General features: G+C 31.5%; 2 protein-coding genes across 2 annotated transcripts; one reads left to right on the forward strand and one right to left on the reverse strand.

Moving 5' to 3' along the window:
- Nucleotides 1-3438: 3438 nt before the first annotated feature.
- On the reverse strand, nucleotides 3439-14711 carry LMO3_2 (LIM domain only protein 3). The gene is made up of 4 exons (XM_051215821.1): nucleotides 14639-14711; nucleotides 9435-9736; nucleotides 6631-6756; nucleotides 3439-4505 (listed from the first exon to the last, which is right to left on the reverse strand). Exons 2-4 carry the CDS (start codon nucleotides 9698-9700, stop codon nucleotides 4004-4006), a joined length of 894 nt encoding a protein of 297 aa, XP_051066355.1. The 5' UTR covers nucleotides 9701-9736; nucleotides 14639-14711; the 3' UTR covers nucleotides 3439-4003.
- Nucleotides 14712-23546: 8835 nt separating this feature from the next.
- CD82 (Cd82 molecule) lies at nucleotides 23547-47555 on the forward strand. The gene is made up of 6 exons (XM_051215822.1): nucleotides 23547-23702; nucleotides 25698-25973; nucleotides 32305-32412; nucleotides 34622-34744; nucleotides 42839-42922; nucleotides 45580-47555. Exons 1-6 carry the CDS (start codon nucleotides 23643-23645, stop codon nucleotides 45670-45672), a joined length of 744 nt encoding a protein of 247 aa, XP_051066356.1. The 5' UTR covers nucleotides 23547-23642; the 3' UTR covers nucleotides 45673-47555.
- The last annotated feature ends 14802 nt before the right edge of the window (nucleotides 47556-62357 follow it).

The raw sequence follows: 62357 nt of genomic DNA on the forward strand, positions 1-62357 counted from the left end.
ACTGGCGTGAATTCTGTAATTACTATTTTGAGGTTATATATATATATAATCCAACGTGCTTCAGCACATTAAAAAGGTGATTTTTCAAATAGGCTTAGTGAGAAAAAGTCACCATTCACTAGGCCTTTGATTTCACGCAAACATCGTGGGGTGCTATTGCAAATCTGGTTGATTAACTAGAGCGATAGGATTATAACTTACGGTTGACCTTTGAGCGATGTCAGAATAACCTTGAGGAAATTCACCAACCTACTGTGATCTATTGAGGGTTATAAATTAATAAGAAAGATAAAAATGAGGATTTAGATTTATAAGTTAGGGATAAGAATTGGAATCATGGTTTCCTTCACGAAGTGATGTAAGCTATAACTCCAGAATCCTACTTAGTCATGTGGATGGATGGGTTTCGCGCTGCAATCTGAGACCCGCTTTCTTAAATTCGGTTAGTTCATCAACAAATTACAGTTTCGCATTTTTCGGGCCTGATATATATGTTCCATCAAGCTTCCTGATGTTTCCCAGACAGTTTATAGAACTTCACCAACTATTTGTTTTACGACCTCTGGTTTTCATCGTGTCCAGTGATTATATAGCAATGCAAACATTTCACTAGCACATGAAAAGATTATTGACAATTGTTTTTTGTTGTAACATTCGTTGTGCGACTGAATTACAGGATGCCCAAAATTGTTTACAGTGCCATTTTTCATCTCCAAGAAAGAAAAAAATATACAACTTCGAAGTTTTCAGCATACATAAAAAACCCTTCCTGATTTAGCAGTGACACATGCATAACCACATCATATTATAAAAGTTTTGGGCTTACTTCACAACTGGTAATGGGTGGACTTATTTTCTGATACTTTCAACATATGGTTAAAGCTGAGGTCAAGTCAGCAGGGTAAAGGCACTTCTATACTGTAGAATTTAAAAGATAAAACAACTGTCTGTGTGAAGACAAACTGAAATCCTTTCGTAATTTAAGATATAACAAAAAATTAATACAGCCCTTGTATCTATGATTAATTATGTGCTCCAAAATCTAAAGTCCAGTTTGAGCATGATTTCAAAGGCTCGTGTCGATTAGAGGAAGTAAGGTGTAATCGGGAAAATTCGCAATCCATGAAATGACTGAAGTGATATCAGCTGTCCTATAATTAGACATATCTTATAGCTAACTTAATGATGAGTAATATGTGTAGTTTTTGTTGACTCCGGGGAATATGTATGTACGTTGGATCTATTGACCATTTTTGGCACTAAAATAAAAATACGTGGGATGTCTATTTTTATGGAAGGAAGAAGATATATTATCAGCCCCCTGGGGGTTATTAATTATTGAAGTCGGAAGAATGAAACTAATACAGAGATTGGATTATACAGTATCGTTGATTTTACTAGGGTCACCTCGGAACAGGTCTTCGTACTTTCTATACCACGAATCGAGTGTGACACTAAATATACTGTTAATTTAAAATTTAGTAGTTTAACTAATAACTGAATTTATATGTGGTACTTACATCTTGTGGGGTGTATAAGTTTACTATTATTATTATTATTATTATTATTATTATTATTATTATTATTATTATTATTATTATTATTCACAAACAGCTAATTTCAACATAAGTGTTGAGAGAAAACCGTTTCAGGTTTCCTCGTAAACGCAGTTATACACAAGTTTCAATAACGTTTACATGGTATTCATCATATTTAAGCAGGTTTTGTAGTAATTAGAAGAATACTAAGTTGACTTTAAAAAATAAGAAAGGGATTAAAAATGAAACGTGTCGATAATTTAATAAGTATGTACGTGAAACAGAATAAGAATAAACGGTAATACATGTATTACTTAACGGATTTAAAATAAATCATTATAGTAGTAAGATTTGATGGCAGGATAAGAATTTATGCAGTGGTAGTTAAGGATTATGCAATGAAAGTCTTCATTTATATCAGATAAGGGCAGTCCAATATCAGTTCGAGGGTCATAAATACGTGGTGAAGATAAGGTGATTCTTCAAAGTCAATTCATTTAAGTAAGCGTAATATAAGATTTTGTGTATTTAATTAGAAACTCTAGAGGAGTAAGATTATAATTACTATAAAAGTAATAAAAGAGAATGGGAGAAAGTTTACCAATAGGAGTACGTTATGACGTAAGAACATTATTCATTCTCCATTCTATTGTAACGAACAAACACTGAGGTGGAGGCAAAATTCTAGAACATCTTCGTAAAATATAAGAACAATACACTGACTACTACATTTGCGAATTTCCACCATTTGTCCTTCACGTTTTTGTATGATTCTTCCAGTCCACAATTCCTTTCCATTTTTCGTTCTATTCTCTTCAACTTGATCTTCTTAGCCCTCTGCTGCCAGGTTTTCCACTTCCGACTGGTGTTGCATACTAATTATGTCAACAGACATAATTAGCATACACTACACTGTCTTTTTTCTAAACAATCCGTCAATGTTTCAAGGTGTTTTGAGAAGCTAATTATTGCGTATTCTTCTAGCTAACAGTCGATACGTTTGGCATATTCAACGCTCCCAAGGTTGATTTTCTATTTACTTGCCAGACTTTCATTCCCTTCAGTCGACTAAGCTATCCATGTCAAGTGTACAGCGGCTATCTCACAATAATTCCTGTCTTTTTTGAGTTCTAAAAAGTTGTTATTGAAGCCTTCATTTAAGCACTGGAATCATATTCGTACTTGTGATCAACCACCGATAGTCACAAGATTCATATCAATTCAGACTGTCTGTTAAAATTGCACATAGTGTTTCTGTTATTAATAGTGACGGGAAAAATAAGATAATAAATTATCTACAAACTGACTCATCTTGTCCAAAAAATAATACACTTATGTACCCTGTATGTTAAATTAAATAAGGATGAACGCAACTCTGAGAATTTGTAAGTGATCGTAAGATTCCGATTTTGTGGGTCACTTTCTATTTTATAAAAGAAGATCTAAATATGAAGGTTAAGTATTCCTTCTCGAATTAACTCTTCAAAGAAATACTTGTGGATCATTTTGTAATACTATTAAAGAGTTTTTCAAAACTCATGAAGCCTTCTTTATTCAAGATCGCTCTTTCACAATTAAGTGGGTAGACAACGAACACGGCTGTATTTTGAAAATATAGATTTTTTACGAACATTGGATAGATTTCTGGTAAAAAAATCTTCATCACTGTGTTTGCTTCCAGGTTATCAATTTTTTTTCGGTAAACGTTTGGTTAAATTTTGAAATTTCTACATTCTGCTGTGAACTTATGAACGTAACTCGAAAATTTGACGTTTTGTTTATTCAATACTGTAATTACAGGATGTAAAATTAACTTGTAAAAATATTTCGGAACATTTATTTGCTGATTATTTCATTTTTCAGTTATGGTTTTCACCTTAGTAACACATGTCAATCTCAAATCGCTTTAATCGGATCTAGATACACATAAAAGAAAAGATATCCTTTCTCTTTAGTACCATTAATGATACAGTAGAATAATTACTGACGAGACTGATTACTTCTTTAATTCCACAAGCTAAATAGTCATACTTTATTCAGGCCAAAAGTTGACTTGTTGTATGATGTACGCTTGAACAATGGAAGAATAACTCTTGATATTTTGATTGAAAGGTTTGATTTTTAATAATAATTTTTACACAAATTATGATTTTAGGAAACATTAAAAGTATGTTGGGATAAATAATTTATTTATGATATATAGTACTTAATGTACAATGCATTTGATAATACGATCTGTTCTTCTTTAGATCATTTAGTTCTCTAATATGGTAGTTTAAGAAGAAATTGTTTTAATATCCATTTGCTTTTTTTGTTTAATTAGTTATATCTAAAGAATCATAAACGCTTCCATATTTTCATTTATTTCCTGAAAATTTTGATTTGTTTAAACATATCCCAAGTAAATGTTCAACAACTGTCAACATATCGGTCTATTAGAAGACTGAATACTATTAGAATATCTCTCATTGAAATTCAAATCTTATCATGGAAGCTATTCCCGGTGAACTGGGTGAACCATAACCACTTGAACGGTCATCTAATATTGTTGTGGAATCATGAAAGTTTAAATCAAATGGATTTAATAAAGAACATAATCTGTTATCTGTATTCCTAATTAATTTATTGTCACAAGAACTTTGTTCAGCAGTAATGCGTGTTTTACACTTTGTAAATAGTTGAATATATGAAGCAATACATTGTGAATAGTTGAGATTCATTTGATATTTTTGGTTATTTTCATCATCATAATCTTCATCATCTCCAACATCAGTGCAATTTTGTCTTGAAAGTATTTCATTTGAACAAAAACACGAGTTAGCAGTAGCTTTATAACAAATAATATTTCTTTTTTCTGGATGAGGCAGATCAATATCACGTGTAGAAATGTGTGGAAATAATTCCATGTAATCATGTTCACATAAAATAATGTTTTCATGTAGATAAAAACGATCTCCAATGCAAAACCTACATTTTAAAATGGAATAAAATGGTTATGAAATTTGCTTCTTTAGCTGACTTAAATGATCCAATGGAGACAGCAGTTATATTAAAAGAGGAATAAATCTTATTTTACAGGACTATCGACAGTTGCATAGTTACTGTTTAAAAGCGTATATTTTGTATATAAAGGGATCTCAGTTTATCCAATTTAAAATATTCAAATACAAAAATGAATTACGAGATACTTAAGGAAGTTAGAAAAGCAGAACAGTATCTTACGAACTAGGATAGTTAATACACCTTAAGTGTAGGGAGTTGTATTGAACAAATTAAGTCCAGCTTTTATTTAAAAGAATTTGATTATCCATTTCACACTTTCTCTGTAATTAGTGACATTTTTAGGGAAAAATATAATCGTTTCCTTGTAAAAATGCAATTTTCACTTTTTTCTTAGAGATTATATGAATTGTTACCAGCATTATTACTGTATTACCTGATTAATTATTGTCGTTAATTAATCTTCTAAAGTTAGAGTTGTTTTCTATTTGCTAGTTAGAGGTTATTAAACATGGTTGAGCAATCTCGTCACACGTAACATATTTCTGCATGTAACCTAACATATCTACTGCCATTTATGGTTAATAATGCTATATTCTGTAGGAGGTCGTCGGCAAAGAATTATCTGATTTGAGGACTGTTGAAAGCCGGAGAAGACAGAATGGCTGTTCTGTCCCAGCACAAGGATCCCTAGCGGTACTCACTCTCAATCCAGTCAGGGGTTGAATTCAGGATCATCGGGCCAATGATCAACTCTTACATATTAGATCCGTTTAGGTAGGGTCACGTGATATACAACCAACTTATTATTACTTACTTACGCCTGTCACCCCTCATGGAGGAGCATAGGCCGCCCACCAGCACTCTCCATCCAACCCCGTCCTGGGCAGCCCTTTCGAGTTTTTTTTCCAGTTGCTGTTCTTCCAATTCCCGACGTAGTGTGTTCCTCGGCCTTCCACTTTTCCGTTTCCCTTCAGGATCCCTATTTAGAATGCAGTATGGTGATTTCCGTAATGTACATCCTATTCACTTCCAACGTCTTCTCCAAATTTCTTTCTCCATTTGGAAGCTGGTTTGTCCTATCTACAGTAAGCTGTTGATGGTGCCATCATTCAAGGTCTATAACCATCGGTTGCTGTCGTCTCGCGGTCCTCAACCAGGTAGTCTACACTTACCAACATGGCTCAGTTCACTTGTCAGTGACTTCATGGATTTGTGCCATGTTTTGGTCTGGCCGCCCCTAGCTTTCTTCCATCCTACTCCTACGCCATGAAACATCGCAGTTGGTGGTTGGGCATGCGTGACACGTGTCCCAGCAATCTCAACTGATGAATTTTCACTACTTCATCAATTGATTTGCCATCCTTACCTAGTGCCCGGTTCCTAACAGCTGCGTCACTTACTCGATGGTCTCAAGATATACGAGCATTGTTTCGAAGACACCTATGATCGAATAATAGGACAGAACGAACTGCTGCGCAGTAAACACGTCCTTTGGTTGATAGACGGATACCTCACGTACGTCATAAATGACGCAAGTTGACATAAGCTAGTCGAGCCTTCTGTAGCCGTACTGAGATTTCGTCGCACACCAGACCACAAGGGCTGATGAAACTCCCAAGATAAGTGAAGCAGTCGACACGCTCAATTACTTCACTCCCTATCATCAATTCAGGTGTCGATGCAAACCAATCCTGAAGCAACATTTTGCATTTCAAGGGGTAGAATCGCATTCCGAACATGCTTGGATTGTTGATATCAATGAGCATATATAAAATGAAGTTTGTGCACAGAAATACTTGTCTGAAAAAAAAACAGTTTTACTCCGTTTAAGAAATTTATATTAAATTAATTAGAATAGTTTAATCAATTCACAGTGATTTCATTCTGATCGATCAAAATATAAAGGTACTCTAACTAAACTTTACATGTTCACTGATAAATATCACTGTAATTTATGACGGTATGTATATGAAAGAATTTTTTCCTAGTGTTTTATTTCTTAAAAATGTCTTTTGACTTCCTTTCATAATGTAAATATTATTTCTATTATTATAAATAAAAATAAATAAATAAATAATTAATTAGTTACCTCATTTGACAATATTGACAACAAAAACAAGATAAATGATAAACACTATTTTTTATCTTCATAACAAATTCATATGATTGTACTTGTTTCTGACAGATGGAACATTCACCCGTTTTACCATACAATCTAAAATGTAATTTTGAGAAGAAAAATAATAATAAAATTGTTCTCATATTGACATGATCAACAAAATTGTGTGAATTTGAAAATAGACTTTTGAACCTAGAACTAGAACAACTGAAAAGCTGTTAAAAATCAAGATATAATGGCTAGATATTTGGGTCTAGTGAAATGTTGTAACATAGGGAGTTGGTTACGCTAAAATTGTGGTATTAACTCATCAATAACATCGATCATGAGCCATATTATACCACAAAATAGTTGAAGCTAAAGGTATATACCACTAAATTTAAACTTGGTGGGTACTTAATTTGTGCACGAAACAATCTTTAGGACAATGAACATGTTACTCAAAAGTTTCATCCGTTTGAAGATTTAAGAGAAAACCAGATTGGCAATATGGCTTATTGGAATGGCGTTGAGAGGCTCCAAGCTGTTAAACAAATGATATTACATGAAAATAACAAATTGCAAAACATTTTGTCGTTTTGATGTTTGGGCTATTTTCTGTCTTGGTGCTCTTCATGTGATATACGTAAAGTGGTATACGTAAATTTAACGGTTTACTACAATCAGTATTATTCTGACCTATTGATGTTGCTACAACAACAATTATTTCTGTAACCTTTCACACCTTGATTTATTATGATCATGTTACGATGTGGTTAATAGTTAATACTCGCTTTTATTTGTTGTTTCATCTTGTATAATACCATATGTACCGTAATATTTGTTCATGTAATTCAATTTTCTCAAAAGTTCTTTAGAAAGTCTCGTGTACTCTTTCTCATGAGAGATTACCAGTGTCAAAGTAATATCACATATCATGTAATTGATTTGTCGGTGAGAGTTTAATTCAAGGACGAATCAACGAAATCAGGGATTGCGAGTTTTGATTTTGGCGCGAAATCTATTCATTCATATCGTTAAATAATATCTTAGGAGTATAGCTGATATCGGTTAGTGATAAAAACCCTTACTTTAATTCGTAACCTTAAATTCTAACTCTAAATCTGAATCCTAATTACTCATACTAATTTATAACCCTCTTTCGACCCTAATAAGTAGGTGTGCCGTCTCAAGGTCACTTTAGAGTCATCCAAAGGTTGTCCATAAATTATAGTCTCACCAATTTGTCTAGTCATGTGTAGATAATAATTAGTATTTACGGAATCCTCAGTCGACCTTACTTCGAATCTTAACACTAGGAATACTGAAAAAATAGTCAAAAGTAAAATGCCTCCCTCCTTGTTCTGTCTAATAAGAGAAACTATTTTAATAGCTCATGAAAGTAGACATTTATTCGCATAAAATCTAGTTTCAATAAGATTTAGATGAATGAAATAAAGCGACTTGGAATTTTTAGGAAATTTGATGTATTGACTGCCTTGTTACTGTTGATGACCACTAAAATTCCGGATGGAACTCAGTTTTATGAGGATTCTGGTTAGCGTTTCTTCATCAAGATTGTTTTCTACGGGATGGGGTTGCCGACTTTACACCCAAACTTCCTCCTTTACCCGGGCTTGAGACCGATAGTTTTACGAAAACAAATAAATTTACTGATTCGGTGGTCGATTTTTGGAAATAAAATTTACACTATAATTGACGCAAAATTTCTGAGAAGTAAAATGGTGACATGATAGACTTACATTTTTGTAAATTGGGAAACAAGTCTATCGGTTAATAGAAGTTTATAAAATATTCGTATGATCATTTGTAGCCTTTCGTTTAAAAATAGAAACTAATATAATTTATACATGGGTTTCTACATGAGTTTCTACCTGAAGTGCGGAATCAGTTTTGGTAAATTATGTCTATTTATATGGTTATTTTAACAAATGAGGTATCTTGTCTTGTACAATCGGTTTGTACTGTTATGATTTAAAAAATACTCTCTATCATAATTTCCATTTAAGATTGATGCTTTTCGTTGTTTTTCAATATCTGGAACGTAGAAAAGTATTATGCTTCCTGACTAACGTAATCTCTATTGTTGAGTGATTCAAAAGTGGTCACTGTCATTTTTGAAGTCCTGATAAATTCATAGCACAATTTAAACAGATATTATTACGCCAAGTATTTTGTATTTTAACTTACTGAACCAGTTATAAATAAATGATATATTTGTAATATCACAATGAGTAGAAAAATGAGATTTTCTGACGTTTCGTGACTAAGTGTAAGCCACTTCTTCGGAGAATAAATAAATAAACAAATCAAGATTAATTCAAGTTTGTATAGTACAACGGAACAACACAAGAATATTTCTGTGATCAGTCAAAAACAGGTCTGAATAAATCCATGTCACATCATTTCGGTCAAGGTGATTCATAAGCGACATGTATGTAAATTTGTATATATGAGAGTGTGTAATGTTAAGGATGAAAAATGTATGACATTTATGGTGAGAAAGGACAGAGTTTAATTTGTAAGATCATCTTGATTTGGTTATTTATTTATTCTCTGAAGAAGTGGAATACACTAAGTCACGAAACGTCAGAAAATCTAATTTTTCTATTCAATGTGATATTACAAATATATTATTTATTTATAACAATCTACCCAATGCTCAATTTATTAGAAATTATCACGTCAAACCTTGGTAATGATACCTACTTAATGAACTAGTGTTATTTTACTTTATTAAAATACTTAAAAATATACATTGACTACTTACTTACCTTAGATAATCTCTTCGACATAATGACATCCTAGCTTTAATGTAGAAAATTTTATCTAATTCAGCTAATCTAGCATCACAGCATACACAACGTAGACAATCTTCATGCCAGTATTGACAATCAGCTAATAAGTAATGACTTTCTTTGATGCATTGTTTACACTTTGAGCAAAATTTCAACTCTGACATTATAAAGTTACTTTTAATAATAATAGAGTTTGAATTGTTCAAGTTTTCAACGATTTTGTTTCTAGTTATGTTTAACATTAAACCATATAAATGTTGTAATCTAAATTTAATGAACTGTTGAGAAGGAAAAGAAGAAAAGCTTAAGGAAAAATATGTGAAAAGCTTTTAAAAAAGAGTGGTTATTTGATACAAGCTATTCCACTTACTGAAAATTATACAATCAGATTAACTTTATGGGACGTATTATACAATGAGTTTATATTTCATTAAGTGTATAGATGAAAGTTGGAATTTTAAGAAAAATGTGTCCAGGGTTCTTCAACGTTGTCACATGGTGCACTACACACTTAAGGTATTAACTAAAAGCGAAATCACATTTCAGTTTTTTTCTTTTATATTAAGTCTTAATCACTTAGTTTTATATAAAAAAATGCCTTGCAGTTAATCTGAACAAACGTTTAACACTATAATCAGAAATGATGGTGTCTAGCAGTGGAATCCAGGACGAGGGTACTTGGTTTGAGTTCGGGAGTGGACATTAATTCCGGGATACCGATACATCCAGCTAACTAGTACTAAAACATTTAGGATTATTTTCACTAGAACTAGTTAACTTCTGTATAGTTCGAAATTGCCGGACATTATAGTGATATACATAACAATTATACCTAACATCTATCACACATAATAACGAATGTACATTGATATTAGAAATACCGTAAATTACCTACACTTAAAAACTCTGTTTAATTTATTTATCACATTTTAAGACGTGAGTTCTTTGAGAGTCCGCTATAGACAGTCACGTTTGTGAAATTATCATTACTTATATTAAAGTAGCCTAACTTTTGTTATTTTTTCTGCATCTTAAAATACTTGAAACTGTTTATCAAGAAATGACCATGCTTTAAGGGTAATGTTCCATTGATGATATTAAGTTTCGTTATTTGTAATATGATAAAACTACTTTAGAATTAGTTTTTTGGAAAGTTAATTATTTACTAATATGGGCATTGTTTGAACCACTGGAACAGCAGCATTCAATTACTTACCGTTTTTCTAGTTCTCACTCGAACATTAAGAATATTATTCAGCGCTAATCCGTGACAAGTAGCGTTATATTACATCAACTATATGGAGGCCTGTTTTCATCCTAATGTGATTGACATGTTTTATGTAGATAACTACTGATTTCATCACTCAATGCCACAATAAAGTAAAGAACTAGAAGAACTTTAGGTTTCATGTCTGCGTTAAGCTTATAATCAGTACTCCAAAGTTTCTTGGTTCAATATGAAGTTAAAAACATATTTACTCTGTAAAGCAATGTTGGATATGCACTTTTTGGTCAATTAAGTTTTAAAATGTTTTAATTCAGTTAGTTTAAATACCTTAATGTGAAAGGCATTGAAAAATCAGTGTTTATTTATTAAGAGGTAAAGAATCTGTAATAAATCTTCAACCCATGGTGCATATGTACCTCAAATTCTTCAAAGTATATAATGTCTCAAAGTCCCACATATAATAACAGTTCCTTTAGAGATTAATTCTGTTCGTCATTCAACATATGTACTGGTTTATTACTGTTCAATCGATAATTATGCATAAAAACATGTTTTGATATTACAAATGATAATCTTTTATATATATTTTAAAGAAGAAATTAATCGAGATCATGAACCGATTGATGTTAGACCACCACAATTGGAAACCTGGAAGCACTGGACGGCCGTTTCGTCCTATTGTGGGACTCCTCAGCAGTGCGCATCCACGATCCCGCCCGCGGGACTCGAACCCAGGGCCCTCGGTCTCGCGTGCGAACGCTTAGCCAACTGGACCACTGAGCCGGCATCCAATGGTGATAGTTTCTAACATCAACCAATCCACGAAATTGCGCGACCAACTTCCATTGTACTGAGGTAGATACCTGTCTCTACCCGACAAGGATTAGCTCCACTGGTCACACTGCGCACTGCTGAGGAGTCCCACAATAGGACGAAACGGCCGTCCAGTGCTTCCAGGTTTTCAATTGTGGTGGTCTAACATCAATCGGTTCATGATCTCAATCAAAAACTTAATAATCTCCACACCCCCTATGCTAGTAAGAAGTTATTCGTTTTATCAAAATGAAAACTTTAGGTAATAACTTATGAAATAAAATAAAATTTCGAATGTAATTTCGTTTTACTTTTTTTAAAAATGGGAATATTATTGATATTTGTAATTAAAAAGGATAATTGAACACTTGAATGATCTAACTTCAAGGGTAAAATTAATTTTAAAGGACAAAAATCTACAAAATAATTAATTAATTAATTAATCATTTCACTGAATCAGTTTATTGTAATATAACGTTTCAACTCCGCTTGGAGCCTCCCTGGGGCTACTTCCGGTCCCAAGTCCGGATAAAGGAGGAGGGTTGAGCATTGGGTTAGCGACTTCATCCCGTAGAAAACTAACTCGCTAAAAAACGCTAACCAGAAGTGAGTAAGTAAGTAAAAAAAGTTTCAATAACTATATTTTACTTAACTCATGGATGTTTATTTTCTTCTATGTCACAATATGTCTTATAGTTCATATAAAATCAAGTTTATCGAATGTACTCAGAGTTCTATTGTACTCTAATTTAAAATATTTAAAGCACGAATAATTTAGATGTTTACAAAATAATGTAAAAGATTATTTATTTAGTTTAATTGATAGATCTGCTTGGAAAGTAGGATAACATTAGAATTGGGTAATCATGAGAATATACACAATAAGATGATAAGATTGGTTCATAGGTTAATTAAAATTTAGACAAAGGTTACAAATATCCTTCAACTACGCAGGTTAAAAATGACATATATACTACATAAATTAAAAATGTTTTACCTTAGTTTTATTTTGTACTTCAGATGTATTAAGTTAATAACCAAAACACTTGTTAACTTCTTATCTCGCTAAAATGAATAATTGATCATTCAATTTATCGAAACATTCAGTGCAATATTCGATAATAAATTAACTAATTATTTAAATATCAATGTTTAGTCACATTATTATAAAAGAAGAAATTAACTACCGTTGTTCAGAAAACATGATTGTTTTAACAAGAGAAATTTACTGGAAATGGTCAGTTGGTTGGAGCTCACAGAAGTAGTTTATAGTATTCAGCTTATCTTGATGTGATATAAATATGTAAGTAATGTATTTACCGAAACAAAACCATCATAAAAGTCGTCTTAGAATGTTTTTCATAGTAGAATTATATAATCATTATTAATGACAAATAATAAATGGTAGTATTCCGTGTTGGCATGTCAAGGTATTAGACGCTTATAAATGTTTGCTAATAACTGATTTCTTTTTAAACACTTATTGATGATGAAGAATTCCCGATTGATTGTCATCTAGTTTAGAAAATATGAAACCAATAGAACAATGAATGTATGTTACTAAAATTGCTGTTGTAAATTGTTATAGATGATTTTACGTACCCTTTATACTACTCTCATTAAATTATATAGTTAAAGTCTAACTTTATAACAAAATATTTTTAATATAATACGTATTTTTATAATTAGGTATTGTTTAATAAATGATAATCCTTGGCTTAACAATTCTAATGGTTTAACTATAATATTCAGTAAGTTAAAAGTAAATTTTATTGAAAAAACGAGTACAAAATTAGTTAAACTTACAAATTATTAGATGAAATCCCTTGATATTCTTACAAACATTATTTACATGATTAAAATCTTTGAATAATGAATAACACTCCAGGTTTAGGTAGCAGATATTAGAAAGAATAACATCATAATATAACTGTTAATTCAAAGCAATTATTATTATTCTCTATTTACGAATGACATTTCTCAGTTTTAGTAAATAACGACAAAATGAATGATTTTGACGGATAGAGAACAAAAAAACTAAAACAAAATGAATATAAATACTTAATATTGATAGTTGATTGGTCAATTTAAACATAATTCTCATCAATTATTTTCTCAAATGTGAATAGTATTTAGTCTGTTCATAGATATACATGAACATTTAGTTGCTATGTGTGTATACATACATCTTGTTTGTTTATAGAATACATGTTTTGTTTTTTTACGGCTATTTACACATTAAATATATACAGATACATACAAAACTTAATATTAAAATGTATGTATACATTTGATAGTTAAATGTTTTATGATTGAATGAATGTTGAATGTTAAAAGGAAGATAACAAGGAAATGTAATTAATTTTTTTTCTCTTCATTTTTTTCTCTCTTTTATTTTTTCTTTCTTATTATTATCTCACTATAATCATTTATTTTAAATAATTTTTTCTTTAATTTAATTGTAAAAAATTTGTTAGATAAATCGATGGATGGTTTATTATTTTTAAATTTTATTGTTATAAATAAAAAAAGAATTTTATGTTGTTGCAACTCAACAAAATAAAAAAAAAAAAAATAAACAAAATAAACAAAATAAAAATAGACGAAAACAAAAATGAACTAGAGACAAATAATATTTAACAAAATTACCAATATGACTAAACATAGTAATTTCTAGTTATTTATTCAATGATATAACGAAAAGAATTTATTGGTTCGAATTATACTCCTGTCGTAGTTAGATACGTTTATGTATAGAACTAATAATTTTGATGAATGATAAATCAAATGACAGAACAGTATCTCTAAAACTCTCAACTATTTCCTAAATCTATTATAGATAAATGCTCTAGACTGTCTGTATGTGAATTATATGTACAACAGTTAAAAAAATTTTTTCTTTCATAACAGAATTAAGTCAGCTAGAGAACAGTTGAAAATCATGAAATAGGGAATAGTTATTTCGTCCTAGTCTGTATCCTATTCACAAGTTAAAATCGATGATACCACAGTATATCTTTATGTGACCTTTTTAAAACATATTACTGTTTACCATTCCCTTGGACATTTCCATAAATCTTCTAAACATACGTTTACTATTATAAATATTATTGTTATGGCAGAATGTTTTAAATCTTACTTGACTTCTATGATTTCCATAAAAAGTATGGTTGAAACATTATTTACTCAGTAATTCAATTATTTAATTATCATATAACTAGATTATATATGTATATATATATATATATATATATATATATATATATGTCTTTTATCATAAAGTTTTGGTTAAACTATTAACCACTATTATATGATTTTTCATTCTTAATTTACTCTCAAACTATTATTCAGTCTCGCCTACTTTCAGCTGATATTGCGTTGATCACATGTACTTGTTATTCTTTATTTTATAGCAATATGCAATCTGGTTTCATCGTATTTAAATTGCGTCTGTTCGAAATATGATAACGAAATCGTGTTGATGATCAATAGTCTCGTGTTCTTCCTTTTTGGTCGAGCCTTGTTAGTATTAGGTCAGTATCAGTCTTCTCGTCCTTGATGTGTATAGGTTATATATATATATATATATATATATATATATATATATATATATTCTAGTTATAGGATAATTAAATAATTGAATTACTGAGTAAATAATGTTTCAACTATACTTTTTATGGAAATCATAGAAGTCAAGTAAGATTTAAAACATTTTACCTTAACAATATATTTACATATATATCACAGTAATTTTGTATTGTGGACAGCAGTGGAGCTCAGGACTCGAGCCTCATCTTAACTGACGGTCACCATCAGGTAAATCAACAGTAGTTAATAATGGAAGAATAACAAAAAAACAATAGTCGCAATGAAGTATATATTTAGACTTATGACAATAAATGTTAGATGAAAACTAATTGAAGAAAGTAGTTGAAGAACGGGTTCGTGAAAAATAGCATAACAAAAATTTATGATGTGAATAGAATGTCAGTAAAAATAACTAATTTTGTTGTTTCATCATCTGAACAATGATGACGATAACCATGGGGATCAAGCAAAGTAAAGCAAACGAGTGAAAAAATTAAGAGGTAAACACTTTTACATATAAATCAAAATGGTGGTATCAGGTTATGATCAGAGTAAAAACAAGGTGTGATGTATATTCTTTATCTATAAGGTGTTATTGAGATTTTTAAATTTGAAGTTTCACGTTGTTAGGTAATTGTCTCATTTTAGTACGAGACTACTTAGTTATTATATCCATAACCACACCAAGAATTCAAACAAACAATCAGTACTTAACCTTCAGACCACTGATTTAGAGTTCCAACGGTATGCATTTCTGACTTTAGCCATACTATGCGATTCACCATCCTTTGATAATGTTAACATGTAAATTTAATGTTCTCCGATGTTTAAAACAAGCATTTCCAGAACTTAGAGTCTCGATCACTTTCGTTTATCTTTGGAAAAAACATATAGGAACATGTTCTTAGATGAGAGCGCCAACTACGAACAATATACCTCGATCCATAGAAGTAGATTAACCTATAGACAGTCATAAGTAAAAGCTTGTCTTTCAAGAATCTGGAGTTCAGTGTTAGTCAAAGTTTAGCTAAAGGAAATATTCCCTTAATCTGTGTATACAATTTAAGGAAAAATTTGTTGAGAAGAAATATCTTCTCTGAATTTCTTGTAATTGATATTTAAGTAGATGTTTTTTTATTTTATATATTTACAACAACAAAATTTATAAATTTCTAGACAGTCTATTAATTTACTTTCATAATTACAAATACGACTGAATTTATACAAATAAACAAATTTTGCTTACCTATACATGATGACGATATTGTACAAGAAATTATGACAAATTTATTATTTTATATAAATCAAGATATTATTATTGTTCATAATTTTCTTCTGTCCTTTTCGTTTTATATCCAGTTACTTTATCCGAATTTTCTTTTAAGTCTTTATTCTACTTTATTGTTGTTTGCTTTTATTCAAGTCTAATTTATCTGTCTCAGTGATATATAAAACCTACTTCATTTTCCGTTCATAATATATTACTAACAGGATTAATTATATGCTTATGCAGGTACGTATGTAGGTGATATGCATAGACATGTGTATTTATGCTTTCAAGAATATCTACTTTTCATTCGTGATATTATCAAAAAAGATACATTAAAACATGTAACTAATCCTATGTACACCTAGAAAACAAGTAAGTTCACACGCACACAGATATACATATCTACATGCACGAACACCTAAGAAAAAGAAATAAGAATCCAATGTGAACAGATAAAAAGATAATCATGTCATTTAATAATTATGGTAATTCTTATTATAATTCATTCATTCATTCATTGATTGATTATTAGATATCTGAGTAAATAGGATATACTTATTCTTATCATGAAGATAAGAATACTAAAAAAAGAGATTATCTAAGTATTTATACTACATAGAATTTGTTTTTAAATTCAATATAACACGTTTATTATTCGCTTGAGAATCTCATTTCCTATTCAATAAATCAACTTATAAATTATACTTGTAGGTTTACGTGTGTATTCATATTACTAAGTGTGTGTGTGTGTGTGCGTATACATATGAGCATTGATTCACCTTAATTCGTTATTGAAATACTTTAGAGAATAGTTCATCTTATCACGAATTTTTATTATCTTAACTAAATGTTTCTATTAATTATTTTCAATAGGAGACTATTTAAAAGAGAACGAATAATACTGTCTTGAAAGCAAAGATAAAATAAGAAATAAACTAAAAATATCATTCAAAAGCGATGACTGAATTAATAAGACACACTATTAAGCATTTACTTACATACACATATAAATGTATAAGTGTTAGCAGAATTTAGTAGGCTGGTAAGAAGATTAAAACAAATGCATTAACATTAGCATTATTACAGAAAAAAATGATATAGTAGCAATGAAATTATTATTTCTTCTGCACAAATATTTTTCTTTCTTTTATTGCTACATTCTTATTATATATAATTTTATTTGTTTCACTAGCAAAAAGAAAAACGGTAATTAATCTTTTGATGAACTATTTTTTTTCACTGCATTCTTACCATTATTTGAATTAAAAGGAACAAGCTTTACCCCCTCCTTGTTTCTCTGTATTGATAAAAATTGTACAGTTTATCTATCGTAGTCTTATTATTATTATTATTATTACTAATGTTTACTACTTTGTCAATCCCCTCCCTCAATATATTCATATCTATCAGAATACTTAACCAAATAGAGCGTAATAAAATCTAGCAAGTGAAAGTAAGTACAAAAATTTTATTGAAAAGATATGGTAATCAGAAATAAGTTGATTATATTTATTCGATCAAAGAGCTATATACAGTTGTTTCGTCATAGCTTGGTACTTGTTTGAAGGATGCACCTAGACTAGATAAAAACTCCCAATTCTTCCCAGTCACTGTTGCCATTTGACAATAAAAATCACTTTTAAAGAACAGTTTTGGTTAACTTATCTTTTTTAAAAATTTTCGTAATTTCAGTGAGAAGCGAAGTTAAACAATTTTATTTAGACTAATTAAGATAAATTGACAGATCATTTCTCTGAAATTCACTTTTACATGGTTTTTCATGATGGTCTAGCTTCAACTGACTGATGAATTCAATTATTAAATATATAGTTTTCATAAGTTTCTTAACTCGAAGAATTTAACCTGTTTATTCAAGTAATTGTCAATATGTATTAAATTTTACTTTCAGTAAAATATAATCGTGAAAGTCTCATTTATTCTATTTACTAAATTGTTACGTTTTCTACTTGGTTACGGCAGAATACAGTACATAATTATAAGCACTGGAATATGTTGAATCCCACAGTCCCATGTGAAAAGATGGAAGAAGCAAGGGAAGTGGTTATTTGGTAAGAAACAGAAACGTACAGAAAAACAGGGTTATAGTTTTAGTATTGGCTACATCATCATTATAATCCAATCAGTCCCTAAGGAGAAAGGTTATTCAGTTGTCCAATCACAGCATGTCACGTCGATAATCTAGAAGATTCCTCCAGATTCCGGTTGAACGGAATCTCTTCGTTCCCTTTAAAGCCTGTGGAGGCTTCGTCGTGCTTTTCGGAGGAGTCCCAACATACGAGTAAATTAAGTCAAGAAATAAAATATGCTGAGCAGTCCCTCGCTTTACAATACAAAATAAGGTTACATGCAGAGATGTTCGCTTCCTAAGACTAGATTTTAGATAATTATATACAACTTTGCGAGAAGCAAGTGAGTCAACCTCAATGATAACGTTTCTGACAACAACAGTTAAGTTTATACATTTTACCAAAACTAAACATCTGCACATATCTAGCCAGGAAGTACAGTATTTAGCAAGCAATGCGAACAGCTTATATAAATTGACATGGAGCTATGGATAGAACAAATATAATTACTACAATACGTGTACCAAGATAAAATTTAAATTGCTACAAGATATATATGCTTTTGAACATTTTCATTTTTAAAAAGGCATATTTTGATGTTTCACTGCGGAAATCCTGCAGTATGAAGGTAGCGATCATACTCCTACCTCCTAATTATTTTTCAAGTGTAAATGCTGTATACATGTCAGCGCAATTTATGTTTGTTTTGCATTACAACCGATGCATAAATGAAACATGTTTTCAATTCTCGCTAATTTCCTATTGAATTTGTTAGCCAAGTCGATTGCTTTATTAAGTTTAAGATCATTACACACTATTATTTGCGTCAATAATTTATCCTTATCAAAGTACAAATTTATCTACATATCAGTTATATCAAAACACTTTTATGTATCCGGTTTTGAAATAAGAAAAATGGACTAATTTGACATGATATCTGTGGAAAAGATAAAAATCAAATACCTTTTTTAGTTCTAACTTCAAGCTGGTAAATAGAACGTTAATGGTCAGTACCATAACCAACACTTCGGCCGCGTCCTTGTTGTTGAAAATATTTTGAAGTCTACAAATACATACCAAGATGTCTCCGTGATCATTACAAGTTATCAAAAACTTATAGCTGTGAATAGGTTTTCTAAACAAATATCTTTGTGGACGTCCAACAGTGATGTTTACATATATTCTGAAGGTGCTCGGTCAAATAATGTGGTCTATTTCAACAAATCTTATGTAAGATGCTTCTCTTCTAGATGGTCAGACTATTAATCTCAAGGCTATACATTTTTGTCTGCGTTCAAAAACTGTTTCTTCCACCTTTTAACGTCCTTCTCAATGGCCATCCGAATACATTACTTGAGGCGTCTTGATTGTAGTATCTCCTATTCCATGCTTCTAGATTATCTTCGGAAATACTATTCTAATTAGAATTTACTCATCTTTTACTGGAAATAGAAATTCAAGTATTAAAAATGGACGCAAAAGTTGCACTGGATTCTTCTAGATGTGTAAGAAATGTTTCTGAAAATGTGTAAATTGACAACATTTGTCTCATGTTATTAGTCTTGATAGCCCTTGAAGTTATGTCGTAATCGATTTCGTTCCTTAAAAAGTCATTGTTTTATTTTGGAAGATCAAGACTTTTGTGTAACAAAGTAGACTCTATGTGGTGTTTGGCTAAACTAATGATTCCTCTGTACTTGTTGAATGTTTGATTTCGAATCACAAATACAGTACATTCGTTCGTGCTTATCTAGTACTTTGTAGTGACTCACATTTATCACGAGAACAGGACTGGTTTAATAAAAACAATTATTATTATAACCAACTGTACCAGTGCTTGTTTTAATGTGCTTTTGTTTGACTGTGCTAATGACAGCTATATTTTGCTTCCATTCTTATTCACACACTTTGATTGTGACTTCGCGCGAATTCGGTTACGTTCTGTAACCAAGGTTGTATCCTGGCACGATCTCGGTATCCTTTCGATGCCACGAGATCGCCAGAGAATATATATCTCGATTTGGTCCATTAACTGTCTTCTGATATTTGGCTTCTCGGAGATTTTATGGATCTATTTGGTTACGTCCAACATTCGCCTTCTGATTTATTTGGCACGTGTTTCTTGGTAGCGGTGTTCATAGTTAATCTCAACTCGACGCCACGCTACAACTTCTTGATCCAATTGCGTTATTGCTGGGATTCTTAGGTAGTGCCATAATTCAAACACTCCTAATTATCATATTCGCGCCGCTATTGAGCCTGTGATGGAACGGTTGAACATACATTCAGATTTTGATGCGTTTGAGGGTTACTTGGAAAGGTTAGAAATCCGGGCTATGACCAAGGAAGATTGTTGGGGACGTCAGATCTTCAAAACTCATATTTTGTAATTTTATCTTTGTGGGCATTTCTTACCACCAACGCACATAGCCGGTTGACGAACTTATCGATTAAATGTTTAAAAACTTCCATGGCAATACCGATCATGTATATTTTGTGTAAGTACGCTTGATTTGTGTGCTTGAGGAACCTGGTATCTTCTGGTTGTCTGTAGAATACGCTTTTTACATCTTATCAAGACTTCTGGATCGAGTTAACTGAGTCGAGGACAACGTACCAGTATAGCCTATCGAGTCTCTGGTTGCTTGATTCTTCGTTCCGTTCCGAGTAAGACGAATCAGTAGTAGCATTCAAGTTAACGAACATAACAAAGACATTGAGGATGTCAATACTGTGGCCCACTCCCTCACATTCATTGGAAAAGAGGCATAAAGTTTATTAAAAACTCGGGCATTACCGGAGAAGCTCATATCGCTTCCTTATGCAACTCTCAAAAATTTATTAATAGACTATGTCAAGTATAAAAATTTTGATTGCAGTAAAGGATTGAAATTTCGTAAAATGATTCATCAGGACATCAAAAATTCTACTACATTACGTCATCCCAAATCAGTGCATACTGAAGGTTATGTAGATAACAATTCATTGAGGAGTTGAAATACAGTTCACGAAGATGGGCTCAAGTATGATGAATGTTTGTCCTGTGGCAAGTCTCAGCCATGTAATTCATGTGCACTTCGTAATTCTAAGTGCTTTAAGTGTGGTGATATTGGACATATTCAGTCACTTTGTAATACTACCTGTTCAGACACATATGTTTGAATATCCAATATCAGATAATAATAAATGCAATACCTATACACGATATGAAAACCGATGAATGCTTGAGGTCTTTTTTTTTACATATGCTTAGATGTCTGAAGTCAACTCTTAAATAACAAACCTAAGTTATTACGTTAAATTCCTCCTAGAATGGAGTTTCTTAAGAACTTCGCAACACAGGTGAGAATCACTAACTTGTTCAGTGTTGGACCTTCAATAAATTACGACCAACCCCATCACTATTAACTTAACGTCGAGACGTTTAAACAGACGCTTCAACTAAGTAAAATACGCTTGTACCTCTTTCTTCCCGGACGAGAAAAACTACTCCTTTTTGGCCGACCAGAAAGTCTGCTGTTTGCCTTTCAAAAGGAAAAAAACATTGAAAAACCATCATGTGGTCTATTAACGCCAAAGCGCAGAAGGTCTATAAAACTTCTCAAGACAGGTGTATTACCTTTCCACCGGGTCTCATATACAATATAAGAGATTCATTCACAGATGCTATAGATGAGTTTGCCGCAACGTAGGTTGATTGGTTAAGAGTTGCCTAAAAAAATCTTAGTAATGTCGAAACTTTAAAGCTCAAGTATTCATTCACTTCCTTGTTTTGTACTTATATTATACCTCCTATTATTTTGTGTTGAATGTTGAAAAACTTTAACTCTTGAAGAAAAAAGAACCTCAATCCCTGACTGTTCTGTTGCACGATCGAAAGGCTTATTAAGTACTAGTTAATTTTTTCTATCGATGAAACAGGGAGTACTCACCAGCATGGAAAGTTTTCAAAGCACTGTATTTCGTAAATGAATTACAGGACTTAAGAATTTTGAGGATCTCCTTCTCTAGTTCATATAGATAGAGCAGCGGCTACTTTAGTGATGCTCTTACGCTCGAGACTTCTCTGAACACAGTATTAAATCAGGTAGCTGTATTACAGAGTCCTTATTATTGACACATATAAGGATGCCATGCCGAAAAATAAAATGTTTTAGATAGACCAAAGTCAAATAGACTTGATAAAATGATTGGATTGACCAATGAGACATCTTGGAGTTTACTCTACTGGCCCTCTAGCAAAAATCACTAGACTGTTAAAAGCAGTTTTTTTCATACTGAATCAGAAGAATATCACAGCCACTCCTATCCAAGCAGCATGACAGTGACTGAAGTTTTCAGTTAAAGATCAATAATATTTATAGAAGTATTGCAAGAATAACCTAGGCAATCATTATATTTTCTTTCGAAACTAATTACTCGTTAGGGAGTGAATAGCATGGTTTTAGCAATGGCTTTTGGCCACAGTAAATCTGTATCTAGTGACGGTTACTGAAGAATGTCCGTGAATATAAGAAAACGAGTTGAGATAATCTGCGAGGTCCCTCCCAAAGCCTTAAACATGACATTTACTGAAGTTCACAAAGTTATAAACCACAAGACACCGGAATAGAAGGCTTTCTGGTTGAAATTCGACAGAAAGTAACGATAAGTCACGAAATCTCTAAACTAATACTTAGTAGAACATCTCAAGGATCAGCAACAAATTCTCCATTATTTATTCTGCAAGTGAACCAACGTGCATGAATCGTCAAATCTTTGGTTCTACTTCAGTATGTAGGGAAAAGTGGCTGTGAATGTTGACATATCTATGTACAGGGGTTCACTGTGGGTGATGGCTTGAAGACTACGGCTCACTGGTATTCGGTTGGATGTTAAAGATTTTAAAAGGGAAGGGTATTCAAACGAAATTGGACCAACAATAAGAATATCTGCATCCCCTTCGATGGATTCATTCAGTTGGATACCAACCACATAGAAACACACTAGAAATGTGTCCCATATATTCTGTACTGTAAGTACATATGTGGACACAAGTGACTTCATAAAAATATCATAATCATTTTCAATGCAATAATAAAATATTTATACCATATGACGAACTTCGGTTTTTGAATACATATTTTTACTTTTTCAAAGTATGATTGTTGTACCGTCATAGATCTGCGGCTTTTCAAACTACTGACGGTGTTTTCATTATGAAGGGCTGTATACAGTGTTTAAGAGTCATACTAGTAGTTTTCAACTTCCTGGTTGTGGTAAGCGTCATATAATATCACTAGAATATTTTTAAATATGGATTTTCTTCGACAAGATTGTGCATTGAATAATACTCGACAAAATGTCCCTATAAGGATAACTGTTAGTTACTAAGTCTTTCGAAAATTTTAAGCTAATTAAGTTATTAAGTTAGCAATCCTTATCAATAAATTAACGTAATTGCTTTTATTTGGTTTATTACCTGGTAAATATTGTAATATAATCCTGTGTTAATTTGACCAATATTTCTCTAAAAGATTGGATCAATAATAACACGTGAACCGTCTTGAGTATTAGTTTTCGGTTTGTATAAAGCTGTTATAACTCGCATAGTAAAATAATACTGTTTCACTCAATAGCAATGAGAATGTGTAGACGGTGTCTAGTACAAACTCCTGTGGTGTTTCACATTTGTTATCTGTTGAGTAAAACCCGTCTACCGTAGACTGATCCAACTGATTTCATATTAGATCAGTTATTCAGACTGAATAAGCGACCTGACGACAGAATATCTCCCATATTGTTTAAAATGGTGATATATATATATATATATATATATATATATATATAGCTGAAGGTGGTTTAGTGAGTTGTATATCATAAACCAACTATTGGTAACCTTTCGAGTTATTTGGTACCCAAGTGTAATCGATGTTGCAGGGAAAGTTTATGCGGCCGTTTTTGATACCGTATGTGTTACACGAAATATTTTGATATATTTCAAGTGTATCACCTTTGTTGAGTACAATAATTTCCTAGCTATGTTTCCATATATGTATATAATGATATGACCTCACAGGTTGGATGACTGTCTCATGAACTGCTTAAAAAAGTTTGTTGTGTATACAAAATAAGATTCTACCATTGTGGTCTCTAAATCGAAAATCAAGTTTATTTTGGCCTGAAGAAGTATTCGGTGAACTAGGTAGCTAAATGTACGTTACAGTTGTCAGTTCCTCCACAAAGCGATACAATACAGCATTTGAATTACCGTAAATCTATGCGACTAAGGTATATAACGTGGTTTTAGGCGTTGTCTCAGTTCGGAGCAGATGATAGCTTTTTATGGGACATATAAAACTTGGGTCTTAGACATAAAACAACAAGAACGTAATATCTGTTCGAATAATATTGTTGATAAACAAGGAAACAAAAGTAATTTGTCCAAGATAACTTCAGTTGGTCAGAGAAAAACTCAAAAATTCGTGCATTTTATTTTACTAGATGTTGTCAACCAGAAACAACTGTAGGGAATTGTGATTATAATTTGAGCGTCATATTTCTTATTTCTTTAATGTGACAACGTTTTTTATTAATTCTGGAAAAAATTAATAGCTTTATCTTCTGTTCTAATTATTTTGTCTTGATTCGTATTAGGCCTTTGTCTTACATTTAAAACTGATGTAAAATGTTTATTCACTTATCATATCTCACTTGTGATTTCTGTTGACTTTTCTGAACCCCACGTGTATCAGAAACTAGATGATTTCCTGTTTTGACTCCTTAAGGTTAAATTTCAATAAGCATTTGTTCATCGTCAACTTTAGTGTAATATTTGAATACAGACTATCATTACGTACATCTTATTTTACCAGTGTAAATGGCGGTTGTATGTGAAAGTGTCTTAAAATACATGTGCAAGAATGGCAGTATTGTAGCTTTGTTACGGTATAGCAGTATGAATAACATGAGAGAGCATGCATTTTTGTTATACGATGTGTTCAGTCATACTATATGAAGTAGTTAATTCTGAAGCTACTGAGATAATATTGAAAAAAAGACTAACCGTAAACGCCCGATTATTTATGAAGTTAAGTAAATGGGTATTCCTTTCGAGTCTAGATAGATTTTTCTAACACTCGGCAATCAGTCAAACACTTCATCCCAGCATAGTTCTCCTTAAATCTACATAATATAATAACGGATTATTTCTTGTTTAACTGTAATTAATGTTTTTGTTGTGCTAAAACAATAAATTTTTTTCATTCATTCAGCTTATTGGGTTGGCAGTTTTGGGCTTTTCTGTTTACATCTACCTGGAACCAGAGGCGCAGGACATCATACTTGCGTCGGGACAGCAACATGCGGTACAAATCATGTTATATGCTCTTATGGGTATCGGTGGAATTACTTTAGTAATAGCGCTGTTTGGCTGTTGTGGTGCTTACCATGAATCGCAGTGTCTTTTGGGAACATATTTCACTATTCTTATAGTGATTTTTGCAACTCAAGTAACAGGAGCCACATTGGGTTATTTATACAGAGAGGAGGTGAGGATTACTTTTATCCAGAATATATTCTATTTATTGATAATCTTTCATTTAAGTGTTATTTTATCAATAACTAGCATGAAGCGAAATTTATAATTGTTAATTTTTTGCCGCTGTGCAGTTATTCATTGTCCTGTTTTTTTTTGTTTCGTCAAAAAGCAAATGTTTTAGAATATTTTTGCGTTTATTGACAACTAGTTGTGTATGGGTTGAAAATACATTAACATAATTGTTTTCTGCGCCGTGAGTTCTTGGGTCGTTGCTAATGTAATTGAGAATATGATATGTATAGGTCGGCTTCCAAAATACTTGAGTCTCCCGTATTCCTGTTTTAGTTCTGGTGATTAATGCATCCAGGGATGGTAGTTTGTTGTTTGACTCCTGTTCCATTGTGAACGTTTTGTCACCAAAAACGTCATTGATCAGATTTTGGGTGTTTTCCAGCTCATCCTTTTTGATGATGACAAAAGTTTCGTCCACATAACTAATCCAACGTTTTAGCTTGATCACTGATAAGATCGAGACTTTCAGTCTCTGCATCACTGCTCCTGCAATACGTCCTGATATTAGTGATCTCATCTGTTTTCCTTTCACTTGTTCCTAGGTTTTGTTGTTTTACTAAAAATATGTTGTTAAACATAAATTGGTTAGTTCTAGTAAACTTTAACTTTGAAGCTCCGTGTACTTAGGGAGATTTGTGTCGTTAGTGAGAAGCAGGAATAGAGTTCCCTTTGCTAAGCTTGATTTAGTTGAGGTGAATAAGGCTGTCACATCGAAGGATACCAGTTTGTCATTGTTGGCTTGAATCTCCTTAATGTTGTCCAGGAATTGTATGGGAGATCTGATAGAATGTTTGGATAAATGCACTGAATGTTTCAATATTCGTGAAATTTCTCTTGACAGGTTGTACGTTGATGTTCCGGGGAGGGCTAAAATTGAACATGGTGGGATGTTTGGTTTGTGTATTTTTGGCCGGCTATAGGATGTAGGAGAGTACTAGTCCATTGGATTTCATTTTTCATTGATCTTGCTTTGATATTTGTTCTGTTTTGACAAGCTTATTTAAAGTCCTTGAGATTTGGTTATCTAATCTTTTGATTGGGTTTGCGTCCATTGGTTTGTAGACGATTTTATCATCAAGTGGTTCCTCGACATTCCTGTTATATTCATGCTTGTCCACAATCACTGTGGTGCGTCGTTTGTCTGCTGAAAGTATGATAATGTCTTCCATAGTTCTGGATTTCTTAAAGGCTTTTTGTTCTTGTGAAGTTGGTTGGCTGTTGTCTTTCTTTCGTCGAGCTAGCGGTACTATGGTTTGTCTTATTTCTTGTTAGGTTACTTCACTTGTTCTGACAGTTTTTAGTGATGACTCTAGTGTGGCAATAAATCTTAGTTTCAGCGCATTTCTTGTATTGTAGTTTAATCGTTTTCGAAGCTTGTGTTCTTCTATGTTTGTCAGCGGTTACTTCGACAGGTTGATCACTCAGTTGTTTGTGTTTTCCTCAATGGGTGTTTTTGTTTTCCTGATTAGCTCTTTTCTTGAGAGTGTTTTTCTTTGTTCTCTGTGTTGTCTGCATGATGTCTCGATGCCTGTTGTCAAGGTTGCTAAATGTTCTAATGTGAGTATCCTCTCTAGCATCCTCTTTGGGTCATTCATGACGTGTTGGTATTTGTGGATCCTGTAGTATGCATCAGTTATCATTAGGTGTACCATTTTTCTTCCACTTTGCTCAGCTATTCTTCATACCATTAGGTAGTTGATTGGAAGTCTGTATCTTACATTTGTTGGCAGAACATATCGACGAAGATTTATCTATCAACGTATTTTGGTGTGGCATTTGTAGTCTTTTGATGCTGCTAGGACTAATAGCATTATAAAATACAAGCATTCGTAGATGCTAATAATTGTTATATCAGAAATGTAAGAAGTAAGCACTTCGGTTTGACTGACGGATAACGATCAGTTTATTCTGAAATTCGGAGTAATAACCCTAATGTAGTAACATGAATAGATTGATCTGAATATTTTACCCTCAGTATCAAACAATATGGGTTCATGTAAGGAATCGGTTTTTGATTTTTTAAGATAGTCTGGTTGAAGAGAACTAGAAAAAGACATGATTAATAATTCTAGCTAGTGTTAGCTTTTGACATCCTATTTTGCAGAAATTTGGGTAACAAACAAGCTTAGCAATACCATTTCATTTTTGTATCTTAAACTTCCAAAAGAAATTTCATATATGTATATCACACTAGTGGTCTTCATATTTAGTAATATATAGTATTAGAATTTAAAAAGTAGGTTTTGTTTCTGAGTATAATTGAATGTCGGTGTTTTGCCTACTAAAATCTGGAAATTTCATACATTGCTATAGATACCATAGTTGTCCCTCATGTGACTGTGTTGCAACAACTACCTCTTGTCTTCCATTTTTCAATTTTATTTTATGCAACTGGTCAAACCAGTTTTGAAGAAAACACAATAGGAAATCGTAATCAGGAATAAGGGCTTATCAGAATGGGTTTTGTGGAGAGTTTTTCTTAGAAATTTCATAGGTTGAAATCATGAGTCGATTGAAGCTAGACCACCATGGAAAACTTGGAAGCACTGGACGGCCGTTTCGTTCTAGTACGGGACTCCTCAGCAGTGCGCATCCACGATCCCGCACCACGCGGGGTTCGAACCCGGGACCGACTGGCTTCGTGCGCGAGCACTTAACCACTAAACCACTGAGCCGGCATCCAACAATGTTAATGTCTAACTTCAACCAATCCACGAAGTTGCGCCACCGTACACCATTGTCTTCAGTGAGTTGTTATCTCACAACAGACCTGGTTGAACTCCACTGGTAACGGCTTCTCACTAGAACTCCAGGAGTTTTTCCCGAAGTTAGTCACTAGTGAGCAGTTGTTTATTATCAGAATGAGTTTTGTGGAGAGTTTTTTTTAGAAATTTCATAGGTTAAAATCATGAGTTGAAATCAAGTTAGACATTAACACCGTTGGATGCCGGCTCAGTGGTTTAGTGGTTAAGTGCTCGCGCACGAAGCCAGTCGGTCCCGGGTTCGAACCCCGCGTGGTGCGGGATCGTGGATGCGCACTGCTGAGGAGTCCCGTACTAGAACGAAACGGCCGTCCAGTGCTTCCAGGTTTCCATAGTGGTCTAGCTTCAATCGACTCATGATTTCAATAAGGGTTTACTTTAGTTACAAGATTATTTTTAATTGTCGAGTCCTTAGAAATTCCATAGTAAGAAGTGAAAATAAATAGATGAATAAAACAGCCCATTAATTATTTGTTTTCTCATTACTTTGACAGTTGCATCATTTATGTAATATATAACTACACTCATCAACTCCACAACGTTGATGAGTAAATTGCAATGGATAAAATATACATGAACACCACAAACCGTCGAGCAATGAGCTCACAACATTTACTTGTTAAATCGCCCTACTAGTTATCCTGATTAGTATGTTTGATTATGTCCAATGAAAAGGTACTATGTACTACATAAGGTTTCAAACAAAACGAAGTATTCTTAACTGGTACCGAAAGAATCATTCTAATTCTATTTCACTACTATCAGAATCCACTATATTTTTGGAATGAGTGCTAAATCTATCTGAATAGTTACATGTTAAATTTTACTGTTCTGTTATATTTCATATAAGTTCGACAAACTAACGTACAAACATGCTACTTCACGGTACTGCTGTTCTACTCTCAGGTGACTCAATTTCATTAAATAATATATCGGAAGATGCTGCAGGTGTTATTTGTTCACATATGAATCCTAAAAATCAAAAAATAATTTACTTTAGTGAACAGACCTCAGGTAACCAGAATGAAATTTCACCTATTGGTTATCATAATTATTCATTACTTCAGTGTTAGGTTATAAAGTTAAGAGAAAAGATTCTTATTGGATATATAAATGAATGTTTCGCTTGACATAAGCACACATACATATACATTAAAAAGTATGAGTTTTCGTAAATCTAAACTATTGTTAATTGGTAAATATACAATTACATGTATAAGCGTATGCAAAGCAACGCGAATAAGTACCTAAACATCCTACCAATACGTAAACCCATAATTGGACAACTTCCAGATACAAACTCATAGAATACTATGTATATATAAACTAGAACGTCACTTAATAATGTTAAACTTTATTCATTCATTAATTATGTGCATAAATAAATATGCTTAGTTCTCCTGTCCTCACAGATGTATACATTTTTAAGCTGTTTAAGGTACGGGATATCCGTAAACTGAAAGAGTACAAAAATATAATTATGCATGATTCGAATATCTTATTGTTTCATGCTAGTGCTATTGGTAAGGAGTAGTTGTAAGAAATCAAATAATATCTGTTTACATCTAAACTAGTTAGCTGTAATTGATGTTGCAAAACTTTCTACATAACCCGTCTCCTATTATAAAAGGTTTATCATATATGGGTTGAAATATTTTGATGCACTTGTCTGTAAACATTTTTTGAAAGTATTAATTAATATATCGGGTCTTGATGCTACTTTTAGTATAAGCCTAGGGAAGGGAACATCTCTAATCAGTGAATTATTTTCTATCCAAATGTTAATTAAATCATTTGACAAGATAGCAAATAAATTGTTTACATATTTTGTTGTTTATCTCTAAAGAGCATACATAAGTAATAAGTATAGCAACAGATACCAGATCTTTACAGAAATTGGTGTTTGATTAGCTATTTCTAATCACATCGCCTTTATGAAGAAATAAGGTTATAAGTTTTATATGGTTTGATAAAAAGAATATTGGGTAAGTTTTGTTTAGCACAATGAAATCTTCACCTTGAAAGAATTTTGTATTCTAAAATTTAACATTTAGATTAATCGTTTATCTGAATGTATTAATTTTCGGTGTTTAATGATTTTCCATCTGTACTATTACTACTACTATAATGTATAGGTAACTTGCACAATAAGCTATCACAAATAAGAACGTCGAACATGATCTCTTTTTGACCTGACCTATATTTAAATATCAGTTAAGCCACCTTTCTGTAGCGATTTACGCTTACTGCCTTGTTACGTTACAGGTGACAAGTTTGTAAGTGACAAACCTATGTATCGTGTATTGTTCAATACTTTATGTATCTCAACTAAAGTCTAGTGTGAATAAACTACATAAATACGTTAAGCACTGTGCTGAATGTTTCTTCAATAAATAATAAAATAAATGAGTGGCATCATCTAGCTGTATTATGGTAACAAAGATGTTTTTGTAGTTTTTGAAATTGTTGTGTAGTATGATTAAATTTTGAACTGAGAATATTCCTTCTGTATTTTTAAGATTCTATGCTGAAAATGTAATTAATGTGTTTATTTTTTTCGCGTGACTCGCCATTTTATATACCGCATTATATGAATGGTAAACTTAAAATATGAAGTTCGTTTGTAATTGGTTTGATTTTCTATTGAGTTGAAGCGCTATGAACAGCTTATACTTACGTATCCTAACAGATATCACATTATCATTGATGACAGTCTCTCATTTATGCTGAGTTTATCTGTCTACATGTTATTTAATAAAGTAAACATTCAAAGTTTTGCCAATGGATAACCAGTTTCTGTCTCCTCCATTTGTTATAGTTTTTATAGTCAGGGTAGCTGCTGCAATACATGTTTTACTGATTGACTAGTTTAAGAACATAAATTTATTTGGTGAATTATTTTCAGTGTTTTAATAACAAAGTCTGGTAAACTTACAAAGAATCGTGATAATCGTTTATTTTAAGCAACACTTAATACAAGTCAAATAAATTTATTTCACTGATCAATCTCATGCTTGTCTAGTCCTTATTTCACTGATATTCTTTCATCTAATATTATCTATGCTCAGAACTAAAGAGTATCTGTTTAAAACATGACTTTTTGAGACAAATGTGTTAATAACTTTCGTTACTGACTGCCATCATTTGTAAAGACATTGAAAGTTATGGAACGATTGATTTGTATTCTCAGATATATGATAACACTAATTTATTATCACCCGCTTTATAAGATTATTAGCATAATTAATCTTTTCTATAGTACTCTAGCTTATATTATGTTGTGATCAAATTAACTAACAATTTCTCACGCATGGAATTGATTGATGAAAATGATAATGAAGTAGAGAATTCGTTGGAGCTTTTTTTATTTTTAAGGTTTTCAAATATACACATTAGTTTGATGAAAAGTAAAAAAGTTATTTTTGTAGTAAATATACATTTTCATTCTTATTCACGCATAGAAATAAAAAGCGTTTATAACAATAATTAGTTTTTGTCTAAATATAGATTATGAAATATGTCGATGATCGTATGAGAGAAGGTATTGAAGAGTATTCAATGCTACGTGATCAACGTGAAAATCCCGTACCGTTTATGGATTCAATCCAACGTATGGTAAGTTATTGTTTTCTCAGAAAAATTTTATCGATATTATTTCATGTTAAAACTTGTTCATTCATATTTGTTGTTTTTGTTTCTAGACATTGACTGTAAATAAATAATATTCGCTAAAATTAACCAAATTGTATAGTGTATTTTTTATTTATATCGCTCCCACATGCGAGATTTATTCATAAATTTTATTATTTATTTTCACCAGTCTGAAACATGACACATGAATAAGAAAAGCAAATAAAGTTTGGTTTCGCTTAGTGTGCTGACATTTTCAGCTTTTGAGTTTCGTATTAATTAAACTTAATACAAATTTGTTTGATATTTATTATTTAAGCTCTTAATAAATTTAGTTAGTAATTTTTTTTTGATGGATTCACTACCTGAAGTTTGTGTTGATGATGTCGTTCAGAAGAACGATGAAAGCTCCACGACCAAACCATCCAGCTCAGAGAACAAAGCTCTACCAAAATCATCCACCTGAGCTACGAATCTTCTCCACTATCTCAGTTAGTAATCATAGAACTACATAATTTTGATAATTAACTAAAATGTACACTGCATTGTTAATCGTTTCTTAGTTCAGTCACTGTAAGTGGTCTGCTGTGAATTATTTTTATTCAAAAGTTCTATTTAATGTAAAAGTCAAATCTTTAGAATCTTATCAATAAAAAGAAAAACAATGAGAGTACGTTTGCTTTCAGTTTAGTTTTATGTGATATCATAAAGTCTGACGGGATTTACTGTATGTAAAGGGTATAATATTGGTCGTTTCATAACGTTTTATCCTTGTAAGTAATAACTCAGACGACTACATCAGGACATGCCTTGTTTGTTCAGTAGACAATATAGCTGAATGTTTTATTATACAGTTTTCTCCTAGAGAAATTTGAATAAAATAACAACAAAGAATGTGGTAGCAAAATATAAATTTATTCGTCTTGTAGGTTTTCTTCAGCTGCTTAAAACGTTGATACAGTAGTAATAATTATTTAGATCCCGTATTAATACTTTACATCATAATAATGAAGACTGGTAAAAATGCGAAAAAATATAGAAGGATTACGAGAGTACTCTAGTGATAAATCATTTTCAAAATCTTTCCAAATTATCAATACTCAAGCAACTTCGAATTTTTTTAATGTTCTTCAGGGGTCGTCTCTATTAGAAGAGTGAAATTAATCCCAGGCATCCAAAAGGAGATATACTTATATATCTCACATTACCCTAATGACTCCAACTTCCATCAACAGACTACATCATACCTTATTTCATGCTCTCATCTATAAATTCCTTTCCTTCATTCTTGTGTCATTTTCTTGGCTTTACTCATTTTATCCTATTAATATACCCGTTTCTAAAATTGTTATCACGCAACGTTTTACATTAATTTTCATTTTAGAGAAACTTGTGTTCAAATTTTTCTTATTAGTTAACATGTATATGTTTTCTAGAAATCTTATTCACTTACTGACGTGAATTTGCTAATCTCCGTGTATATGGATATGTTTTGACTAAATTATACAATTGTTTTCAGGTGGACAGTGAAAAGAATCAGAATTTCGTCAATGTATAAAGCTGAGTAAATATGAAATGATGTCAATATTCAAAATTCAGTCCAAAGTTTGTAATACACGGCATTGATGTTGATTATCAGTTTTCATATTTTTTTGTAAAAGCTTTCTAATCAAGTGATTATATGTTTGCCATCACATAATTTACGGAGCATCAAACTGACCAACTAAGGGATTGTTAAGAGTAGTGAGAATTGCAAAGTAAATATGTTTTGATCCTTTACTTCTTAAAATGTCAAATTAGAGTTCACTCACGATTAATGGGACATTCTGTATGGGAACTGCTTACTGATCTAAACCTCTCATTCTTGTAAAAGTGAAGCGTGTGTAATATCAACTTTTAAAAAACATGTCTCAACAAAGCAGTTAATGAATAATTGAATCCCCATATTTTTACTAATTAAATTAAATTTCTCATATTGATGGATACTTGTGAACTTCCTTGTTTATATACAGATGACTGTAATGTATATTCATTATCATGTGATAGAAATAAATTGTCCAAAGTCAAATGCCTAGTACCTGTGTGTTTAACGATTTCTTTGTGACTGCCCGTTTTCTAACTGGACAAAGTGATAGGCGGGTTTCATTTTCTCTATCTAAATACTTTCACTTTGTTAATTTTCATCTTTGTGTAGTTGCGCTGTTGTGGTGTCAATGGTTACGAAGATTACCGTGAAAGTATACCCATAGCATGTTGTGATCATCATGTAAGCACATGTCTAAATGCATTACTGTCACCCGAAGAAGTTTATAAAGAAGTAAGCAATTTTGTTAAAATACTGGTAAAATTTCTCATTTCACACCGTTTCGAACATTCATATTAACTTTTCATTTAAATGACTGTCTGTCATATAAGTTTATAGTTTTTGCTAAAGATTATTGATGAACGAATTGATGTTTGTTAGCATATAACGATAGTATGTATCTACTATTACGGTTAAGATAGTATGTTTTATGCAAAGCTGTGTAGATGTGGATTCGACTTACTGATATTTCAATAAACTATGAAGTAGCTTTTAAGAATTGTCTCTCAGTGTGAAATTTAATACAGCTATTCCTAAACCGTAGGTGTTGTTTGAACTTTACGTATTCAACATTTACTGGCAGATGCAGATGAGATGGGAGACAGGTGTAGCTGAGAATTCCCAAAGTCTCAGTGTGGATATATACTGCAGCAGAAACTTGGTTCATGTGGGCTTTTCTGGACACAGCTTGGAAGTCGAGTCACACTAATATTAGTTTCACACTAAATGTCGAAGGTGAAGTTGTGTTAATCGATCAGGGTCCCTGCAACAGTTTTTAGTGTACAGCTCTTTCAAATTAGAAAGAAACTGACGAGGGGAAGTCCTTTTTTGCGATATTTCTCTTTACGCCTCAACGAACTACAGGTTGGACGTACTTGAAGGTGAGTTCGGTAGCTAAATGAATGACTTCAACAGAGCATGTTTGAGAGATATTGCCTTCGTACTAGGGTTTTTCAATCATCATTTTCACTATTATTAACCAGTTTTATAACAAACTGATATTTTGTGAAATGTAGATCGATAAAATTGTGTTATGTTTTTTAAAAGTTGTCAAGAAAAATGATAACAAATATACTCTTTGTAATGTAAATTTGATTGTTGTATTCAGCAGGTTTTCAATTTATAATCTGTTCAGTCTTCTGTATATATATATAGGGGGACAGTTAATTTAGTAGAACTAGCTAGGTAAGTCCAGAAAGCTTTTTGAGTAACACATTGAGTGGTTAGGAAAACAGATGATACTTAATACTGCCTTTAGGTTAGAATTACAGATTTTGTGGCTATGTTTATCAGAAATTAAAAAAAATCATAATCATTGTACGGATATGAGTTGTATGATTAAAAATAACTAGTTCTCTTAACAAGTAAATGGTTTTAATATACAGAAAAATTGTGAATTTCATAACGGGAGTTGAACTTTGCAGAGAAATGCTTCAACATCTCTCATCTGCCAATCAAAATAAATTTTTATACGTAAACATAAATAATATATTTTAAGGACTATCCATTTCCTGAGTTATGCCCATGTATCCAATGTTTTTTTCTAAAGTAACTGCAAAATTATTAAAAGCACGTTAATCACAGCAAAAATAACAAATCAATTTCTTTTGTAATACAGATAAGATCTTTACAATTATGCACAAATTTAAAATTGACGTCTAATCAGCGGTTCAATCGTCTTACTAGTTTATTCAATAGTGTACTGCTCCTATCTTTTTTATACACTATTGATTTAACGACATCGGAGTATTCAATAAACGTTTAAAATATTTAATTACTTTCGTCATTTACTAATCATCATTAGAATAGCATAAATTGCATTATCCATTTTAATTTTTTCAGTCTATCGGTAGATTTCATGATAACAAACAATTTAATATTCCTAATAATTAAAGCAAATACATATGAACGTAGAGTATCCCTTTCAGTAAATTTTTATGTTCAACAATTATTATTTCGAATAATTAATTAAAACGTATCGCCAATTTGACGACATGAATTTCTAATAATCCAGTTTATGGATTTAAGGATTGCTTGTAAATGTTGCAATGACGCTATAAAACAAATGAAATCGTACGAATAATAATTGGAATAAATACAGGTAACGTGGTGCAAAAGAATTAATAACATGATTAAGGAATATTCAGGGATTGTACTATACATAGAATTATATGAATTAGGTTAGAGATCATACATGTGGAATGAGTGACAAAGAAATTACTCAAGTGTACGCGAACTAATCAATTAAATTAGATTAATTCAGATTTTTAAGATATTTGACAAAAGGGTTTGTAGTGCATCAAACTTATCAAGTAATTTTATAATGGAAATGGTTAATAGGGTTTACGGAGCTTAGGCTATTCATTTGCATTACAGTCGCTTCTTCTGTTTGAACGACTTAGAGTTCACTGCTTTTTGTAATCTATTCTTGATATATTAAATTGTTGAAGGTAACTAGTTATTGTTGCCTTCATGGTTTGCTTAGAACAGAAGGAATAAAATAGAAGTACTGACAGCCTTAACTACGCATTTACTTAGCAATACTGTTCATGAGTAAGGAAAAAGTAAATACTTGAAACAACTTTCGGATTGACTCACTCAGTTGAATTGAGGGGTACGCAAACAGGTGACTATTTTAGGTAATTTATTCCACAGTCTCAGAGCTACTAGGTGTCATGTGTAAAACATGATCTGTAATTTATTCAGTTGAACTTTGTTTAAACTGTTCTGCACAACCATTTGCTTTAGTATTCCTCTGAGTGCATCGCTTTCGAGTTGTAGAATTTCAATGTTTCCTGTTTCTATTCACTGCAATAATTACGTCATTTAGGAAAAGAAATTAGTATTTTGTTAGGTGCTTCACTTCTAAATTATAGAAACGTAAAGGAAGATTTTTATTAAGCGCTTGAAAAACTTTCTATTTTGGTGAATAAATGTTTTTCTAAAGCTTCTCAAGCTATCCACTTTTTCTGTGAATATTGTGTAAAGCGTTCACAGCTATCTTCTGTACAATGTACTGTCGGTTGTTAATTTAATTTAATATCGACGTTGAATTTTCGGAATGAAAAGTGTATCCTATAAAAACTATTGTAGTTTTGATTTTATATTCGAATTAGATGAATCGGTCAGTTACGTATACACAATATGGTGCTGTTTATTTTTGTCTGACATTATCGACTTTAGGTAATAAAAGGTCAGGGTGAAAAATGTGTCTCATATACTTCTGAATTACTCTTATTGTGAATGTAAAATTATATAGCCGTACCTTGTAGATACATAAATTTCCAAACGTGTTGTAAAACCACAAAAGTACTAATTAATATAATGTTCTGAAAATACTGTCCACTTTGTCTGAAATCGATCTTTTTATCAGATCAAATGTACTAATTGTGCAACACAGTGAAAATATACAATTAGAAAGTTATCGACATGTTATATGAACAGTTGTTTTGAAAACAATTGTTCCAAATATACATTAGATTATTATCTATGAATAATTGATTTTACAATTGCTAGAGTGCAACGCGTTGTAAATATTTTTCAGTTTTTTTAGGAAACTGAATCGTAAGCTATGTTTTTTATTTTCATATCCTGGTTTATATGTATATTGGAAGCTTCAGCTGTACATTGTTATATCATGCCTGGGACTACTATAAGCTAATAAACAGTCTGTCAAAAGGTTCAGTGTGTTTATTAATTGAAAAATTTCGAATCCGCCTTTTATTTCTGTACTGAAACTAATTTCTTGCTTTTATATATAAAAAAGATAGTAATCAATTCTTAGTCTTTGAAACGAATCTATTATTAAAACTCGTGTGAATTGGCATCACATTATTTAACGAGTAATTTGATGCACTGTTTCACAACTGAATTATTCTGAGTGTTATCTTTAAAAAAAGAATATTTATGTTTCTTTTTAAACTAAATGTAAAAATTATTTTACTGGTGAATTTTAATATAAACTGTTTAATTCTTGTCATTGGATAAAACTTAACCTGTACTGAATTGCTTATGAAAATCAAATATTGACATGAGGTTATGCAATAATGAGCTAGTGAAAAGTGCTAAAGTGAAGATAAATATCTACTTGCTAGCTATTAAGAACAGAATAATTAAAAGTTATAATAATGGTTAGTTAACAGTTATGAAAATCATTGGAAAAGAGTAGAAATAATGATAAAAAAAAACAGTAGATTATGAAAGATAGAAAAGAATGGTCAAAATCATGTAAGCATGAGGGATTGAATATACTGTTCTTGTACGCAAAGGTTCGGCTTGAAGAAGTCGATAGATATAACCTCTGATATAAATAAGTTTTTCATTTGTATTCATCGGTAGCCGGCTCTTCTGACAGTATGTTTGATTTTGAAGGAGGCTTCTGGTGAAACGGAGTGACCAGAATTGACTAGTTGCTCCAAGATGAAACTTTTGGCCGACTTCTGTAATCGTTTAGAAGGTCAGACGGGGTAATGTTCTGGATGCTGTTCAGAAAGGGCCCAATTTGTGCGGCCAATATAACTTGCTTCACATAAGGAAGCAAACTGATAGATACACACTGATTTAACCCAAAGAGGGAGCTTTCACACAACTACGAATCATAGGACGACTAGAAAATATAATACGAGGTTCCACCCAATAAAATGTTTTTCTAAGAGACCTCGGAAGTTAATTTTTCATCATTTCTGCTGCACTATATCTTTTAAACGGTGTTCATGAAAAGAGTTTTATTTGGTGCTGTGGACATCTCTTTACGTTGTTGTTTTGGCTTCAGATCTTTGTCATTCAGTATCAGTATTTCCTATATAGATAGACGCTATCAATTGTTGGTATAATTTAGTGTTTTCGAGATGTAGAATGAAACAGTCAGCCAGAAGTGGGGCGGGTGATGACTGCACTGCTACTCCGTCAGTTTGTCTATAGAATTCATCATTAAATTTAAATTCATCATTCCACAACCTATTCTCTATTATTACGGTTTCAGAAAGTTTGTTCGTTAGCAAGCTTCTACAAATAATAATTTAAAAGAAATTAGAATTATTTTTAATCAAAGCTTGTGCTGTATGTTTGATTCATGATATCTTTATTTGTTACTTTATTGCTAGATAAAACCTAAAGTCTTGACAACAGTATTTCTGTTTACTTCTTCCTTATCTCAGTCAGTCAGTCAGCTACAACGTAGGACCAGACACATATATGCATCGGTCCAAGTTGCCATACCTCATTAACACAACAAGATGGACACCGGATTCATAAAAGTAGTTAATTCAGAGGTGGCAATATATAAAAGAAAGATTGCATATAAGGATATAGTACAGGAAGAAAGAATTGGTTCGTAGAAAGAAAGATTTGAAGCGATTTTAATCTCTTAGTTTAAGGGAAGATAGATAGTGTATACACCGACGCCATTGTGATCGATTCTGAGCCATGTCACCAAGAGTCTCCAACCATTGGTTACGATAGTCACGCGGACCCCAAACAAGTAGTCTGCATCTACCAACATGCCTCAGACTACAAGTTAGTGACTTCAAGCACTGATGCCACGTTTTGGTTTGGCCGCCCCTGACTTTCTTCCAACCATCCCGAACACCGGTTAGCATTGCACGTCGTGGTAATCGGTGTTCAGGCATACGTAACACGTGACCCAACCATCTCAGTCGATGAAGATTCACAACCTAATCGACTAATTTACCATCATTCCCTAATACCCTGCGTCTAACCTCACTATTACGTACCCGGTGATCCCAGCAGATGCGAGCAATATTTCTGAGGCATCTGTGGTCGAATACTAGTAGCTTACGAGTGTCTGATCATTTATATGCGAATTTTAGATTATTTTTGGTAAAATCGTCATTAGTCTGAAAAATGTTAATTTAAAAAGACACAGTATTAATTTTTTTCGAATTAAGATTTTGAAACGTCAGACTGCTAATCTTCTGTATAATTCCTGTTTAGTAATGTACCAGGAGTAATTGGTCTCGACTATCGGTGAAACCACTTCAAATAATGCTCAGATTCCAGAAGTTATGAATGTTTACCATTTTACGGTTAAAGGTCAACATATTCTACGTTCGGACTAAGTGACCTACGTACCACCGAGTTCTCATTTTCTACTTTCTGATGTTTTTCAAATATTTAGCTCGACATAAGATCAGAAGCATTGTTTAATTGGTTAAAACATTCCAAAGAAACAACCATGTCAAAATGATAACAACAGTATGAAGTTGAAATAATACATAGTAAAATAGTCATATATAATCCCCAAATAAGAACTAATTAGATTGACACCACTAGATAACATATTAGACATTAAATGTAATATGAATTAATATGTATGTTTTCATTGAAATCATGAACTGATATAAGCTAGACCACTGTTGAAAATCTGGAGGCCTTGGATGTCTGTTTGCGCGCGAGACTGAAGGTCTTGTGTTTGAGTCCTGCGTACGGGATTATGGGCGCGCACTTATGAGTAGTCCCATACTAGAACGAAACGACCATCCAATGCTTTCAGGTTTTCAATGGTGGTCTAACATTGATTGATTCGTGATTTCAATGAAATTCGATAATCTCCACAATCCCATACTTGAAATCCTGCTATTGGACAATAACCATTTGTTTAATGCTTTTTTATTCGAAATGTTTATGTTACGAATTAATATTGCATTTAGAACTGATGGTGAGGAATTTGAAGAAAGTTCAGTTATAATTATATTCTTGTTATGAACGATATATCTGATAAAGATAATACTCTTGCCTCCTACAAAATAACATCGCTATTAATATAAGACTATATAACTTTATTTTTCTGAGATAAACGTGGTATCCAATCAACCCTATGCTAGGTCCTATGATCATGATGTTGAGTAATGTATGTTTGAATTCTATGGAAAGGTTGCAAACACCTTGCTAAATTGTAACAACTACTATGAAACCTACTTTCCTTCAGCTGTTTAACATCAGATCACAGTGCACACTTGACTGAGTCGATTAGACAAGTTATTACATTTTCGTTAATGATTTTATTTGTTTAGAAATAAATTGATAAAGTGATTTCTCGGGAAAATGAATTTGTTTAAAATATTCATTGATTATGAATCGCTAAGTCGTGATTGAAATGCCCTAAATTTACCAAAATGTTTTATTAGGTCAATCAATAAAGTTGTAAGAAAACAAATCTTATTCTAATGATCGTCCATACCAAAACAGCAACAAAAAATATAATCAAATTGTTATGCCCATAACTATTAGCTATACTATTTTTCAGTTTATCAAATCTAAATGATGTAGGATGTTTGTCTGTTCGTCCGAATTCCATGATTACTACTAATTATTTATTTAGTGAAGAACTCAGCTTTTTTTTGCTTTAAAAATAATAAGCATTTTATATGAAAAATTGTTAGGAAGTAGGAGTTGCTTTGTTTGCATTTTTTGCACCTCATTTTGTCAGTGTAACACTTGTTATATGACAGATTATAAAATCAATCATTAACTTGAAAAGTATTTTGACATACATTTTTTCGTACTCTGATGCAGATTGATAGTAGTTGAAATTTCACTTTCAAGTTAATGTGCTTATCGCAGGATCAAAAGATCCAAAGGTGCATATTGGTAAGGAATCGGAACTATGACGAAACGTGTTTAACATATCTTAGCTATCAATTATTTTTCAGTTGATATCAGTTTATGATTACAATCAGTACAAACTCTAGAAATCACTTAATATTTTATTTATCGATTGATTACATTCATAATATCAATAATGATCACATTTTTTCTTCATATTATTGCCAGAATGTGAAAGTCTACAACTACTCATAAACATAAATAATGTTATTTATACAGGGTTTCTCTTGGAAAAGTAGTATTTCATATATTATACCTGCCTTTCTTTTACTTAGAATGTTGAAATCCCCTTCTTTCAATGTTTATTAGCTAATTTACAATTGCAGCTTTCATTTTGACTGCTTATTGATTTATTTATTGTTTACTATTGAGTAAGAAAAAGAAAATTTCAGCATTTATACATGTTTATATTCGTCGATTGGAAAATATAAACAGTTTCGAAAGATTTTATGGATTCTGTGTTATTTCAATTAAAACAAATAAGATTAATTTCCGATATTCATATTATCAATAATATAAACAGATTATACATTTAATTTTCATTTATTTTTATCAATTTTTTGTTCTTAATTGATTGTGAATTTAACTTCATTGTGTTATTAATGTTATTTTAATTGTTTGTTTACCCATTATGCTCTGATGTTTTCTTTGTGACTTTATTATTTGATTATAAGTATCAGAGATTTCTGTTGTTTTTATTTCCAGGGTTGCAAAGATAAATATAAAGTAATGTTGAAAGATAAATTGGTCATTATATTCCTTGCAACTGTTTCTATTGCAGCTTTTGAAGTAAGATAAACTAATATCTGTTATATTTGTTTTACAGTTCAATTTACTTTGTATATATATATATATATATATATATATATATATATATATATTGGTGTCTACTTAGTTTGACTGGAATTTTCTATTTAACTAGGGAATTGAAAGCCTTTAATGTATAATCAGTGTAATGTTTCAGAAATATTGATTCTTCTGGAGAAAATATTTATTTTGTAGTTTGTAAACTGTAGGCTTTTTATTTGTTGGTACATTTTACACAATAATTATCCTTTTGTTTTAATTATTTTCCTATCCCCCTGATATTAGAAAGTCTAATAACTTCATATACTTTCGTATCCAGATCAATGTGATATTTAAAATTATTTTGATAGTCATGAAAAAAATAACAAATGGTATGCATCACATTTAGTGCATAGTATGAATAAGCCTTTGTGATTATACATATATATATATAAAGTGCAGTGTATATATTTTTTGCCTAACAAACTAATCTAATCTTAGTTATTGTTTACATTAGCAAATGTTTACGTTTATGCGCATATATTACAAAATTAGCATTAATATTACTACTAATCAGAATTGAATGTTCGGTACTTAGAGACATATCCGACTATATATTAGTGAAATGTAGTGAATATACTAACTTATTTAAATGTTTGTTATGTAAATCGGCAAACGATATACTATGTATCAATATAGGTTAGTGATTTATATGACTTTTGTTTAAATGCTTCATATATATGTCTATGTATGTGCATAGATGAAATTGTTTAGTCTAAGGTGTAAATACACATATTAAAAATAGGATGCATTCACACATATATCCTTTTACAAGTCAAATAAATTCTGATGATTTAAAAAAATAACTTGAAACTTTATTTTTCACGTTTATCATATCTCTAAGTTTTATAACGATTTTCCAGTATACACTGGCAACTATCTCCAAGTTTAAAAAACATAAAATTACAAATATCGATAATTTGTTTGTTTTTAATCCAATAAACTATGAGGTTTGGCAGTAAAAGCTTGGCCCATATTAAGTTGTAATAAAAAGTAAACAAACGATGAAACACTATTTATCTTAGTTCTATCGTAAGTATTTCCTTCAACATTAATCAGTCAATTTTTAATAATGAATTTCTTGAAAGCGTAGAGTGTATGGTTTGAAATCGTTTACTGTGCTGAAAATGAATATGTATAAATTAAACCTTTTTTTGCTTTCGAAATTATTCTTTCATTACTATTTTTGATAAGCTTCTATTTGCTTTCTGTTCAGTTTAGATTGATAAACACCTGTGGATCTTAGCTACTTAAAATGATCAGATAGACAAAGAATGAGCAACAGGGAATTTCTAAATTTCACCAAAAAATGTATTTTCTAAGGAAGTTTTTATTTATTCTAAAAACTTTTCGGAAAATGAATTTAGGCTTGTTCAAAGAAAAAAATTCTGCACAACCAGAAGTATAAAGGACAGATTTTTCTCAGTCGGTAGTGATATGTAGCAGTAGATATAGTTATTCACTACCTAATATTTTGCTGTATACATCGTGCAAACTTAAGAAAACCAATCAAGGAAATCAAACTAGAAGAATTGGCGTTTTCATTTATATCAAGAATATTTATCAGTAAAGCGATTCACGTTTCGTCTGTTATCCGGATTTTGTATATTTTACAAATTTTAATAGCATCGTCATTACATTATTCTTTTAATTTGTGTTGACGTTTTAACTCGATTATAATAAGTGCTCAATTCTTATCTATTATTTATAGCTTCCTTGTTCTATTCTCTCTTGCCTTCTTGCTCACTATAGAATTTCCATATAGAAAGATATAGTCATTTAACATTGAGGGAAGTATCCAAAACTTTCTCTTTTAGCCGTTAAGAATCTATTATGATTTCAGTTTAAAATGAGCCCGTTTAATTTCGTATACTTATTAGGCTTAATTGTGTTGTATTATTAAATGAAACAGGGCCACTCTTCGGATTATTATTTTGGATATATAATTGTAGAACCTGAAAAGAATTTATTGAAAAGAATATTCTTCTTTCATATCATCTGTTTTTATCAGATTACCTTTATAACGTGACATAAAAAAAGCAATAAAAAATATTATGAAGAAATTTAAGATTAACCAGCTCAATGGTCAACAGTGTACAACACAAGCTCCCAGTGAATTATGTTTTAAGTGTTCACTCGGTTTATTGATATATCAAATAAACAAAGGGGATTTATGTGCACGCATATACTGAAAATGCACTTAATAAAATATGACTATTCGTGACATCTGAACGCATACTATATATATATATATATATACATGTTGAGCACAATGATGTATGCAACAGTCACATTTTGTATCATTTCACGCAAGAGCTTGCATCACTCTTTCATGTCAATTTATTATATGAATACCAATTTGAGTAAGTGTTTGTTATACTCCAAGCACATAGAGTTGGTAAAACTATTCATCACTGATTTTTTTTTACTTTCATTTAATTTACGACTCACTTGTACCATAGGTCATTTTTAGTTATAAAAAAAAACTAAATCAAAAGGTAACTCCTTTCTATCTTAAATATTTCTCTTTTGAAATCTTATCTTTATAATAGATGGTATGTATAATGACATGATTTTAATTTTCTTTTCTTTTTTCATAGATATTTTGTCTTCTCTTTTCAATGGTTATGTGTTGCACAATTCGACAATACCATTCAGATTATTATGGAGTCAATTATTCAATTGCTACTTGATCAACGGAGTACTGGTTTTTTTCTTCTAATTAGTGTTATTTTTTATCTAATATAACACCAGGTACTTTTCGATTATTTTCATGTTTTGTTGTTTTCCAATCCAACCTTTTTGCTTTCGTTGCTTGTTATTCTTACTGTCATTTTTTAAAAAAATTGTTTTTTTGGTGATTCAATACCAACTTTTCATTTTTCTTTATTCCTTTATTTCAATCGTGGAAAATTGAAGTTCGTATTTATGCGATCCATTATCCTGGTAATACTTTGTGTTAATCTATCTAGAAAAACCACAAAGAAACATCGAACTTCTTTCTGGTCTATGCGGATGAATGTAATTCTGATGGTACTATTTTGTCATTTTCTATTTTATGGAATTAGTATAAATTAAACGTTATATCATTGTCATTTATAATGCTCATTTCAGCTATCCTCTCCGCTTACATAATAACTATCATTAAATTTTGTTTTGAGAACAAAATAATATTTCAATAAATTTCCCATTTTGTATTCATCATAGTAATATTTATTAAAATTGTTTTTATTGGAGTCGTTTTCTTAATTCACATAAATTTCATTGATTTTCATGTAAAACATAAACGTATTGTTTGACATTAGCCCCAATTCCTTCCTTCCTTCCTTCATAAATCATCATACTTATAAAAATTCTTTTAAATCATGTGGTAAATTTATAATTGTGTAATTTTTTTTTGTAGACTGTTGATCACCATATTAGTTGACCGAGTGAATAAATTAGTAATTCTTCTTTATTAATTCTTTTTCTTGTTTCAATTTTTGATTTGGCCTAATATTATTACTATTATGATTCATTCATTTGTATCTGATTCTCTTTCAAATTTCTTTTGCCATGTTTGCATATTGATTTTTGTTTTCTACATCTTGTTAACAGAAATTGTCTTCACATACTTCTTTGTGTTAGTTACACTTAGCTTATACCAATACGTACACACAAACACGCTTGTACAGTGTTCAGAAAAGAAGACGACAAAAAAAGAGAAAAAACTGTTAAGCGAGATATATGCGTTCTATCGAACATTTGTTCTTTCTGTTGTTGTTAATGTTTCTGTTGTATTTTGCTGTTCTTATTCTAGTCATCGTTGCTCTTTTCAAGCGTATTCAACGTTTTTAAAAAAAAAGTAATATTGTACACATTTTCATGCAAGTGGTAAATAGCAAAACAAAAGATAAAGTATTAACCTACTTCATGTCACTATATATCTAAATGTATTGGGGACAAATAGAGCTAGTTTGTTCTTGAAACTTATTGAAATATTGATTAATGTAAGTGAATAGGTTACAAAGAATGCCTTGAGGTTTATTAGACTAAGTCATTAAACGATTAGACTATGAATATCAATCAACTATGGAAACTTTATAATTAGTGCGTGTGTATGTGTTATTTAGGTGAATCAAGGTTACAGTTAGTCATATAGTTACAAAACTTGAAATAAACCTATAAACAAACACACCAAAAGTATAACTTATAAATATAATAATTTATGCTGCTAACATTTGTACCGAATATAGTAAGTCCTTTGCTATGCTGTTGTCCAACTTCTTGTTATTGGTACCAAAAGCATGATTCTTGTTGTGATTATCTTCTGCTTTACTAATTTCAAAAATGATTTTTACGTTACTATCTTTAATTTAGTTCACAACTTCCAAGTGAATAAGCTAACTGCATTAAACTTTTGTTTCTCGTTGCCCTGTTGTTTTTCACCCATTCTGTTATGAAAAACAAACAAACTAGGTAATCAAATATTGATAAGATATCATAGCTCAAAGTTTTTTGACTTCTGTCTTATGTTTTTGTTATTCATCATTTATGCATTCAGTACACAGTACATATGTTGGTGCTGTGTTTAAATTTACGTACATCCAATTACCTACACTCCACTGACCATTCATGGAAAAGAGAACACTTATACATCGATTGATTTGTGGTTAACGAATCATTCTTTTTATTATTTCATAATGTGGTACACGGAATATCACTACAACATAAATTATTATTTATTGTAAGAAAATTGATATAGAAGAATCAAAAGTAGTCGACGTTTGTAACTGATTGATTTCAGTTAGAGTACTGTTGAAAGCCATGGTGTACAGTGGTAGTAAAGTATTTGTTTTTAGTACAATCAATAATTTACATATCTCTATTCTTCACTCCTTACCTCCTATGTAAGGAATAGTACGTATAATATTTGGATCAAGGTCAGGATGAAATTTGCATGTAAGAAACTATGAAACCGGCTTTGTTTCCTGACGATCATTTCCGTTACTTTGGTTTGAAAAGAAGACTCGCTTTTGTTACAACTGTAAAGAATCTGTAATTGTTGGTGAAGTGTTCTCATTTCTATGTCGAACAAAAATCTTGGACCTCGTCACAAATCATGTTATCATAAAGCTCAATGTGATTATTTCCTTGATTTAAAATTTAATTAACGATGAAAGTGTGAATTCGCATGCGCGCATTCAACAAACTAAACGGACTTAGCCTGACTTGAAATCAATTATCATCACCGATTCTGAACATTTAGTTTTATCGGCACTTAAATGTGTATATCAGAACGCAGTACAACAATGTTGACGAAGATCATAAGAGTTATGTTGAATTGTTAACCTTATGTGCAAAATTGTATAGGAATTTACGTTCAAGTAAATTACAACAGGATATTTCACATCTTATTCAACTATAGAAATCATATATAGATAATTGTCAAAATAAACTGATCAATTTAATTTAATTGCACACTCAAGCATTGCCTGTATTAACAGAAATATCTATGGTCTGCCTAATTACATTAATCAGTTTTTGCAGTATTGTTATTTTGAAAACAAAGGAAAGGATGAGAAGAAAGCTTGAAAAACTTTGCAGTAATATTAATCGTGTTAGTCTGATTCCAGTTAATCCTGATAATTACGTCACTAATTTATCGCCCATTGTTTTGTCGACTAATGAAGAGGATACACTTCCAGTTTTAATTTTCCTGTCCCTAAACGCAAATAGAGATAAACGCCAGATTTGAAAATCTCTCTGATCAACTGAGTACGCTAGCCCCTATGTCTTTAAATAATCAGTTGGTGTAAAGCTAAACTGTTGGATATATTGCACTAATTTCATAGTCGTAGATGAAAGCTGAGAAGCATATTAACTTCTCAGCATTTCAAATCACTAAAGGAATTACGAACAATCCCTGATATTATCTTGTTGAAGCCTGATGAAGTATCAGGTGTGGTTATCATGAAAAAATGGGAATAAAACAGTAAGATGTTATCCATCCTCAGTGATGAAAGTTTAATGGCCCGAAATCTGGCTACATTTGGATAGTATGATAGATTGTTATCGAAATGCACATATCGTCTATCCTCGTATATTATCATCGACTTAACTCGCGTTAGTGAATAACGGTGTTAAATAAGTTAAATACTAGAATGAAGTTTCGAATATGTATGGTTTGTACACTCACTGGTCTGGACAAACAGTCAGAGGAACGAAACGAATGAAGTGAAGAGAAGAGAGCGAATCAAAATGATACGCGGTGGAGAAGGCGTGAACCGATTCCATTTAGCCAAGCGTTGATAAGTTACACACATGTGACGAGTAAGACAGGAAATACACACACATACGCTTACGTAAAAATAGTCAAGGTTAATAAGTGAATGACTAACGAGGTCAAAATGTGACTCAAGAATGAATAAATTGGTCTGTCTGAAAGCTAGACTAACCTATGTGTGCTTAACATAGCGACCGGCACTACAAAAGTAAAATTATGCCTGGTGTCGAATTTGAAGGTGTTAACAAACTAGGAGGAAGAATACATTCAAACCTAATAAAAACTGCTACACATGAATATGATTGATAAAGAAGAATTTAATTTTCTAAAATCAATGGGTTTTGACTATCCTCATTTACATGGATTACCTAAAATTCATAAATCAAAAATTCCTTTACATCCAGTTTTATCAGTGTGTCGATCCTCTACATACAACCTAGCTAAATTATTGGATTCTGTCCGAATGCGTTTATGTGAGTTGCCTCTGAAGGATTCTTTTGAGTTGGTCGACTATGTAGGCGATGTTATTCAAAATGGAGTATAGGCTGTCGACCAGCATTATCCAACCCACTCTGTCCTGGGCCTTTCCTTCCAGTCCTATCCTATTTTTGTTCATTTTTCTCATATCTGTCCCCATTTCTCGGCGTACTGTGTTCTTTGTTCTTCCTTTTTTCTTTTTGCCTTGAGGATTCTATTTGAGGGCTTGTATTGTGACGCAGTTGGGTGCTTTCCTCAATGTGTGTCCTATCTACTTCCAGCACTTCTTCCTAATTTCTTCCTCCGTTGTGATCTGGTTCACTCTCTTCCACAATACGTTGTTGCTGACAGTGTCTGGCCAGCGGATCCAATGTATTTTGCGTAGACAGCTGTTGATAAATACTTGTATCTTCTGGATGATGGCTTCCGCAGTTCTCCAAGTTTCTGCCCCATACAGTAGAACTGTCTTGACATCTGTATTGAAAATTCTTATCTTGGTGTTGGTTGACAGAGAGCTGTTTTGAGTTGCAGATGCTCTTCAATTGTAAATATGCTGCTCTTGCTTTGCCGATCCACGCCTTCACATCTGCACCAGATCCACCATGTTAATCAATGAAGCTGCCCAAATTTGTAAAGATTTTCACATCTTCCAAATCTTCTCCATCAAGTGTGATTCGTTTGTTGCATGCTGTGTTGTACCGGAGAATCTTGCTTTTCCCTTTTTGTATATTGAGACTTATTGATGCTAAGACTGCTGCTAAACTGGTCATCTTTTCCCGCATTTGTTGTTGCGTGTGCGGTAGAAGAGTCAGATCATCTACCAAGCCCGGGTTATCCAGCTACATCCTGACTGTCCACTGTATCCCATGCTTCCCCTCAGATAATGACGTCTTCATGATCCAGTCGATCACCAGGTGAAAGAGAAAGAGAAAGAGTGAGAGTGAGCAACCGGTCTTGACCTCGAACGAGTCTGTCTTCCATACACGATTTTACAGTTTAGTCCATCATAGGAATTCCGTATGATACTGACTATCTTCTCAGGTACGCTGTAGTGCTGAAGGAGCTTCCATAGTGTTGTGCTGTCCACGCTATCAAATGCTTTGTCGTAGTCAATGAAGTTGATGTAGAGTAACGAATTCCATTCAATTGATTGTTCCACAATGATCCGTAGTGTTGCGATTTGGTTTGTACACGATGTATCCTTACGGAATTCAGCCTGTTGGTCTCGAAGTTGAGCGTCTATGGAGTCCTTCATTCTGTTTAATAATACCCTGCTGTAATACCATCTACCTAATAATCTTTTAGAACTTGAAAGACTCCAAATTAAATCAATTGTAGTAGTGCATTCTATCTTTAACAACCAATAATTCGATATTAAAAATATCAAAATAATACAAAATGATAGGCGAGTAGCTGAAGCTTTCCGTATATTTCATACCCACTAACATATAAATTCACAAGCATGTCTCTAATAAATCACCTTGAGCGGAATGATATGACATTGACTTGGTCGGACCTGTTTTCTAATTGATCGCACCAAATATTCTTGGTCTGTTCCGTTGTACTATTTAAATTTAGGTTATTTAATATGCTTATTTACTCTAAAAAGTGGCTTACACTGAATTACGAAACGTCAGAAAATTTAATTTTTCTACTAATTGGGATATTACAAATATATTATTTTTATTAGTAACAATCTATGCAATGCTCAGTTTACTTCAAAATGTCAAGTCAAAACTTTGCATTGATTTCTATGTTTATACGTGATTCTTAAGTTCAATTTATTAGTTCGTATTCATTTGCATTCATATTTTTTTCTTGAGATCATGAACCGACTGATGTTAGAACACCATTGAAAACCTGGAAGCATAATAGGACAAAACGGCCGTCCAGTGCTTCCAGGTTTTCAATAGTGGTCTAACATCAATCGGTTTATGATCTCAATCAAAAACTTAATAATCTCCACAACCCTATACTGATTCATATTTTCGTTCGTATTCACTTTGTGCGCTTATGGCTTTTTGGTTTGAGCTTTACAATAATAAACTATCGACAACTCCTGGTATTGTCTTCTGAAATTTAAATACTGTTGTGAGTTATCTGATAAAGGTTATCAGAACGAGTATTATACGAAGTATAGGAATTATCTCGAAGATATTCTACTACAGCATGCTAAATTTTGTATGTGTCATGAAATTTAAAGTATTCTTTTCTTTTTCTTCAGTATTTTAAAATTTTTGGAAACAAACTACTATTTATATTTGGGAAAAATCAGAATAACTGAAGCAAACTTTATTTTCTTGCTCTCTTCAACTTCAAATATTAAGCAAATATAAAAATTTTACATTAAAACTCTTTATTGACATTCCTAAATAATTTCTACCCTTAAAGATTAGTGAATAAAACAGAATATTCTTTTTTGTCCATTATTAAGTATTACATATATTTTCAAATGAATAAGACTATTTCTAATCGATAGAGAAGTGATCATAAAAAATAAGGATAAAAGTTAGTTTGGACATAGTATAATAAATAGTCTGTGAAAATAAAAGAAAGACGGATTAAGATTATATGATGAGTGATAAAAGTGACTTAGTTTGGCGTCACATATTAACATGACAACAAAATGTAAGTTAAATGAAATCTGGAATTTATAAAGCATTAGACTAATGATATGTTTCATAAAGGAATTTAAAAATATTATATACATTATAATACGGGTCAGAATAGAATCAATCAATTATAGGCTGATTGTTGTATATAGTATGATTTGCGGACGTGACATGCATGTGATCAATTGTTTAACATGTTTAGTATAAACCGGATAATAAGGAAGTTATATTATATATTTCATTTTGTATTGTTTGTTTGAATCTTCTCATTGATGTTTAGGACTGCAATTGATCAGTCTCCTATTGGCATATGTACATCCTGTGCAGATTGCCTGAATATTGCTTTAAGTCACAAGCATTATAAGCAAAAATGGCTAGTGGCTAGTAGTGGAATCCAAGAAGCATGTTTCGTCCTATTTTGGACTCATCGGTAGAATGTTATATTAGCTTTGTTTTAAAAGTAAAATAGGCTTAAAGGAGGCTGTTCATACTTTTATTATTATATAATATTCCTTTACTTTGATCTATATAATTGTTTTTATGAAATGAAAGATAGTTTAAGTGATGAAAAGAACTTAAATACATAAAATATGACTATCAGTTTGTAGAAAAAAAGTTTATTTCTTTTCTTATTAACATGTTCACTTATAAATAGATTTAGAAATAAATTTTTGTCAGGATCAAATTTAATGAATAACTAAGCATATGTGGTGTTTGTATGAACTAATGATTCTTTTGTACTTGATGACAATACGTTCATTCGTGCTCATACAGTTCTTCTTGGTTAAATTGCGTTGTTTCTGGGATTCCTGGTTTGTGTAATATATTCAAATGCTCTTAATCATCATAGAACAATGTTTGAAGCAGGAACAAATATTTCATAATTCTTGTCAAAAAACCATCATATTTATTAATTACTTTTCAGAAAATATTTATTTTATATTAATAATCATTTTAAATGTTTTCTACTTTTGCCTAAGTATATTTCTATGAAACAATGGATAGTATTCAATGCTTTTCCATACACAATATAACCAATTTTAATTGATTACCACTCAATCCGACTAGATTACGTAATCTTTGTTCCACCATTTTTTAAGACCTAATATCTCTAAGCAGGTGGATCCTCTAGGAGGCCACTCCCCTAGTCGTTGACCCAGAGGTCCAATCCACATGGTGGTGGAGCAGTGTTAGAAAATGCAGTCCCATGGTAGCCGGGGACGAAAAATAGATTCATACGCTTTTTGTTACCTTAGGATCCTGGAGCCCATGTGCACCATAGATTTTGAATCAGAGTTTTCCAACTTCCTTAGATGGGTTCCCGATATCCACCAATTCGTTTAAAGCGCTAGACATTCGCTTTTCGTTTTATGAAGTTCGTAAACAACACCCGAGTCGCGAGAATGTAATGAGTAGGACTTCCCTAGTAGTGGCTGTATATACATGGCTGTGTGAGAGCATTTCGAAAGGGAAAGCTGACTCTCCCCACTCTCGGCCGTACCAGGGCATTTAGAGGCCGAAGCTGTTAGCAGAGCGTGGTATACACACAAAATGTCCGTATACCAACTACAAATAACCAAATGGAGTCTCAAATATCAATAACGAGATAATATAAGTCCTAACGAATAACAATAAATATGATCCTTAACTTTTTATTGGTTATGAGATTAAGCTTTATCTTATTATTATGACAAATATTATTTTATTATTATTGGAATGCTATTTGTACGAAGATAGAAAAGAACTGAAATGTTATCAGAACGTAACACTTAACAACAATTCAGTCTTCTAAATGTAACTTTCAGTGTTAATTAGTCATTAAAATTATATATATACCAAAGCCTGAAAAGAACTGGAAGTAGCCAATGAGTTTCGGATTTCCTGTCCACATTTCTAAAGTAAAAAGAATATGTGAGGAGTCTGATTTTTTTCAGTATAGAAGGAAGGAATCGAGCGAAGAAATTTCTTTTCAATTATGATTGAATATATTTACAGATCTGCTTAGAAAAACCAATGTGAATTACTAGAATACCATCGATTTTGTTAGATCAGAATCGATTAAGTTAGTTTGGTTCTGAAAAGTCGAATACTGACAACTTTACAAAACTCTGGTTCATATCAATTTTTTCTGTGTTATTTATTTGCAATTTAAACTAGACAGAAATGAATTCATTTCAATAGTATGCTTATTTTTTTCATTTGGATATCTTACAGACATTGTAAACGAATAGTCATGTAACCTAAAGTATAGAAAGTTTGATATTAAAAAACCTATTGGAGTAATTAAGTAATCCTTCTTAATCTAATGAATTAGACATGTATTAATATATATGTTAGCTAATAATTTTGCTTTAAATATTACTCGCACACTGACAGTAGAAGACAATACGAAATATCAGATTGTCGATATGATTTTTCTCATTACGTTTCTATTTTTAGAATTGTCTAGAAAACGTAATATGAAGTATCTATCGTAAAGTTTAAGTTATGTGAAAACATTGTTGATATCAACCAAAGAAATTTGACTGATTACACTAACGCGATAAACACTGTATTTGGTGTATGCTTTAGTGAATTAATAAGGATAGATGGTTCTTGTAAGTTTAGGTCTCTGTTGTGTATCACTATGTTCCTATACTGGATAAAGGTGGAACTCAATGGCTTTCACAATTAGCGCGATATTAAAAGGTGATAAATTAGAATTGAATTATAAATATTTCCTAATCTGAAGTAACCAAGCATATAGTTTGACCAGTCTTGTGAAGAAACTTTTGAGTTTCTGGTTATTGTCCATGAAATATAGAATCAACCAAGTTGAAAATGAAGCAGTCATTTGCCACTAGCATTGAATTGTATCTCAATGTGACTGAAGTTGAAATATATCATTTTATGATTTCCAGTCTAATGGCTGAGTGGTCTAGTCCCGACAAGCAGACATGTAGATTCTGAGTTAAATACTATATACAATTCAGTGTTTATTACTGATGAGTTTTAAACAAGAACAAAAAAAATGTACGATAGACGTAGTTTCACATGATTATTCTTATTTAAATACTTACTTACGTCTGTTATTCCCAATGGAACATAGGCAGCCGACCAGGCATGATTATGCTGATTTTAAAAATAATATTAGTCACAGCCGATGACGTTATGTTAGAACCATATCACTCTCATCAAATTCCTATGTTAAAATAATTCATCGATGTAACTACTTCAACTATCCTTTAGTGACAATTTCCATTGGTCGTAGACAAATGTAACTGACAAGTAATCATACATTATTGATTGTATTAAAAAGATCTCTTACTATTTAGATGAACGAAATCACACAGTTATTGCGAGATATAACTGCAGCTCGTAAATCGTGGAACAGTATCTCATACGAGACTTATCATTTGCTCCACAAAGTAATGTGTAATCAAATATGATTAAAGCTGTATTCATGAAACCATAAAATGTCTTTTATCAAATGGTTTTGACCAAGGACTTCTGTAGATGACACAGAATTTCTCAAGATGTTCTATTTCAACTTCTGTTCCTAATAGGGTTTTGAATGCTTATTGAAAAGGCTTTCAAATTATACAGCGGAGATTTCAATATTTCAGTCCTAGTGTTATACTACTGTTTTAGGTAGTTTACAATAAAAAAACTGTCTCAAGTATGTTGTATTCCAGATTTCAACTATTATTCTTTCTTCATCATTATCAAGGTTGTGCAAGAATTGTTTATACTGATTTTAGAATTTGTAGAGAGTTTTTATAACACGTAATCTCACCTGTAGCTTCTTTTTTTCAAGAAAATGACATTTTTAATTTTTCTCTAAAAACATGTTTATTATCAGGATTTTTCCCAGTGATTGCTAAATTATTAGTTGGGTTACGTAATGTTAACAACCGATAATAAATTCATATGATTTCATACAATTGAAAATATCTGCAGGCAGTAGTAATGGAAAATAATTATCTCAAACATACTTCTTTTGACGTATTTAGTTTATTTTGTAGATAAGTAATTGGTTTGCAGTAGTAGCATTAGTAGAAATAGTAGTAGTAGATAGAAACCATAAATTACATACTGTCAAGACGTAAATTAAGATAAAACAATTTTTTGCATAATCTTCATAACTAAAAATTTTACTATCTACGGTATTGGATTCTTTTTTTAAAATACAACTAAGGAAGTACTTAGTTAACAAATAATGTGTAGACTTCCTAGTTAAGCCCTATCCTTATAAGTGTTATTTGTGGCTAAGGTTGTTAAAGGATATGACCAACTGTGTAGATTGTTTTCGATCCATACTTTTCATTCATATCTTATTTGAGATCTTGAAGAGTAAATTTTTCCATCTCCAATGACTATAATTACTATTGTCATCAGAATTATTCAAATTCTTATTTCTTGTCCTGCTTATTACCTCCCTTGAGTTTATTATCGTTCATGATACAATAAATTTAAAAGTAAAATCTTCATTAAGTTAAATGGACCTAAGTGTACATTATATAAAAACAAACGTTTTTTCTGTTCAAACTTACAGTAAGAACCGCTTTAATGCTTATGCATAATGACATTATCATTGTAAAGCATGAGAACGTGCTTGTTTTATATACAATTCGACAACATAAATTATAGTAAGAAACATCGACCTCAGTTACTCTAATTCAATTTCCAGAAAACTAGTTTGATGTACACAGAATGAATGGGACATATGGTCAAATTATTTAGTCTGTTCTTATGAATATATCTTCACAATATACTTAACATTTTGATTACCTTACTACATATTACAGTTATAGCATATCTTATATCCATTTTTCGAAGTTTTCACTGTAAACAATTTACGAAATTGTTTTCATTTGGACATTTCAGCTATACAAATCTGGCAAGATATCCGAGTTCAGTTTAGTCGCTTTAATATAAACAGTTACAATGCCTGAATACTAAACAATTGATGTAATATATATTTCCTTGATAAAGCTTGCACCAGATTGCCAGGCAAAACGTTGGATTTACTTCAAATTCATTCGCTGAGATTTTACAAATACATTCTTCCTCTTTAACTGATGTAATGCTTTGAAAAATTTCAAGACATATTCTGCTTTTAATTTATGACCCTTTTTTCATATCGTCTATCATCGCATGAAACTGTTCAGTTGTGAAAATTATTTGCTTCGACTTGTCAACACTGTATCTATTTACCTTTATTCTGTCTTATTATTCGTACTGGGATAAGCAGAATGAATGTAATATTAAATATTAATTTGTAACTTTTGTGTGACATTTCATATGTTACTTATGAGTAACTCATCTTTTTACAGATTGTTCATATTTTTTTTATCTAATCGATGATTTTAAATAAGTTAACTTCATTTTAATTTATCTGGTCTGTGCTTTGTCTTAACTAATTTCACTGTCCTTATCACCTTGGAATTATTTGAAAATGATGGTAATTAATTTAAGAATCATGCATAAAATCCAATCAAAACACAATCTTGTCAATTTAAACCCAGAAAATTCTTTTTCAGATCAAACTGATCATTTAACAACAGCTAATGACTGTTTGTAAACTAATATTTTCAAATGAAGATTGTCGCAATTTTTAATGTTAAGTAAGTAATAAAACAGGCTAATTATTCAGCAGTTAATTATCATTTGATTCCACAAAACATGTCATAAATTCATTTAAACATCTTCATTTTAAAGCCCGAATGAAGATTATCATGATGTATTGTTAACGTTTTGTATCGATTCGGACATTAACTATCCGTTTTCAGATGCATGTCTAATTAACCAACTTTACTTTATACAAGTTGTTGATCACCAGGAATCATAACGCTCAGTATATTGTTTTTATTTAAGACCAGTCGTAATAGCCTGTTCACCATAACAGCTGTGGTTTACTCATTTGGATACTGAGGATTTATTTCAAGCTTGTATTGAGTGAAAGATGTTACCTACATGGTTATCTACATTTTTTAAATTTCAATATAATAAATTCAAGTGCGTTAATATGGGTTTCCCACCTTCAGAAACTGAAATATTTATGACTTCTAGAGTTTACTTGGAACAGATGTTTAATACCACTAGTCATTCTGATGTGATGCAACAAATTGTTTAAAAAGATGAAAGCTATGATTCACTTTAGTCATAACTTATTCAAACTAGAAAATGCTTGCCGATACTACTCGATTATCAGTAGAATATGGATAAAAGCATGTTTGTAATTCAGTAAAATCGATTCCTATTTTCGAATGTGTAAATATAATTGTGACGAGGAACGCGGGTGAACTCGAGGAAGCTGTAGGAGGCTCCGAAAGAGCCTAAGATATTCCATCCAATCACCTTTTCGTAGAATATTCTATAATTCCTACATGGAGCTTCTTGATTGGACAACGCTAATAATCCCCTATATGCGAATTGGTGGACTGTAATGATGATTTTGTTCTTACTAAAAACTATAAATGTCTGACAATTTTGTACTATAATTGACACTGTTTGGAATAATATTCCTTTCATTAGTCTTCTGTCTTCTTATTGCGACTTGGAAGGGTTTTAGTTTTCTATTGCTCAGTTATACGCGGTATATCAAGAAAACAACCTTCAAGATATAACAATAATCTAAAACTATATAATGACTAAAAAGTAGTATGATAATAATGGATGTACGTTAAAAGTTCAATAGTCAGAAAATGAATATAAGTTATAAAATAATGTAATGAGATATCAATTTAAAAACAGGATTATAAGCCCTCTTTAAAAGGTCTAGTCAACATTTATCGTTTACTTATCATGTTAAAAAATACATTTGTAGATATTTAATGATTTGCTACATTTCTGCTTGCAGTTTCATGATCTGATAGCCACTGTCTCTATGACGAATAAAAAGTACCTTTATATTTTGTAAAAAAATTAGGGAATAAGTCTGCTCTATGATATAAACAACATAAAGTTTGGAAATCTTCAAAAATTGAAACATAACATTATACATCTATGAAATTTATTGAATTTCATGAAGCATAACTAACTGATATCTGAGTAAGACAAATGATTTATTAGTTTTATGTAAGGATTTTAAAAAATAATTAGACATAGTCAAAGGATATATGATAAGATGAAACTTATGTCTATTCCATGGTATTGTTTGATAGAAATTATCTGAATACTAAAGAAACAGAAACAATAGAAAGTCTATGAGTATAAGAAACAAAAGAAAAACACAACAAAAACAAGAATAAATTCTGTTCTGTGCAATTATACTTTGATGTCCATTAAAAAACATAAACTTATTGAAATAAACTAGGCCCGAAATACTTGTAATAATTTTAGAAAATGATAGTGTACATCTAGAAATCTGACTTTAAAAAAATACACAAGTCTGTTTGTTCATTAGATTTAATATAACCATTTTAATATCACTAGACAAAGACAATAATATGGTATTGGTAAAAATTGTTTACTAACTGCGGAAAGTAAATAAATTAATTTGTTTATTTTCTTGACATTTCAACATCAATCAAAGTGATGTTTTTGTTTCTTAAAAATATATTGAAACATGCACACATATATTGAAACAACAACTCATGCTGGTTAAGTCAAAACCCGCAAAATCATCATAAATGCTTGGTACAATTTCTTATCTTATATAACGAAGTTATTTATTTACTTGGCTTAGCAAAATTTAGGAGTAATAACCATTGATGGAGCATACTGTCCACTCTGTTTTAATACATAACTTTAGAACATAGTATTTAAAATGACATTCGTACACTGTATATTTTTGATTATAGTTGTTTTTAGGGCATTTTAGGTGTATAACGGCATCAGCAGGTGAGTAGTTTCGAAGCTAAGAACAAACCACTGTTGCTGAGTTTGTACATCTTCTTCAATTGATAGATCTGTGATAAATAATATACGTATCTAAACCCTCCTATCTCTACTTAGAATGTCTGATAGAGTAGGAGTCAGGTGAGTGAAAAGTAAATGATGGGCAAACCAAAATGTGGCATTAGTCCATGATGGAAGATGCAGACAACTCGTTTCAGGTTCGTGTGGTGGCTGTTGACAGTAGTTCCAAGAGCTAGGAGATATAGTTCAGAATCGATTACACTGATAAAAACTTAATCGCCCTTTTTCTTCATTTGAATCCGGAGTTCCAAGATTACTATGCATTTCTTGTTTCTCAGACATTTTTATAAATTTTTATCCCCTATCTATTTTACTTCCATTAACAATACTATGAATCTTATCACTTTGTTATTCATTATGTTAATTCTGTTTGTCTGTGTTTTTATGGTGGGTCACCTTGAATCATTGTTGATATAAGTTCCATGTTATTGATTGACTGGTATATAAATTATATTTTTCCAATTTTGTCATTTAGTTATGCCACCATTTCTTTTGATTATGGGAATTATTATTTATGAATCCATTTCATGAGTTTTATATGACTTACTCTTCCATAAATAAACGTGTATATATGTCAGCCATAATATGTCATGACTTTCCAATCTAATGTCTCGAATTTAATACTTACAGTTTGTCAATCTTTTATTTTTAACAGTCTAACGATTGAAAAGAACTATGACAATTCAGTGAGGAAAATTTTATTTTGTGGTGTTATCATTTACTCAAGCCGTACAGTCTTATAGTTAATTTATAATCAGAATAGTTTAGTGAAAAATAGGAGGACGATTAAATCATATCATGTGTTAAAGAACGTTGCTGAAAAGTCGAGAATTGAAGTGCAGAAAGATAATAGAATCAAATCAAATGTGAGAATAATAAGTGTCCACCTGACGAGTATGGGAAGATTGAAGAACAAATGAAAAAAACGTGATAACCAATAATTAAAATTAAAAAGGTTAAAAGCATTAAAAGAAGACAATGAAATCATTTTACCGCTTATGAAAATCGAGTGCTTTGGCCATCGAAGAATAATGGCTTGCTAGTGAGCCTTTTGCACACAGAATTGAGGTTCGAAAAGATAGATTGATAGCGCCTTTAAAGTGCATAAGTTATTAATTTGCTCTCCTTTCGATTCAAATTGTCTGATGGTATAGATGATTTTAACAGACTTGTTAGGTGAGGCCAAATGGCCAGAGTTCACAAGATGTTGTGATATTGATTTTGCATATTTATGCTTTATAGATCTGATGATATTCTCATTAGATCCTTATAACATCGTCCGTAACGAAAGATAACATTAAAGAACCAGTCAACAATGATCTTTGAATAAATGAAATGATCAATGTTATTATGGATATACATGTGTAAGATCTTTTGAAGATGGACGTAGCAAATATGCTGCAGGTAAAACCATAGTGATTCACGACTTGAAAAGTCATAAGACAGGTGACACTGTAGTTATAGTTTGTTTAAAATAATACTGTATTATCTTATAACATAACTAGGATTACAAACAACCATCAAAAATGTGCATAACATAAAGAATAGATATTATTCTACTTTACCTGATATTTTTTACTTCAACCAAACTATTTCTAAATTAATATAAGAGCTGTGAATATGAAGTAAACTATGTTGCATGAAAAAATCGAATATCTAAATTGATAATTCATCTTTAATCTTGTTAATTGCTTGTTTCATAGTCGAGTTCCAATTGTATTAATCATGTTTACACAGAATGTAATTCAGTCAATGACAAGTACAATGTTGTACAATATCCGTTTATCGATTTTAGGGAAATAAAGTAAATATGATGATTTCTGGAAACTTTATCATAATCGACACAAAATATAAATTTGTCCTATTGAAAATAATCATGAGTCCGTTGAAGCTAGACCACCATTGAAAACCTGGAAGCACTGGACGGCCGTTTCGTCCTAGCTTCAACTGACTCATGATTTCAACCTGTGAAATTTCCTAAACTCTCCACAATACTCATTCTGATAATAATCAACTGCTCGCTAGTGACTGACTTCAGGAGAACCTCCCGGAGTTCTAGTGGGAAGCCGTTACCAGTGGAGTTCAACCAGGTCTGTTGTGAGATATCAGCTCATTGAAGACA

This window comes from Schistosoma haematobium, chromosome 4 (genome assembly GCF_000699445.3).
Source record: "Schistosoma haematobium chromosome 4, whole genome shotgun sequence".
Lineage (NCBI taxonomy): Eukaryota > Metazoa > Platyhelminthes > Trematoda > Strigeidida > Schistosomatidae > Schistosoma > Schistosoma haematobium.

What these genes read in the sequence shown, in the direction of transcription:
- LMO3_2 (XM_051215821.1), bottom strand. Translation starts at nt 9,700, where the DNA reads ATGTTAAACATAACTAGAAACAAAATCGTTGAAAACTTGAACAATTCA. An exon ending in TGTCGAAGAGATTATCTAAG is followed by an intron (nt 6,757 to 9,434) that starts GTAAGTAAGTAG and finishes ATTACATTTTAG; the next exon opens with ATTGTATGGTAAAACGGGTG. An exon ending in TGTCAATATTGTCAAATGAG is followed by an intron (nt 4,506 to 6,630) that starts GTAACTAATTAA and finishes TTTAAAATGTAG; the next exon opens with GTTTTGCATTGGAGATCGTT.
- CD82 (XM_051215822.1), top strand. Translation starts at nt 23,643, where the DNA reads ATGAAGGGCTGTATACAGTGTTTAAGAGTCATACTAGTAGTTTTCAAC. An exon ending in GTTATTTATACAGAGAGGAG is followed by an intron (nt 25,974 to 32,304) that starts GTGAGGATTACT and finishes GTCTAAATATAG; the next exon opens with ATTATGAAATATGTCGATGA. An exon ending in TGGATTCAATCCAACGTATG is followed by an intron (nt 32,413 to 34,621) that starts GTAAGTTATTGT and finishes ATCTTTGTGTAG; the next exon opens with TTGCGCTGTTGTGGTGTCAA.